Below are 72,089 nucleotides of genomic sequence, written 5' to 3' on the forward strand. Positions count from 1 at the left end.
CTTTTCTATAGGATATGCTACTTTCCCGCCAAGCAATACGAAATACCTCTAGTTTTGTTTTCCTCCAGCTGCGCTCCATTTTTCGGGCTGCTCTCTTTAGGGTGCGAGTATGCTCATTATACCATGGTGTCAAACTGTTTTCCTTAACCTTCCTTAAGCGTAAAGGAGCAACTGTATTTAAAGTGCTAGAAATGAGAGAGTCCATAGTTTCTGTTACATCATCAAGTTGTTCTGAGGTTTTGGATATGCTAAGGAATTCGGATACATCAGGAAGATAACTTAAAAAGCAGTCTTTTGTGGTAGAAGTGATGGTTCTTCGATACTTGTAACAAGAAGTAGAATTTACAATTTTGGCTATATGAAGTTTACACAGAACTAAATAATGATCTGAGATATCATCACTTGGCTGAATAATTTCAACACTATCAGCATCAATTCCATGTGACAGTATTAAATCTAGAGTATGACTTCGTCAATGAGTAGGTCCCAATGAGTAGGTCCCAACTAACTCGGATGTAAAATCACCAAACTCTTTAATAAAGTCTGTATGGTGCCCTGGTGGCCTGTATACAGTAGCCAGTACAAACATAACAGGGGATTTATCATTAACATTGGTTTCTCTGGATAATGTTATATGAAGCACCATTACTTCAAACGAGTTATACTTGAAGCCTGCCCTCTGAGAAATCCTGAAAACGTTGTTATAAATTGCAGCAACTCCTCCCCCTTTGCCTTTTAGACTCGGCTCGTGTTTATAACAATAATCTTGGGGGGTGGACTCATTTAAAATAATGTAATCATCAGGTTTTAGCCAAGTTTCTGTCAAACAGAGCACATCTATATTATGATCAGTTATCATATTATTTACAAAAAGTGTTTTCGTAGAAATGGATCTGATATTCAATAAGCCAATCTTTATCATTTGTTTATCCATATTGCATTTGTTTTTTATTTGTTGAACCTCAATTAAATTGTTAACCTTAACTTGGTTTGGACGTTTTTTGCATTTTCGGGGAACAGACACAGTCTCTGTAGTGTGATATCTAGGTGAAAGAGTCTCTATGTGCTGAGAATTAACTGACCTCTGTGACGGGAGGCAGCTAGCAGACGGTCGGTTTACCCAGTCTGTCTGCTTCCTGACCTGGGCCCCAGTTAGTCAAGTATAAACATTAAGACTATGTGCCATATTTCTAGACAGAAGAGCAGCACCACCCCAGGAGGGATGAAGACCATCTCTTTTAAACAGGTCAGGTCTGCCCCAAAAGCTCGTCCAATTGTCTATGAAACCTATGTTATTCTGTGGGCACCACTTAGACATCCAGCCATTGAGTGATGACAATCTGCTATGCATCTCGTCACCACGGTAAGCAGGCAGGGGACCAGAGCATATTACAGTGTCTGACATCGTGCTTGCAATGTATGTGTGTGTGTGTGTATAAATGTATATATTTCATCAGCCTTTACTCCAATTTATGTAATTTATTATAAAACCCTGTCTGTTTACTTAAGTAACAGAGATGTCATGCCATAACATATTTTTAATACAACTGACTTTATATTAAATGTGAATTTAACATTGAAAGTTAATGTGATATAAATATTGCTACTAATCTTTCATTGTTCAGAAAGAGAGCAAATAACATTTACATTATTAAAGATAATTTTCACTGACAGTCTAGAGTTCAATCACTCTCAGAAACTCCCATTAAAATCACTGAAACTGTTAACACTGTGAAATCAATATCTTAATTATAGATTCGTACACACATCTGCACTTTGTTGTTTCTGACGAGAGAATTAGCCAGGAAGAGGTATTCAGTCAGTGAGCGAGTGAAGGAAGCACCGACATTTCAGCGATGACTCATCGGAACACCTCTGATTGGCCATTGCATTCAAAAGCTCAACAGAACCGTGTGTGATTGGTTAATGTGCAGCGCTGTAAAAACGCGTCTGTCTCTGGCTCAGCGCCAGCAAGCGATCACAGATCTGAATTCAGCTGTTCAGCTGATGATATGACTCGCTGAACATACTCGTACCGGTGTGATTGTATTAAAATTAATAAAATCTTAATCGGCTATTTTTTGTCTTTTGGAAGATGCATTCAACTTGAATCCCCTCTGTTATAAGCCACACACGTACAACAAACTTATGTAACAGTGGTATCATGTACTGTAATCGAATGTAGCCCAAGTTATTACCTGTTAAACAGTAGACAGCACACGCGTTCATCTAATAAGGATCTCCATCGCAAGCAAATAATGGCTTTTGCAGATTTGCTTTCAATTCAGTGAAGTTCCATAGCCCCGTTTTCAACGCTGCTGATGATCTTAAACGTTACAACTCTCTGAGTGAACCGCTTCAGACGCTCAGCGCGTGCGGCAGGGAACTGAACGACTCATTCAAACTGATTCACGAACCAATTCACTCGCTTGCCAATTGGTTTCATCAAGCCTTTGAACAGAATTGACTCAAAAGAATGAATCATTCGCGAATGGGCATCGCTCATTGCCCAGAGAAAAGTAGACGGCGCGTTTGGAATAAACTGAAGCATTTATAACATTTATTGCATGAAGATAAAGTAACGAGAGGGGCGTCGCCCACAGTAACGAAGTAAAAGTACAGATTTTTCCCCAAAAATTTACTCAAGTAAGAGTATAAAGTACCCATCTTTAAATATACTCCGAAAAGTATTAGTTACCACGAAAAATTACTCAAGTAAATGTAACGAAGTAAATGTAACTCGTTACTACCCACCTCTGCATACAGTAAGGGAGATATTGGCAAGATTTCACCTGTAGTAAGTCTTGTAAATACAAACGAACTACAACCTTTGGAACAGGAAAAAAAAAAAACATTTTGGTGATTTACAGTAATTGTTTTAAAGAATAAGTGTGTACTGTAGGCACAGTAAGAGAGATATTGGCAAAATTCACCTGTAGTAAGTAAGTCTTTTAACTACAAACTTACTACAACCTTTGGAACATGAAAAACCCTTTTGGTGATTTAAATTAATTGTTTGTAAAGAATTATTATATACTGTAGATACAGTAAGGGAGATAATGGCAAAAAATAACCTGTAGTAAGTCAGTCTTGTAACTACAAGTGTACTACAACCTTTGTAACATGAAAAAAAAAAAACCATTTTGGTGATTTACAGCATTTTTTAAAATAATTATTATGTACTGTACGTACATTAAGGGAGATATTGGCAAAAATTCACCTGTAGTAAGTCAGTCTTGTAAATATAAACGTACTACAACCTTTGGAACATGAAAAAACCCTTTTGGTGATTTACAGTAACTGTTTTTAAAGAAATATTATATACTGTACATACAGTAAGGGAGATATTGGCAAATTTTCACCTGTAGTAAGTAAGTCTTATAACTACAAACGTACTACAACCTTTGGAACAGGAAAAAAAAAAAACATTTTGGTGATTTACAGTAAGAGATATTGGCCAAATTTCACCTGTAGTAAGTCAGTCTTGTAACTACAAATGTCCTAGAACCTTTGGAACATTAAAAAAAATAAAAAAAAATAAAAAAAAAAAAATCATAATTTGTATTAATTATTGGACTTCGTTTTGTACTGAGTTGTAAATTTGCAGACGGTCCCTAAAGCAAGCCTAGGCGAATATCCAGCGAATATCAAACCTAAAACTAACTTTACCGCGCTAAGACAGAATTATGACTTCACACTGTACAGGGGGACGAGGCAGGGATGTCCACTCTCTCCATCTTTATTCACTATTTTTATTGAACCTTTAGCAGTAATCAGACCCTTTGCTCAGTATTTAGTAGAAGCACCCTTTTGATCTAATACAGCCGTGAGTCTTTTTGGGAAAGATGCAACAAGTTTTTCACACCTGGTTTTGTGGATCCTCAAGAACAGTCATGGAGTTGTTGTAAAGCCACTCCTTCATTATTTTAGCTGTGTGCTTAAGTGGTCATTGTCTTGTTTTCTCCACACATACCGCTTAGAATTAAGGCCAAAAAGTTCTATATTGGTGATATTTCTCATCATCTTGGAGTCCTTCAGGTGTTTTTTGGCAAACTCCATGCAGGCTTTCATGTGTCTTGCACTGAGGAGAGGCTTCATCGGGCCACTCTAGCCCCTCTCACACTGCACGTCGGACCCGCAATATTTCCGGAACATTGCCGGGTCGCCTTCTGTGTGAAAGCAACCACGTCCCGGGATTGATTACCGCATTGAACCCGGGTCGGGGACCTAGTAACATTGCAGGGTTCGACCCGGCACGAGCGCTGTGTGAACAACAGCCAGATCTAATTCCATGTCGAAGTGATGACGCGTGTTATCGCGCGACTCTTTTACCGGCTGTTAAAAGGAAGGAAGATCAACGTTCGCGACGAAAACATATGTGCAAACTGTAATGAAGCAGAGATCAGTTAGTTCCTAACTTTCCGCACTGACGCAGAGATCGTTTGCCAGTGTTACCAACTTCTTTCAATGGAAAGTAGCTAAACCCTGCCTGAAAAGTCGCTAAATGCCGCTAGATGACGTCATATGCTAATAAGCATATTAATGACGTAAGTGCATCATATTATGGCATCATATTATCTTGCCCTTTCTGTGCTCATGTACTGCATTTTAATGCAGCCAAAATTCTCAATAAAAGTTTTTTATTATTATATTTTAATGTTTTTGTTGTCCTACAACGGAATTAATATTATAATGACTGAAACGCGGTCCATTAAGACTGCATAACCAGCTCCAGATGTTAATCTCTGCACTTAAATCCTATTCACGACATTGTCTAATGAAATCACATACACATAAGATTAAGACAATGGTTGTACTGTGATTTAGGCTATACTTGCATGTAAAATAGAGTTAGAAGCAACAGAATATATTTTTTTAACTGAAAGTGCTGCTCCTCTCTGCTCGCTGAATAGAGTAGATGCAGAGAGAGAGGCGTGTGTGCGCCCTGGGAGAGAGAGAGAGAGAGATCATGCTCGTGCGGCACTACCGGAGAGTCTCAGAGACTAAATAAGGTCTGTAAAAAAAAGTTGCTAGATTTGTCGCTAGTCGCTTTTTTGGAAAAAAGTCGATATGAGGGTCTGGAAAGTCGATAAATCTAGCCACAAAGTCACTAAGTTGGCAACACTGTCGTTTGCTTGTTTCAGTGAAAGTATAACGTCCCTAGCATTTTCGACTCGTACATTACACGTCACGCGCTGATGTCACGTGCCGTTACGGGATCTTCAAAGGTTGTGTGTGAAAGCACGCACATATACCGGGTCATCATTGGCAGTGTGAAAGTGCAAAATCTAGCGACCCGGGAACAATTGCAGGAACACTTTACACCTGTATTTGCTGGAATGGCAGAGTGAAAGGGGTTTCTGTTATAAAGCCCCTACTGGTGGAGGGCTGAAGTGATGGTTGACTTTCTACAACTTTCTCCCATCTCCCGACTGCATCTCTGGAGCTCAGCCACAGTGAACTTTGGGTTCTTCTTTACCTCTCTCACCAAGGCTCTTCTGTCCCGATAGGACAGTTTGGCTGAACGGCCAGCTCTAGGAAGGGTTCTGGTCATCCCAAACATCTTCCATTTAAAGATTTTGTAGGCCACTGTGCTCTTAGGAACCTCAAGTGCAGCAGAATTTTTTTTTTTTTTTGTAAACTTGGCCAGATCTGTGCCTTGCCACAATTCTTTCTCTGAGCTCTTCAGGCATTTCCTTTGACCTCATGATTCTCATTTGCTTGCATGCACTGACATGCACTCTGAGCTGTAAGGTCTTATATAGACAGGTGTGTGTCTTTCCTAATCAAGTCCAATCAGTATAATCAAACACAGCTGGACTCAAATGAAGGTGTAGAACCATCTCAAGGATGATCAGAAGAAATGGACAGCACCTGAGTTAAATATATGAGTGTCACAGCAAAGGGTCTGAATACTTAGGACCATGTGGTAATTTAGTTTTTCTTTTTTAATAAATGTGCAAAAATGTCAAAAATTCTGTCAACATGGGGTGCTGTGTGTACATTAATGAGGAAAAAAATAACATTTGATTTGAATGATTTTAGCAAATGGCTGCAATATAACAAAGAGTGAAAAGGGGGGTCTGAATACTTTCTGTACCCACTGTATGTAACTTACACATTTGACTATCATGTTTCTAATTGCTTATTGTGAATGTCTTTTTTTTAATAACTATTGAATAGCTTAAGGATTCATGCAATACCAGGTTTCTGACCATCAGTTGTTTGTCAAATGTGTCATATTCTTGTTATAGAAATAACTTCCAAAATTATACCCTGCAAGAGCGGGAAAATTCACACCACGTTCTTGATATGATAACATATGATTTATGATACCCCGAGCAAAGAAAATATCTAATTGGTCAAGACAAGATTTGAGGTGTGCCCAAAGGCCAGTTTAAATACACCATTAAATTTTGATTTTAGCTTTTGCTCTTAGCCATGCCTTTTTTTCATTACATTTAGCGTTTTTTGAGTGCTGTTACAGCATGTTTTGGCCTGCATGCCTGCTGCTACTTCACCACACTAAAAAGAAACACAATCTAGTGTATCTCTTATAACTTTAACCTCATTGAGGAACTCAATGCGAGGGTTAAAGGGATAGTTCACCCAAAAATCTAAATTATATCATTAATAACTTACCCTCATGTCGTTAAAAAACCTGCAAGACCTCCATTTATCTTCAGGACACAGTTTAAGATATTTTAGATTTAGTCCGAGAGCTCTTAGTCCCTCCATTGAAACTGTGTGCACAGTATACTGTCCATGTCCAGAAAGGTAAGAAAAACATAATTAAAGTAGTCCATGTGACATCAGAGGGTCAGTTTTGAAGAATCAAAAATACATTTTGGTCCAAAAATAGCAAAAACTACAACTTTATACAGCATTGTCTTCTCTTACGTGTCTGTTGTGAGAGAGTTCAATACACAGTAGTTTGTGATATCCAGTTTGTGAACGAATCATTCGATGTAACCGGATCTTTTTGAACCAGTTCACCAAATTGAACTGGATCATTTTAAATGGTTCACGATTCCAATATGCATTAATCCACAAATGACTTAAGCTGTTAACTTTTTTAATGTGGCTGACACTTCCTTTGAGTTCAAACAAACCAGTATCCTGAGGTAATTCATTTACTCAAACAGTACACTGACAGAACTGCTGTGAAGAGAGAACTGTAGATGAACACAGACCCAAGCCAGATAACGAACAAAAGACTTGTCTGACTGCAATGTTCATATACTTTATATAATAACCTGCTGGAGATGACTGGAAAAACCATATATTGTTTTAATCGTATATTAATGTCTTTGCATTTCCAAAAGTTTTTGTTTTTATGTGAAAACAACTGTTTTCATATAGCGATAGCTGGATGTTTTTGTCCATATTAGGAATTTCCTGATATGACTTTCTGTGCGAGAGTGCCCACTGGCGTCGAGTATGAATGAAACGCACACAGTGTTTAGCTCTCTGTGATGTTCATCGCGCCTTATTCTGGGTCCGAATAAAACACCAGGTCATGTGCAGACTATCCTGTATCTTTGAGTTTAAATCTATATTTATTCACACCTTTATTATATATATATATATCTGAGTCCTGATCGGGAGGGTAGCGTTCGATTCCGATCAAGTCTGAAACCACGCGATCGGGCCTGATTTCCGATCATGTGATTGGATCTGGACATTCCTAATAAGTGATGAATGTCAGTTTATGTGCATATGACAAAAGACGTAGTCAGTCCGACAATGAACATTATTTACAGCAGTTATTATATGATGCAATCACACATGTAGCAATATTTGTTAGTTCTGTTTGTTGATTCAGGGTTAGCATCATCTGGGGTCCTCTGAGGGGTTGGCGTCATCTTTTCTCAGGTGTTCTGGATCCAGACTGGAGCTTGTGTAAATCCTAGTTACCACGGGATGTAAATCCCATGGCAAAACAGAGAAACAAATGGAGACATCATTAGCGTAGCTGTTGTTCCAATAAAGTAAAATTAATCAGTTTAACCAAAGCAAAATGCGCATTTGATCAGCTACAACTGTAGTCACAAATTATGAGAGGTATTATTTGAATGCTTGGCGAAAGATATGTGTTTTTAATCTAGATTTAAATAGAGTGTGTCTGAACCCCGGACATTATCAGGAAGGTTATTCCAGAGTTTGGGAGCCAAATGTGAAAAAGCTCTACCTCCTTTACTGGACTTTGCTATCCTAGGAACTACCAAAACTCCAGCGTTTTGTGACCTTAGGGAGTGTGATGGATTGTAATATGGTAGAAGACTAGTTAGGTATGCAGGAGCTAAACCATTTAGGGCCTTATAGGTAAGTAATAAAAATTTGTAACTGATATGTAACTTAATAGGTAGCCAGTGCATAGACTGTAAAATTGGGGTAATATGATCATATTTTCTTGACCTGGTAAGGACTCTAGCTGCTGCGTTTTGGACTACCTGTAGCTTGTTTATTGAAGATGCAGGATAAACACCTAGAAGTGCATTGCAATAGTCATGAATGCATGAACTAGCTTTTCTGCATCATAAACAGATAACATGTTTCATAGCTTGCCAATGTTTCTAAGATGAAAGAATGCAGTTTTTGTAACATGGGAAATATGGCAAAAGACAAGTTGCTGTCTAATATAACACCCAGATTTTTTTTACTGTAGAGGAAGTAACAGTATATCTGTCTAGTTGCAAATTGTAGTCTACTAGATTCTGTGTACTGTCTTTTGGTACAATAATCATCTCTGTCTTATCTGAATTTAATAGGAGAAAATTATTGGTCATCCAATCTTTTAAAGTTTAACACACTTTGTTAGCTTAGACAATTTAGAAGTTTCATCTGGTCTCGTTGAGATATATAGCTGATTATCATCAGCATAACAGTGGAAACTAATCCCATATTTTCTAATAATATTTCCAAGGGGCAACATATAAAATAGAAGGGGACCTAGGACAGACCCTTGTGGCACTCCATATTTTACTGGTGATAAATTAGATGACTCAAAGGCTCAGGAGATTTTTGAGTAGATGCATTACACAAGGAGTTGTGTACACACAATATATATATTTTTTCTGCTTTAACTTTTATTAACTTTTCTTTGCTTGTGGAACTATTGTTGCCCATGTTACTTTTAAAGCACAGCATTATGCACCTGGGATAATAAGCTTAAAGAAATACTCCACCTTAAAATTATAATTTTTGTAATCATTCCCCCATGCTGTTCCAAACCAATAAAAGCTTAGTTTGCTTAGATATTTTGGATGAAAACAGGGAGGACTGAGACTGTCCCATTGACTGCCAAGTAAAATAAGTATGAAAAAGTATGAAAACCATGGTCAGAATAGTCCATCTGCCATCAGTGGTTCAACCATAAGTTTATGAAGCGACGGTAATACTTTTTGTATGCGAATAAAACAAAAAATAATGACTTTAATTTACAATTTGTAACACATCCTGTGTCAGTATTCAGGTATAGACAAATGTAACGATTAAGTGTAAAATAACACTGCATTGTTCACAGTATGAATTAAATTTAGATTCATGTTTGATATAGCTGTTTTCTTATTTGATTTACAACAAAATCAAAATAAGTCTATCATTAAAAATAAGTCCATGTGACATCAGTGGTTCAACCGTAATGCTAGGAAGCTATGATAGCTATGACTTTTCGTGTGCAAAGAAAACAAAAATAATGACTTTATTTAATGATTTCTTCTCCTCTGGGTCAGTTTCCGCCTCCATTCACAAGAGTAACAGGATGCATGCGTTTGCATTTCTCTGCACAGCACATGCATGTTATCTACTTTAGCTCTCCGGCCCCAGTTGGACCTACGTGTGGAACATTATGAGGTCTGAATTTGAAAAATATTTATATATCACAAAATCTCCAAACATAGACAAGTCACATATCTAATGAAAGTACTCACTCTCAAGAATATCACTATTTGGTTATATCTTACCAATTATGCACTTTAGATTAACATAATTATCACAAGAAGGTGGAAATGACTCCTCTGAACAAGCAAGCACATGAGTCTTGCTCTGATCACTACTTCCATATGTAGCTACTAGCCCCAAATTTCAACTAATTATTTCAGTTGTTTTATTAAAAATTAGAATATTTCCATGTGTCTGTGAGCATGAATGGCCAAATGACACAGTATTATGTCTCAGATGTGCAGATCAAAGCAGCCAAAAACTTTGATTATTCTTAGTTTGAATTATATGTGTTTATCATAAAATGTTTAATATAAACAATATAATATATTAAATATTCCACTTCTGTGTTAAAATTCAGAGGGTTTCTGTAAATTGAGGCTGTAAAATTTCTCCATGTATGGCACCTTTTTAAATGTCAGAACACCAGTTTAATATTTGGGAAACCAGTGCAGCTGAACTGTGACCAGAAAAAAAAGACACTTTTTGGTCTGAAGACACATTAAATGCTTTTGTACTTACTGATGGGTTTTACAGATTATCTGTATCTATTATCTAGTGTCAGTTGTGTTAAAATCAGTCAGAGTATTTGTGGATTTTGTCCACAGACTGCCAGCTGAAGAGTCTGTTGGGTATTATTAAATTGTGTATTGTACTGAATTTCTCTAAAAATGAAACACTTACTGATGTTGTAGATTATCTGGCTGTATGGTGACAGAAGAAGGTTGTGCTGCTCTGGCATCAGCTCTGAGTTCAAACCCCTCACACCTAAGGGAACTGGATCTGAGCTACAATCACCCAGGAGATTCAGGAGAGAAAGTTCTCTCTGATACACTCAAACATCTGGACAAACTCAAGTAAGTTGAGAAGAAACAATCATCCTGTTTGCTTTGTATGTGAGAGTATTTGTATTATATTTGTGTTATTTTGTATTATGTTGTGGCTGTCAAGAGAAACATTAGTTCTTTAAAAAAATAGCATGGGAAGCTCAAATAACTGTATCTGTGTCCCAGACAGAAGCTCAACTTCTCTGATGATTGGATGAGCTCTCAAATGAAAAGTAATTTACAACAAATAGTGACAAATATTTAATTTAGGACTAGAAATGAATGTCCTCCATAATACCAGTGAAGACCATAAATTCATTTCTGAATCTCTTGTGTCACCAAACCAAGCTGCAGAAATAATAGTCAATACATACTGTGGTCCCTGAGCAGATTACCTAAAGACTAGTAAACTCAATTTATATTCACTTGTTTGCAAATCATTGTCTGTATTGGATGCTGTTTTAGATGTTATGTTCCACTTCTGCTTTTTGAATGGCAGAGACAATTCATGCCAGACACTGAAATCAAAGTTTATAAAATTGAGTTGATTGGTTTGCGATTTGTTGTAATCAGTTAAAATTACTGTAGATTTTAAGTTAAATTATTCAGCTCAATTTTGAATGATGTCAGGTATGTTTCTCCATTGGTCCTGTCAGATACACCTGAATAGAGCAATATTAACCTCACTTATTAACTTAAAAAAAATAACCAGTTCAAATATACAACATAAATTAGACTTATGGGCTATTTGCAAAAAGGGACCGAATGCACATTAACATTTCTGCGGAGCTCTGAATGCGAACTACTTTTGTGGACGCGTTCTTCATGAAACAACGTGCAGAAACACGGCAGCTAAACTATAAAAATTCACAGCGTTTTAATATTATGGTCTTCTCATTATAATAGTGTCTATATAACATTCTCAGTTATAGTTATTATTATTCTGCATTGTAGTTTGACCTGCTGCTGAAGAGATATCACTGTAGTACTTAAATTAAGCACTTGACTCAAAACCAAATGCATCTTATTTCAGGTAAATAATATATCCACAATATATATACACTGGCTTAAATGTTTTGAAATCACTTGTACCCTGTTCAACAAATTCCAGTCTCTGCCTGTGTCTTGGTAAAGTTTTAAATCCCTGCCTCCAAGATGCTCCTCTGTCGGTCACGGATTATGGAAAGTGAAACATAAATCTATATGGGTGGTTGGATTTATTCACGCACTTTAAAATATTAATTTGAAGCTTCTTTCTTTTCAGATTGTTACAGCTTTATCATAATAGGCTGTATATTAACATATTGGGATAAAACCGGAAGTTCTGTGTGAAATCAGACATTTGAGCATATAACTGAAATGGCATAATCAATAACACCCCGCAGATATTTGACTGTTAGATTGGTAGTCGAATCAGGCTTCTCGAATCAAAGCATCGATTCGTCAACTAGTCAGGGTCACCCTTAGTATGTATATTTTTCATTGTTTCCACATTTCTGTATTTATTTCTATATGTATTTATTTATTTATACATTTTTGAAAGTATCATTGCATTTTCCTCCCAAACTTTCATATCTGTATATTACAAATTATTTAAAACACTAAGCTTTTTCAGGTCATGGCCTGGTTTTTCGGTTTGTCTAGAATTCAGCATCTGTTGTTATTTAGTTAAATCAATTTTGAAATATCTGCAAATGCATGTTGACATTTTAGGTTGTCCGCTGATCCATTTCTAATTCAGTTCAGATTGAGACAGATCATTATGTGCATTTACATGGACACCTTTTGTTTCCATCGGATTTAATTCATTCTGGTTGACGAATCCGAACGTAGTGTTTACAGAGTTTCCCGCTGCTGTTGCATACTGTTTTAAAAAGCACACGTGATATTCATCTACTTCGGGTCCTAATTAGGCGACGAGCAGCACATGAACTGTTGTGCTGCTTAACGTAACTTAAAAATAAAAAAAAGGTGTAAAAGTGCCCCTTCCCACACCCAAAACTAGTGGTCTGTTGATGAGAGTCTTAAACGAGGACTGGTGGGACGTGGTCCTGTTCCACTTCACATAAACTGAATGGAGCTGACAGCCGTGCTTGCCCGGGCAGCTGTGAGCATCAGGATGGAGGTGAATGCACCGCCCAGCCCTGAGTGCTCATGGCTGTTTGATTGGTTCTCGGTGTGGAGCGCGACTCACAACCGCGTTTTACTCTGGTTCCTTTCTTCCCGGATGTGCATGGGGAAATGATGTAATCGTGGATGGCCCCTTTTACGTCCGGAAGCAGCTCATTTCGTTCCTCCGACCTCACTACCCTCGATGGCGGGGCAGCTAGGGGTGTGTTAACATTCCCCAGCAGGAGAGTGCAATTGCGGTGCACTTCTGTCCGCAAAACGCAGCCACTGTGAGGGATAGTCCGCACCTCTCACCCAAGGCCTGTAAGCTGTCGGCCGCGCTCGCTACCAAGGCTTACAGTGGTGCTGGCCAAGCTGTCTCTGCTTTGCATGCCATGGCTATCCTGCAAACCCAACAAGCCAAGGCTTTAACAAATGCACGAGGGTAGGACCAACCCGAGGTTGATGCAGGAGCTGCGCATGGCGACTGACCTCCCCCTTCCAGGTGACGGAAGTCACAACGCAGTTACTTGGATAGGTGATGTCCACTCTGGTGGTCCAGTAGTGCCGTTTCAGGTTCAGCCTGGTCTGTATGAGAGACATTGACAAAGTGCATTTTCTCGATGCTCCCATGTCCCAGGCTGTCCTGTGTGGCGACGCTGTCAGGGGCTGTGCCCAGTAGTTCCTGACAGAACAACAGCAGACTGAGGCCATACAGCACATCTTGCCACGACGTGATCCTCCGGTTGCCACCATCCTGTCACAGGCAGTGCCTCAGCCTGCTCGTCGCCGTGGGCGCCCCCCTGAGTTCGACTCGGCTACGCGATTCAGTTCGCCCGGCGACCCCCCAAGTTCAATGGCGTGCTCGAGACTTCGGTGGCAGTCCGGGACGCCTCTGTCTTGCGCGCCCCTGCCCCACTCTGGGAAGTGGGCATCTGGATCCTCAACTATCTCGACGACTGGCTCATTATGGCCCGGTCCTGAGAGCAGTTGTGAGATCACAGGGACTTGGTGCTCCGGCACCTCAGTCAGTTGGGGCTCCAGGTCAACCGAGAGAAGAGCAAGCTCTCCCCGGTGCAGAGAATCTCTTATCTCGGTATGGAGCTAGACTCTGTGAGTATGACGGCACGGCTCACCAGCGAGCGTGCCCAGTCAGTGCTGAACTGCCTGAGTTCCTTCAGAGGCAGGACAGTGGTACCACTGAAACACTTTCATAGGCTCCTGGGGCATATGGCATCCACAGCCGCAGTCACGCTGCTCGGGTTGCTTCATATGAGGCCACTTCAGCACTGGTTACACTCCCGAGTCCTGAGATGGGCATGGCGCCGCGGTACACATGGTGTCACCATCACACCGATGTGTCGCCGCCTATTCAGCCCCTGGTCGGACCTTGCCTTTCTACGGGACTGTGTGCCCTTAGAACAAGTGTCCCGGCACGTTGTTGTCACAACAGATGCCTCCAACTTGGGCTGGGGCGCGACATGCAACGGGCAGGTAGCTTCAGGGTCCTGGACAGGACCTCGACTGCTTTGGCACATCTACTGCCTGGAGTTGCTGGCAGTGCATCTAGCTTTGCGACGGTTTCGTCCGCTGCTGCTGGACAAGCACATGTTGGTCCGCATGGACAACACTGCAGCTGTTTCGTACATCAACCGACCGGACGGTCTACGATCACGTCGCATGTCTCAACTCACCGGCCATCTCCTCCTCTGGAGTCAGATGTGGCCCAAGCCGCTGCGGGCTGTCCACATCCCGGGGCACCTCAATCGTGCAGCCGACGCGCTCTCACCACAGCTCACTTTCCCCGGAGAATGGCGACTTCATCCCCAGACGGTCCAGCTGATCTGGAGTCGATTCGGGGAAGCTCAGGTAGACCTGTTTGCTTCCCACAAGTCCTCCCACTGCCAGCTGTACTATTCCCTGTCCCAGGCCCCCCTGGGCACAGATGCACTGGCACACAGCTGGCCTCGGGCTTTACGCAAGTAAGCGTTTCCCCCGGTGAGCCTGCTCGCACAGACACTGTGCAAGGTCAGGGAGGACGAGGAACGGTCTTGTTGGTTGCGCCTTACTGGCCCACCCGGACCTGGTTTTCGGAACTCATGCTCCTCATGACAGCCCCTCCCTGGCGCATCCCCCTGAGGAGAGACCTCCTCTCTCAGGGGCTTGGCACCATTTGACACCCGCATCCAGATTTCTGGAACCTCCACGTGTGGCTTCTAGACGGGACGCGGCAGACCTAAGTGATCTGCTCCCAGCTGTGGTAGACACTATCACTCAGGCTAGAGCCCCTTCTACGAGGCAGGCCTATGCTCTGAAGTGGAGTCTGTTCACGAATTGGTGTTCTTCTCACCGAGAAGACTCCCGGAGATGCCCGGTCAGAGTCATCCTTTCTTTCCTGCAAGAAAGGTTGGAGCGTGGGTTGTCACCCTCCACCCTGAAGGTGTATGTGGCTGCCATTGCAGCCCATCACGATGCAGTGGACGTTCGGTCCCTGGGGAGGCATGACCTGATCATTAGGTTCCTGAGGGGTGCCAGAAGGTTACATCCTCCTAGGACACCCGTAATTCCCTCCTGGGACCTCTCTATTGTCCTGACGGGACTTCAGAGGGGTCCCTTTGAGCCGCTGGATTCAGTCGAGCTTAAGTTCCTGTCTCTCAAGACAGTGCTCCTGATCGCGCTCACTTCCATCAAGAGGGTCAGGGACCTCCAAGCATTTTCGGTAAGTGAAGAGTGCCTTTTGTTCGGGCCGGCCTACTCTCACGTTCAATCAATCAATCAATCACCTTTATTTATATAGTGCTTTAAACAAAATACATTGCGTCAAAGCACTGAACAACATTCATTTGGAAAACAGTGTCTCAATAATGCAAAATGATAGTTAAAGGCAGTTCATCATTGAATTCAGTTATGTCATCTCTGTTCTGTTCAAATAGTGTCTGTTTTTATTTGCAATCAAGTCAATGATATCGCTGTAGGTGAAGTGACCCCAACTAAGCAAGCCAGAGGTGACAGCGGCAAGGAACCGAAACTCCATCGGTTACAGAATGGAGAAAAAAAACTTGGGAGAAACCAGGCTCAGTTGGGGGGCCAGTTCTCCTCTGACCAGACGAAACCAGTAGTTCAATTCCAGGCTGCAGCAAAGTCAGATTGTGCAGAAGAATCATCTGTTTCCTGTGGTCTTGTCCTGGTGGTCCTCTGAGACAAGGTCTTTACAGGGGATCTGTATCTGGGGCTCTAGTTGTCCTGGTCTCGGCTGTCTTTCAGGGCAGTAGAGGTCCTTTCTAGGTGCTGATCCACCATCTGGTCTGGATGCGTACTGGATCCGGGTGACTGCAGTGACCCTCTGATCTGGACACAGACTGGACCTCGGAACAAGAGAGAAACAGACAAATATTAGCGTAGATGCCATTCTTCTAATGATGTAGAAAGTACAGTGTTATGTGAAGTGTTTCCGGTTCCGGTTTACCTAATTAATGCAGCCTAAAGATTACCCGTAGGTACCCGGCCTGGATATGTGCCCAAGGTTCTCACCACTCCCTTCCGAGACCAGGTGGTGAACCTGCAAGCGCTGCCCCTGGTGGAGGCAGATCCAGCCTTGTCATTGCTGTGTCCCATAAAAGCGCTTCACATAAACGTGGACCGCACCCAGAGCTTTAGAAGCTCTGAGCAGCTCCTGGTCTGTTTTGGAGGTCAGCAGAAGGGGAAGGCTGTCTCTAAGCAGAGGTTGGCCCACTGGATAGTTTCCGGTTCCGGTTTACCTAATTAATGCAGCCTAAAGATTACCCGTAGGTACCCGGCCTGGATATGTGCCCAAGGTTCTCACCACTCCCTTCCGAGACCAGGTGGTGAACCTGCAAGCGCTGCCCCTGGTGGAGGCAGATCCAGCCTTGTCATTGCTGTGTCCCATAAAAGCGCTTCACATAAACGTGGACCGCACCCAGAGCTTTAGAAGCTCTGAGCAGCTCCTGGTCTGTTTTGGAGGTCAGCAGAAGGGGAAGGCTGTCTCTAAGCAGAGGTTGGCCCACTGGATAGTGGACGCCATTGCCTTGGCTTACCATTCCCCAGGACCTGCCTCATAGACCCCTTCCTTATGTTGTACTGCCCCTGGGTCAGTCCATATCGGTATATCCACGTCACCTCCCTACGGATAGGATGTGGTCTACGTAGCGACCTTTTCCTAAGGCTCTCTTCTCCATTGTCTTGCCAGCTGAAAGAACACATAGGGAAGATTTGAAGCAATCTTTCTCTGAAGGTTGAAATCCCTTCCATTAACTTTATGTGGGCGGAACAGCAGCATGGCCTTCTCCAGCAGCGATGTACTCACCCTTTGGCCCCTTCGGTACCAAGGTCAGTGAATTTGCGCTGGGGCTTTGGGAAGGTTACAACCTTAAGCGTAGCTTTTGTGGCATGCCAGGGCTTGTCAACAATTGCAGCGCCACAGGGTTGTGACGAGGTTCAGGTTGTGGCGTTTTCAATAGGACCCCATTTGTCGGTCGACATAACTCATAGTGACCGACAGATAAGGAACGTCTCGGTTACGTATGTAATCCTCATTCCCTGATGGAGGGAACGGAGACGTTATGTCCCCATGCCACAACCTTGAACCATTCGCTGTTGCCGGGACACGTTCTCGGCTCCTCAGCGTAAAACCTAATGAGTGGATGCTCCTGTCGCCCTATTTATACCCGTCGGCACGGGAGTGGCTCAGGTATGTTAATCCACTAGCCAATTTTCATTGCTGTTTTCTCTTAAATTCAGAGATGATTGGCCTCCCAAGTGAGACCCCATTTGTCGGTCGACATAACGTCTCCATTCCCTCCATCAGGGAACGAGGGTTACGTACGTAACCGAGACGTTCCTTATCTCTCGGTCACTTCAGCATAAATAATCCACACAAGAAATATGAGCATACATACAACGTCAGTCATGCAATCTCCAAAAAGGTGATTAAAGCTGCAAACTTTGCATGTGTATCATTCAAATGCATGTACTAAAATATATTCTATAATTCGGGAATACCTAAGGCACAAACTGATATGCATTTTTATTTGTAATTTAATGCATAGATAAATGTGAGCACAGTACACTTATACTAGTATTTTTTGTCATATTCACTCAGTATTACTTCTATGATCTAATTCACAAATATCTCAGTTACAGTTTAGTAAAAATTTATTGTACTTAGTTGTGTTTTTGGAACAAAAACAGTCCAGTACATTATAGTCAAACACATTTTTATATTGAAATAATGAAGACTTCCTACACATGGCATTTTAAAAAACCGGATATTTTATTTATAGTTCGATTATGGATATTTCACGTCATGTTCGAATGCATATTCGAATATTGAACAAAAAGTGACAGCCCTATGACACACAGTTTATCTTCTGGGCCACTAAAGGTGACAGTCAGCTATGGTCAAAAACAAAGTCCAGGCCAGGGACAGGGTATTGCTGACAAGCTATGACATTGGGTAAGGGAAAAAAAAATATATATTACTTGTCACAAACATTATCAATACTATCAGAACGCTGTCTAACACTAGTGCAGAGATCTGTAGAACAAGTACGCCATTAAGAAGTCATGCTACATCATTCAGTATAGTAGTTAAACTTTCACAAATCGTGCTATAAACATTCATAAGAGTACTAGACAAAGTAAAGCCCTGCATTTCAGCCCGAGCCCGACAGGCCCTGACTTATTTATGCCCCTCGGGCCGGGCTTCGGGCCAATTTTCACGTTATAGCTGACATGCGGGCCGGGCCTCGGGCCTTTTTGGGTTATCCTTCTATTTATATTTTTAGACATTAATAAAAATAAAAAAATAGAAGTTGACGTCGACGATAGAAAAACAAATATAGAAAGACATTTCATAACCTCATAACTTTCAGAATCTGATAATTCAACCCGTTATAATTAAACTATATATATATATATATATATATATATATATATATATATATATATATATATATATATATATATATATATATATATATGAGGTAACACTTAAGAATAAGGTTCCATTAGTTAATGTTAGTTAACTACTTTTGTTAACATGAACTGAGCAAGAACAATCCTTCTACAGCATTTATAAGTCTTAGTTCATGTTAATTTCAACATTTACTAATGCATTATTTAAATCAAAAGTTGGGCTTGTTAACATTAGTTAATGCACTGTGAATTACCATGAACTAACAATGAATAACTGTATTTTCATTAACTAACATTAACGAAGATGAATAAATACAGTAATAAATGTATTATTCATCGATCATACCGTAAAATAGGATTTTGGTTATATTGCCCGCTCTTGGTGCAGATCAATGCTGTTGTGTTTTGTTCCTGAATTAATCTGTTTTTGAATGAACCCTGTGAGCCATCTATTCAACACTCCATTCATAAAATCACTTGCTTCATTTCTAATTGCATTGTTTTGAACTAATCATTTGATTTCAATGATTCAGTTAATAAATTTATTAGAGACTTGCTACCATCTAATGGTGGTTTTATTGTCATATTTATTTATCCATTAAATACATAAACCAGCCAATTTAATTCGACCAAAAAAAAAAAAAAAAAAAAAGGAAAATGAATTATAAAGCATAGTTCATTTAATGAATCTCTGACTTTCATTAAAGAAAAATGTGTTTTCACAATGAATACAAAATGTATCTAATTTTTAAAGTTAGCTGCAGGAACCCTGGCCCCACAAAATAAATACTTGATCACACCATCCACCCCCCAACGTGTACATATATATATATATATATATATATATATATATATATATATCAGTTTTATTACAGATTTGCATGTAGAGTTCTGTGTTTGTCTTCCCTCTGTGATTTGATGTAAAATGAGTAATGCAGAATCTAATTTCTTATTGTGATATTTTTATTGTATTTGTAATTTGTATTACCAAAGGAATTGCAGTATTGCTGAGTAAAATTAAAACAAAGCAGCTACAAAGCAGCATAACATAAGTGAAGATCAAATGTTTCTGTTTGTCTGTCACTGTATCGTTCACCCGCTGGGTCTCAGTCAGTCAGCTTCTTTGTCTTTGTGTCTCATGAAACAAAACTAAATAAAGCCACTCTGCAGGTTAAACTATATATATTACTGCATATGCCGATCCGATGATCCATGCTAACTGCAAAAAACAGCAGTCACAAATGATTTAGCTTTTGTTCTCTAAAATAAACTGAATGCCTTTTTGAGTTTACAAGAGATGGAAAAAAGAGTTTATTCGTAACATAAAAGTTATGGTGTCGAATGGGGTTCCTCTTATGGTTCTACATAGAGCCATTAGACAGGTACTTTATAGCCCAGCGGTTTTCAACTCCAGCAAAAATATTAAGATCTGCTGTAAGTATTAACTTGACATCTCAATGTCAACTCTCTGTCAGATCTAAGAACATTAATTTCCTGGTTATGAAAAAATAACTTTCTTACTGTACAATCCTACTCAGAGCATGTAGCAAAAATCTGCATGATTAGGGACTCCAGTTATGAGCAAACAATGAACAACCTCAAGTGTAAGATTTTATTAACTACTCATTCCATGGTCTGTCTGAATACTGGATTCTGATTGGCTGGCAGGTATGCAGTAAAACCATCGAATGCACAGGAAGTTCCATGTCAGTTTAATCACAGTTCCATATTAATGCACTGCTTTAATTGATGCACACTAACCAACACTCATCACTCGCTCTCTCTCTCTCACACACACACACACACACACACACACACACACACACACACACGCAAACATACAAACTTAGCTGTCAATGCTTCCAGTGAATTTTATTACTAAAATTACTACATTATTATTATTATTATTATTAGTTTTAGTATTAATAATTACCTTTAAGTAGGTACTTATCTTGAGTACTATATATTATACTACATTGTTATTAGCAAAGTCACAAATATATGTCGCAAAATCACAGTTTTTGAAGTATTTTTATATAGAGAGAGATGCGCAGGCTCACAACTGTCATCTCTTTCTCTCTCAGAATCAGAATCAGAATCAGAAAGAGCTTTATTGCCAAGTATGCTTACGCATACAAGGAATTTGTTTTAGTGACATAAGCTTCCAGTACACAGAGACAACAACACACAGAAAAAAAATAAAAAAAAAATAAAAATAAAAAAAGAGATTTACAAATTGGCAAATAAATAAGTGTATAAACAATTGTGCTATAAATGATAATGGAATAGGATTGAGTGAGATGCAGGAATGTTCTAGGATAAATATAAGGATATTGCACGTTTATAAGCATAAGTAGAGAACATTTAACTGTTCATGAGGTAGATTGCCTGGGGGAAGAAACTGTTCTTGTGCCTTGCTGTTCTGGTGTTTGCGGCTCTGAGGCGCCGGCCAGATGGCAAAAGTTCAAAGATGGGGTGACTTGGATGTGAGGGATCCAGAGTGATTTTCTGAGCCCTTTTCCTCACTCTGGATGTATACAGTTCTTGAAGGGTGGGCAGGGGAGCACCAATAATCCTTTCAGCAGTCCGAACAGTTCTCTGTAGTCTTCTGATGTCTGATTTTGTTGCTGAACCAAACCAGACAGTTATTGAAGTACAGAGGACAGACTCAATGACGGCCGAGTAGAACTGTTTTAGCAGCTCCTGTGGCAGGTTAAACTTCCTCAGCTGGCGAAGGAAATACAACCTTTGCTGGGCTTTTTTAACAATGGAGTCAATGTGATTGTCCCACTTCAGGTCCTGAGAGATGGTGGTTCCCAGGAATCTGAATGACTCCACTGCAGTCACAGTGCTGTTCATGATGGTGAGTGGGGAAAGTGCAGGTGGGTTTCTCCTAAAGTCCACGATCATCTCCACTGTTTTGAGCGTGTTCAGCTCCAGGTTGTTAAGACTGCACCAGACAGCCAGCTGCTCAACCTCTTGTCTGTAAGCAGACTCATCACCATCCTGGATGAGGCCGATGATGTGGTGTCGTCTGCAAACTTTAGGAGCTTGACAGAGGGGTCTTTAGAGGTGCAGTCGTTGGTGTACAGGGAGAAGAGCAGAGGGGAGAGAACACATCCCTGAGGGGCACCAGTGTTGGTGGAGCAGCTGTTTGATGTGAATTTCCCCAGTCTCACTAACTGTTGCCTATCTGTCAGAAAGCTGGTGATCCACTGACAGATAGAGCTAGGAACAGAGAGCTGGGTCAGTTTGGTCTGAAGGGCTGTTGGGATGATGGTGTTGAATGCCGAACTAAAGTCTACAAATAGGATCCTCACATAAGTCCCTGTTTTGTCCAGATGTTGCAGGATGAAGTGCAATCCCATGTTGATTGCATCATCCACGGACCTGTTTGCTCGGTAAGCAAACTGGAGGGGGTCCAGTAAGGGTCCAGTGATGTCCTTCAGATAAGCCAGAACCAGTTTTTCAAACGACTTCATGACGACAGACGTTAGAGCCACAGGTCTGTAGTCGTTAAGTTCTGCTATCTTGGGTTTCTTTGGGATGGGGATGATGGTGGAGCGTTTGAAGCAGGAAGGCAGTTCACACAACTCCAGGGATCTGTTGAAGATCTGTGAAAAGATGGGGGCCAGCTGGTCAGCACAGATTTTCAGACAGGCTGGTGTAACACCATCTGGGCCTGGTGCTTTTCTTCTTTTGTTCTTCTTGAAGACCTGGCACACATCATCTTCACAGATTTGAAGAGCAGGAGGTGTGGAGGGTGGGATTGCAGGAGGTGTTAATGGTTGTGTAGGGAGATGGTCAGAATGGGTGATGGGGGTTTCAAATCTGCAATAAAACTCATTCAGGTCGTTAGCAAGTCGTTGATTAGCCTCAGTGCAAGGGGATGGTGTCTTGTAGTTCGTGATGGCTCTTAGACCTCTCCACACTGAAGTTGATTCGTTGGAAGTAAACTGGTCTTCCAACTTTTTAGCGTAGGTCTTTTTAGCCGCTCTGATCTCTTTGTTCAGTGTGTTCCTGGCCTGATTGTACAAGACCCTGTCCCCATTTCTGTAGGCATCCTCTTTGGTCTGACAAAGATGTCTGAGTTTTACTGTAAACCATGGCTTATCATTGTTGAATGTTAAATAAGTCCTGGTAGGAATGCATATATTCTCACAGAAACTAATATAGGATGTTACGGTCTCTGTGAGTTTGTCCAGATCGGTGGTAGCAGCTTCAAAAACACTCCAATCAGTGAGGTCAAAACAAGATTGTAAATCCTGCTCTGTTTCGCTGGTCCATCTCTTCACAGTCCTTACTACAGGTTTAGCAGATTTAAGTTTTTGCTTGTAGGACGGTATAATATGAACCAGACAGTGATCAGAACGTCCCAAAGCTGCTCTTGGAACAGAGTGATATGCATCCTTTATTGTGGTGTAACAGTGATCCAATATATTACTGTCTCTGGTGGGACATGTAACATGCTGTCTGTATTTTGGCAGTTCACGGGAGAGATTGGCTTTGTTAAAGTCCCCAAGAATGATTAAAACAGAGTCCGGGTGTTGTTGTTCTGTGTCTGTGATCTGATCAGCAAGTTTCTGTAAAGCTGAGCTCACATGCGCTTGCGGAGGGATGTAAACACTGACCAGAATGAAGGAGTGAAACTCCCGCGGCGAATAGAACGGCTTGCAGTTGACAAACTGCATTTCTAGATCAGGACAGCACATCTTCTTTAACACAGTTACATCTGTACACCACCGTTCATTGATGTAAAAGCATGTCCCGCCGCCGCGCGATTTCCCAATGGATTCTGATTCGCGATCCGCTCTAAACAGCTGAAAGTCCGGCAGATGGAGCGCGCTGTCCGGTATGGCGTCATTCAGCCAGGTTTCCGTGAAACACAGAGCAGCAGAGTGAGAGAAATCCTTATTTGTCTGAGAGAGCAGAAGCAGTTCGTCTGTTTTGTTGGGTAGAGAGCAGAGATTTGCGAGATGGATGCTGGGCAACGGCGTTCGAAATCCGCGCTTCCTGAGTCTGACAAGCGCTCCCGCTCGCTTCCCCCGTCTGCGCGTCCTGAAGCGCTTGATCAGCGCCACCGCTCCTCCGATAACAACGTTCAGTAAAACGTCTGAATAATTTAATTCCGGTAAAAGATCTTGTGGTGTGTTCTGCCGAATGTTCAGCAGTTCATCCCTGGTGGAACTGATCGTGTTTGTTAAACAAAAAACAGGAAAAACGAACAAAAACAGCACAAACACTGGAGAGCCAAGCACTGAAGCAGCCATCTGCGGCGCCATCGAGTACTAAACAGCTAAACAGAGTACTCAATCAATAATTAATTGAAATACATGGTATAATTAATTCAAATATGTGGTCTTCCACACTATTTCATTTCTGTGTCTGATTTGAAGTGGGTAGGATGCTAACGCTAATGAGCCGTAATGGGAAAAAAAATTAGTTTCACCCATTCAATCAAATATTGTTCTGCAAACAGCAATACAAGTTGTCTATAACTTGTCAACTGACCATGGAATAAGCGGGATGATAATAACCCCTCACTTAAACACTTAAACTAGCCACACACACTACACACACACATACAGTTGGCACAGGAAGAGGGGTTAAATCTTGAGCAGTAAAGAGAAGAGAAATAAAGACATGGAGCTATCATCAATCAGATATTCAGCAGATCTACAGCCTAATGAGATCACAATAGTGACAGTAAATGTGTTTGTTTACTAGACTACGTCTGTAATTCTGTTCTCCTCTGAGTGCACCTGTGACTCTCTTTTACATCTGTTTATCTGTGTGTCCACAATACAAAGACACAATACAAACAAGACAGAAGTGAGTTTGGTAAATCTGATGATAAATATTCAAATGTATATTTAGTGTCTGTGTACTTCACGTATACTACTGTGTGTGTGTGTGTGTGTGTGTTCTAGTGTGGATCATGGAAGAGAGTTCAGGATCAGAGCAGGACCTCAAAAGTGTAAGTCCAGAAACAGTCACACAGTTTGAGTGTGTGTTGTTCAGTTGTTGTAATGTGTGTGTTGTAATGTGTGTTGTGTTCAGATGCCTGTGATCTCACACTGGATCCAAACACAGCAAACGGATATCTCGTTCTGTCTGAGGAGAACAGAAAGGTGACGTGTGTGACTGAGCGACAGTCATATCCTGATCATCCGGACAGATTTGATGAGGAGTGTCAGGTTCTGTGTTCAGAGACTCTGACTGATCACTGTTACTGGGAGACTGAGTGGAGTGGATATGTTCATATATCAGTGTCTTATAAAGGAATCGAGAGGAAAGGAGGGAGTGCTGACTGTGAGTTTGGAGATAATGAAAACTCCTGGAGTCTGTTCTGCTTTGATCAGAGAATCAGTGTCCATCACAATCGTCAGGAAACTGTCATATCTGCAGCTCGAGGCTCCTGTAAGAGAGTAGGAGTATATGTGGACGAGTCGAGGGGGTCTCTGTCCTTCTACAGCGTCTCTGACACACACACACTCACACACTTACACACACTCACACACACATTCACTCAGCCACTACACGCTGGATTTAGATTTAACAGTTACAACTCTTCAGTGTCTCTGTGTCACATTAAACACACACACACACACACACACACACACACCTGACTGACACACACACTCACACACCTGACTGACACACACAGACTGACACACACACACACACACACACACACACACACACATTCACACACACATTCACTCAACCTCTGCACGCTGGTTTTAGACTTGATTACAACTCTTCTGTGTCTCTGTGTCAAAACGCATTAAATTGTCTCAATTGTCTCAATTTCTTAATTTCAGGGGAAATACATTTTGTCATATATTTTTGCCCAGTAATATTTTTCATTTATTATTTAGAATTTATTTAAATTTGACAATTTGCCATATTTATAAAACAAATTTCAGTCACACTTGGTTCTTGAAATATAACTCTTTTTTTTTTTCAGAAAAATCAACAAACTCAATATAATATTTTTTTTTCAATATTTTTGGGGGGTTATTGCTTAGAATTTTTAAGAGGTTTTATGCTACTTTTCAATATTGAAAAAAATTTAATGAGCTTTTGTATCCATTAAAAACTATTAAACTGAGCCTCTTAATTTTTGAATCACACTTGCTTCTTGAAATATAACTCTTTTTTTATTTTTATTTTTTTCAGAAAAATCGCCAAACTCAACTCAATATACTATTTTTGTTCAGTAATATTTTTTGGTTTATTATTTAGAATTTTTAAGAGGTTTTATGCTACATTGATTAAAAATTAAAAATTAATAAAATCTGAGCTTTTTCATTTTTTTGTCACACTTGCTTCTTGAAATATAACTCTTTTTTTATTTTTCTTTTCTAAAAAAACAACAAACTCAATATAATATTTTTGTTCAATAATATCTATTTTGTTATTCTTTAGATTTTGAAGAGGTTTTATGATACTTTTTAATATTTTTTAATTTTTATGAGTTATTTTATCCATTAAAAATAATTAAACTAAGCTTCTTTATTTTTGAGTCACACTTGCTTCTTGAAATAAAAACTCTTTCTTCAGGAAAATCAATGTAATACATTTTTATTCAATAATATTTTTGGTTTATTATTTAGAATTTTAAGGAGATGTTATGTACTTTTTTAACATTTATCTAATTTGTAGGAGTTATTTTATCCATTAAAAACAATTAAACTCTGAGCTTCTTTATTTTTGAGTCACACTTGCTCCTTGAAATATGACCCTTTTTTTCTTTATTTTTTTTATATCAACAAACTCAATATAATATAATATAATTCTGTTAAATAATATTTTTTTGTTTATTATTTAGATTTTTGAAGATGTTTTATGATACTTTTCAATGTTTATCTATTTTTTATGAGCTATTTTATCCATTACAAGAGTCTGTAATGCAATAAAGTGATTTTAAAGATATTTTAAAGCATTTGCTGCATGGATAAAAAAGGCTAATAAATAATTAACTTATCAAACACAAACACAAGCAAATCCTTTATTTTTTATGGTATTCAGAACAGAGCAACATAAAAATAAGAAAATATGAGCAGCTATACAGTTATAGGACAAAGTTCTACATACATAAGCAATTATAATTTGTGTTTTATTTTTTAATTGTACAGAATTATAAAACAAACACAAATTATAATTGGGCCGGGTTTAGGCTTTTTACTATTTTTATATTTTAGACCCATTAATTTGGTGAAAAATAAAGACTCCTCATTGGACGTGCCTTTAGAGAGAAATACATCTTTAGGGATTACAAAATGCAATAGCAATGATTTTGTTTTAAAGTAGTAATTTAAAGTAGTAAAATAAAATAGTAATGATCATATTACCCCAATTTTACAGTCTCTGCACCGGCTACCTATTAAGTTACGTATCAGTTACAAATTATACCAGGACCAATGGGTAACTTTTTGGATGAATTAGATGTGTTGCTCTCAACCTTTTCTGAGGATGGTACTCCCCTAGTTATGCTTGGAGATTTCAACATTCATCTAGATAAACCTCTGTTTGCCGATTTCCACACTCTGCTTGCCTCTTTTGATCTCAACCGAGTGTCAACTACTGCTACTCACAAATCAGGCAACCAACTGGACCTTATTTATACACGAAACTGCTCTACTGATCATTTTCTGGTTACTCCATTGCACACGTCGGATCACTTCCTCCTCACTCTTAACCTCAACATGATCCCTGACACATCACTCACCCCTCCACATGTCATCTTTCGATGTAACCTACGCACACTTTCACCCTCCCGGCTATCTGCAATGGTTTCATATTCACTTCCTTCCCCTAAACTGTTTGCATCTTTGGATGCTAACAGTGCTACTGATACTTTCTGCTCCACTCTTACATCTTATTTAGACACTGTTTGCCCCTTATCTTCCAGCCCAGCCCGTAACACCCCTTCTGCCCCTTGGTTATCTGATGTTCTATGCGAACACCGTTCTAAGCTTAGAGCTTCTGAAAGGGTGTGGCGCAAGTCCAAAAATACTACTGACCTTATTGTGTATTAGTCACTCCTATCTTCTTTCTCTGCTAATGTCTCCTCTGCTTAAAAGGACATACTACCATAACAAAATTAACAATTCATCTAACTCTCGCATGCTTTTTAAAACATTTTCCTCACTTCTTTGTCCTCCTCCTCCTCCTCCTGCTTCATCTCTAATAGCTGACGACTTTGCAACATTTTTCATTAATAAAATGAAACACATTAGTGAACAATTTTTCACACCACAATCAGTCAAGCTCATATCACCAGCAAACTTACACTCATTTACATCCTTCTCTTCACTCTCTGAGGCAGAAGTGTCAAAACTCATCCTTTCTAATCACCCTACAACTCGCCCGCTTGATCCAATTCCATCTCATCTCCTTCAAGCCATTTCTCCTGAAGTTGTACCTGCACTCACTCATCATTTAGACAGACACGTATAACTCCACTACTTAAGAAACCCAACCTCAACCCATCTCTTTTAGAGAACTACAGACCAGTTTCCCTTCTTCCTTTTATTGCAAAAGCACTTGAACGAGCTGTCTTCAAACAAGTCTCTACATTTCTCACACACACCAATCTCCTTGACAGCAACCAATCTGGCTTCAGAAGTGGACATTCAACTGAGACGGCCTTGCTCTCAGTTGTTGAAGCTCTAAGACTGGCAAGAGCAGAATCCAAATCTTCAGTACTTATCCTGCTTGATCTGTCCGCTGCTTTTGACACAGTTAACCACCAGATCCTCCTATCAACGCTACTGGCAAAAGGCATCTCAGGAACAACACTTCAATGGTTTGAGTCTTACCTATCAGATAGGTCCTTCAAAGTATCTTGGAGAGGTGAGGTGTCCAAGTCTCAACATCTAAAGTAGTCGTGGGGAAGTCGTGGCCTAATGGTTAGAGGGTTGGACTCCCAATCGAAGGGTTGTGGGTTCTAGTCTTGGGCCGGACGGAATTGTGGGTGGGGGGAGTGCATGTACAGTTCTCTCTCCACCTTCAATACAACCCCCAACTGGGGGAGTGCATGTAGAGTTCTCTCTCCACCTTCAATACAACCCCCAACTGCTCCCCGGGCGCCGCAGCATAAATGGCTGCCCACTGCTCCGGGTGTGTGCTCACAGTGTGTGTGTGTGTTCACTGCTCTGTGTGTGTGCATTTCGGATGGGTTAAATGCAGAGCACAAATTCTGAGTATGGGTCACCATACTTGGCTAAATGTCACTTCACTTCACTAACTACTGGGGTGCCTCAGGGCTCAGTTCTTGGACCACTTCTCTTCTCTGTCTACATGGCATCATTAGGTTCTGTCATTCAAAAACATGGCTTTTCATATCACTGCTATACGGATGACACTCAACTCTACCTCTCATTCCATCCTGATGATCCGATGGTAGCTATTCGCATCTCAGCTTGTCTAACTGACATTTCTTCCTGGATGATGGACCATCACCTTCAACTCAACCTTGCCAAGACAGAACTGCTTGTGATTCCAGCAAACCCATCGTTCCATCGCAATTTCACCATCAAGTTAGGCCATCAAGTTAACCATAATTTCTTCAAAAACAGCTAGAAGCCTTGGAGTTATGATTGATGATCAGCTGACTTTCTCAGACCACATTGCTAAAACTGTCAGATCCTGCAGATTTGCTATATTCAACATCAAGAAGATCAAGCCCTTTCTTTCGGAACATGCTGCACAACTCCTTGTTCAAGCTCTTGTTCTGTCCAGGCTGGACTATTGCAATGCCCTCTTGGCAGGTCTTCCAGCCAGTTCTATCAAACCTTTACAATTAATTCAGAACGCGGCAGCAAGATTAATTTTTAATGAGCCAAAAAAATACACGTCACACCTCTGTTTATCAATTTGGACTGGCTTCCAATAGCTGCTCGCATAAAATTCAAGGCATTGATGTTTGCCTACAAAACTACCACTGGCTCTGCACCCATTTACCTAAATTCATTACTTCAGACTTATGTGCCCTCTAGAAGCTTGCGTTCTGCAAGTGAACGTTGCTTGAAGTCACTTTTACGGACTTTTAAATTAAATGTTCCCTTCTGGTGGAATGAACTCCCAAACTTAATCCGAGCAGCTGAGTCCTTAGCCATCTTCAAGAATCGGCTTATAACTTATATCTTCCATCTTTATTTGACCCTCTAACTTTAACACTCACTATTCTAATTCTATTCTTTAAAAAATCTAACTACCTTTCTTATCTTTTTGTATTCTATTTTCTTTTCATTTATTATGCAATTGTATATATATGTGTGTGTGTATGTGTAAAGACCTCTAACTAGCTTGCTCTATTCTTTTATTTTTTTATTCTATCTGTTTTCTTTTTATTTATTATATTAGTGAACCTGTTAACTGTCACTCACAATGTCTGATTTTAAAATGGGTTTTGAAGGATGAATTGAGATTTATGAGATTTTATGTTTTCAAGTGATATATAACTTCTGATGATTTCTAAATAGTGATAGAGAAAAAGGCAACGAGGAAGTCTTTTTTTTAAACAAAGGTCAAAGCTCCTTTTGTAATGTAGATTTCTGAGGGTGCACTCTTGTCATAAATTGATCTATTACTTTTCCTACATAATTTATAACAAAAAATATTGGTATAATATATATTTGGGAGTCTTAGACCTTTCCAACGATACATAGTTTGTCAAGATTAGATTAAATTTGATTGTAATATAGTATAGTCAACGTAGGCGTCCCGTATACGGGACTGGGTGACATTTAACAGGTTAATATCTCATGCTACGTGTACTGTGTTAACCTAACTGAGACTTGTTATAGCACTTATATATCATTAACTAGCCTTCTACCATGTTACAATCCATCATACTCCCTAAGGTCACAAAACGCTGGACTTTTGGTAGTTCCAATGATAGCAAAGTATTTACATCCCGTGGTAAGTAGGATTTACACAAGCTCCAGTCTGGATCCAGAACACCTGAGAAGAGATGATGCTGACCCTCAGAGGACCTCAGATGATGCTAACCCTGAATCAACAAACAGAACTAACAATTATTGCTACAAGTGTGACTGCATCATATAATAATTGCTGTTAATAATGTTCGTCATCTGGCTGACTTCGTCTTGTATACATTTTTTCTGAAAAAAATCCTGTCATACACACACAAACTGTCAGTCACCACTTATAAGCTACTACTAAATATTGGAGAAACATAATTTTCTGTAAAGTTGCTTTGTAATGATTTGTATTGTAAAAAGCGCTAAACCAAATAAACTTGAATTTAATTGAATAAATGCATGAACTAGCTTTTCTGCATCAGAAACAGAAAACATATTTCGTAGCTTGGCAATGTTTCTAAGATGGAAGAATGCAGTTTTTGTAACATGGGAAATATGGTTTACAAAAGACAAGCTACTTTCTAATATAACACCCAGATTTCTCACTGTAGAGGAAGTAACAGTATATCTGTCTAGTTGCAAATTGTAGTCTACTAGATTCTGTGTAGGGTTTTTTGGTCCAATAATATGGGATTTAAATGCTGCCATGATTCAAAACTGAAAATAAAGTTCTGAAAGATTGAAATTAAGTGTTCGAAAACTCAAAATCTAAAAAAAAAAAAAAAAGTTTAGCAAGATCGAAAAATAAGTGTAACTGCCTGATGCCAGTTTATTTCTGTATTAGCACTTTTACTATTCTGTTGTTTCTGTATTTGAATGTTAACAGCAAGACGGAACTAATTATTGGTTCCGCCCGGAGGTTTCCGGCCGGGCGCTTTTGAGCGATGCACTGAGAAAAACTTTACGGCGAAAGAGACTGATTATTCCGCTGTTGTAGTGTTTAAGTGGATAAATTTACAAGAAAATAGACAGAAGATGATACAGGAGATCTGAAAGGATGTTTAGCACCTCTTTGTGATAAGCAGCAATGAGGTTTGTTAACTGTAAATTTTACTATAAGGGTGTTTGTGTTGATATATGTTTTCATGTGCCATTTTTTTCTGATGTATAACATATAAAGTATCTAGCTGTAAATGGCTGGATTGTAACACAATATGTTGAGACATGCATATAGCATTATTTTGTTAATTTGTTAATTTTCTTTCTTCAAACCAGTTCTCACGGGTTGACCAACATTAAAACCCTGTATTTTAATCAAGACCTCTTGCCTCATGCCTGTCACTGGGGGAGCTACAGTGAGAACTCATCTGCTCTGCATGAGTAGACGAGGAAGACAGTACCAAAGAGCTGTGATCCATGGGCAAGAAGGGACATCTCTACATCCAAGAGTGTGCATCTGCCCCTGACATTTACACATCTGCAGCATCCATAGAAAAATCCAGGTGCCCTACCACGAATCCAGCTGAAGCCAAAAAGCTTAAATATTTTCCACAAGAGACTGTGACATATTTTTGCCTTCATATTCATACGGTATAGTTGTGTGCATGCTTAAGTGTTAACTAAGCTGCAAGTAAGAGACTTGAATGAAAATGTTCTGCATAATAGACTGAATTTTGCATTTCACAGAATAACGGGATATTGATTTGTGTGAAGTAGATGTGAATATTTTCTAAAGACTAATACTAGTGGTAGAAAGTTTATGAATGTGAATAGCTTATGAGAAGTGAATCACTTAGCTTCTTGCCAAATTACATTTAACCCAAAATTAAGTACACCAAGTAACAATGTCAGAGCCTAGTCATACCTCTAGCAGAAAGCAGGTTAGTGCAGGGAAAAATGTAGAGCAGCAGTGCATAGACATACAACCACAGGCCACTAAAGGCACAAGAGCTGAAGACCACACTTCCTCACAAGAACCTAGAAGAAGCCAAAGAGTCCGAAAATTAACGGAAAAGGGCCAAGAACTGTACAGTGAGCAAATAAGAAGATTTGCTCACAGTTTCACTGTGAGATATGAGGAGTGGAAGGCTATCGCTAAGGACGCCAAGCGAGCCCTGAGTGGACAATGCTCTAACAACCTGCTACATGAATACATCAGCAAAGTAAGCGTAGCTTCAAAAAATCTGAACATTGCTTATGAAGAGTTGAGGCACATAGATAACCCTGATCAGGACACACGTCGCAGAATTGACACCTGTGATGCAGTAACCAGGAAGATCATCCAAAGTGCAAAAGATCGTTTGGAGACAGCAGATAATGGTGGAGGAAATGAAGAACAAGGCCACAGGGCGACATCGTCTATATTCAAGTCTGTAGCATCAGACAAGATAAGTGTCAGATCCCAATTCACAAAGTCCTCTCATGCTCAAGGCAGCTCCAGACATTCAAGTCAGATTTCTGCTAGCAGACAAGATGCCGCTGCTGAAGTTGCTGCCAATGAAGCTACTCTAGAAGTACTACTAGAACAAGAGTGTTGCATTGAGGAATTGGAAAAGCTTGAAGCTGAAGCTGCAGAGAGACAAAAGGTGCTAGAAGCAAAGCGCAGACAACTGGAGCGACTAGAAACAGTTAAAAAGTTAAAAGCTGCTAAGGCACGTCAGCGAGTGTATGATCAGAGTCAGTGCTCAGATGAAGAAATAAGCAGTCTACTCCATCAAAGTGTCTGTATTAAGGAAAGGGAAGAAGTGAAACATGAAAATAATCTGTTGCAGCACCATTCCTCACCACAAGACTGGGGACACTCAAAGCAAGATGACAGCACAGCAGCTCTTGTTAGAGCACTTGCAGAGTCCATCAGTGCAGGTCGTCTTCCGATACCTGAACCAACAATATTCAGTGGCGACCCACTCAGATTCAATGACTGGAAGGTTTCGTTTCAGACACTCATTGATCGGAAAAACATTCCAACTGAAGAAAAGATATATTACTTGCGAAAGTATGTGAGTGGACCTGCTAAAAAGGCTATAGAGAGCTACTTCCTGCTTGGTTCAGAATCAGCCTATCATGCAGCATGGAGGATCCTCGAGGAAAGATATGGGAATCCATTCCTCATAGCCAAAGCTTTCAGAGACAAGCTGGAGGGATGGCCCAAGATAAGCTCTAAAAGCAGTATCGAACTTCAAGAGTTTGCTGATTTCCTGCGGAGCTGTGAGGCAGCTATGACTCAGATCAGAGGCCTCAATGTACTTAATGACTGCAATGAGAACCAGAAGTTACTTGCAAAACTTCCAGACTGGCTGACTTCGAGATGGAACAGAAAGGTAATTGAAGTGGAGGAAGAAAGTCACACATTCCCAAGCTTCCAGCAGTTTGTAGAGTTTCTCACACGTGAAGCTAAGATTGCAAATAACCCAATAACATCTTTCCATGCTCTGAAACCTGCTGAAGATAAGCAGATCAAAGTTTTAAAGAACAGAGCTGTAGGAGCTAAAGTACTAGCAACTAACTCGGATGAAAAGGCTTCCTCCACAAGCTGTTTCTTTTGTGAGAAGTCAGGTCACAGTTTACACAAGTGTTGGAAATTTATGGATAAGACCATCTCTGAGCGAATCAAGTTTGTTCAAGGGATGAAGTTGTGCTTTGGCTGTCTGAAGCCTGGCCATCGCTCAAAGGAGTGTGAAAATAGGAAGATCTGCGACACTTGTGAGAAAGGACATCCAACCTGCCTACACGATAATCGCAGCAAAGAAAGAGGAAGGTCAACAAGGATTGGAAGGGAAATGGAGCGTGACAAGTCAAGAGAAGAAACAACAGATCGTTCACAAGAAAAGATGACAAGAACACCACGCGAGGTAACATCTAACAGAGTTATCCAGAATGTTAAAAGCACCCATACATCCTCAGTCATTCCTGTGTGGTTGTCAACTACAAGTAAGCCAAATCATGAAGTTCTTGTGTACGCACTCCTCGATACACAGAGTGACACGACCTTCATCCTTGAAGAGACAGCAAAGGTGCTTCACACTAAAGATGAACCAGTCCAGTTAAAGCTCTCCACGATGACTTCAAGAAATACAGTGGTGCCTAGCAGAAAGCTGACTGGTCTACAAATAAGAGGATTCTACTCGGATAAGATAATCTCTCTGCCAGTAACTTACTCAAGAGAATTCATCCCTGCAAACAGAGATCATATTCCCACACCAGAGACTGCCAAGTCATGGTCTCACCTTGAGCACATTGCAGATGAAATTGCTCCTCTACAGAGCTGTGATGTCGGCCTGCTAATTGGCTACAACTGTCCTCAGGCTCTTGTACCAAGACAAGTGGTTGCTGGAGAAGAAAGTGAGCCCTTTGCTCAGAGAACAGACCTGGGTTGGAGTATAGTTGGTTATGGCAACCCATGTCTTGACTTTGGAGATGCTTTTGGAACAAGTCACCAGGTCATTGTGCAGCAAGTGATATCAGTTCTTCCAAATCTCCCAAGCGAAGTGCACTATGTCTGTAAAACACAGATCAAGGAAGTAATCCTTCCAACAGATGTCATCAAGGTGTTGGAATCTGATTTTGCAGAAAGGGCTTCGGAAGATGAACACCTTTCTCAAGAGGATCTTCAGTTCATGTCAATTATGGAAAGTGGCATCAGACTCAAGGATGACGGGCACTATGAAATGCCACTTCCCTTCAAGAAAGTAAGACCAAACTTACCAGATAACAAGATATGTGGCATCCACCGTCTCAGATGTCTGGAGAAAAAGTTAAAGGGAAATGAGCAGTACTACAAAGACTATAAGGCCTTCATGGATGAGACAATAGCTCATGGATATGCCGAGCTTGTCCCTGAAGAGGATATCAGTAAGACTCCAGTGTGGTACATTCCCCACCATGGGGTGTATCATCCCCAAAAGCCTGGTAAGATCCGTGTCGTTTTTGACTGCTCCGTAAGGTTTCAAGGGACATCCCTAAATGACCATCTCCTGACTGGCCCAGAGTTAACGAACACCTTGGTGGGAGTTTTGTGTCGGTTCAGAAAGGGTTGTGTGGCAGTTATGTGTGACATAGAACAAATGTTCCATCAGTTCCATGTTAAGAAAGAAGACCAAGATTATCTCAGATTCTTGTGGTGGAAGGATGGAGATCTTAAAGCCCAGCCCTCCATCTATCGAATGAAGGTCCACTTGTTCGGTGCAGCTTCATCACCTGGATGTGCTAACTATGGCCTGAAGCATCTTGCCGCTCAAGGACAAGAACGCTTTAGAGAAGAAACCATCAGGTTCATCCAGAGGAACTTTTACGTCGATGATGGATTGACAAGCGTAGAATCTGAAGACCAAGCAATCCAACTAGTGAAGGAAGCAAGAGAGCTTTGTTGCACAGGCAAACTTCGATTACACAAGTTCATCTCCAACAGCAGAGAAGTCTTAGCCACAATTCCTGAGGAAGAGTGTGCTAAAGCTGTCAAGGATTTGACCATGATGTTGGGAGAACCACTAATGGAAAGAGCACTGGGGGTACAGTGGTGTGTGACTTCTGATGAGCTGCAATTCAGAGTGGTTGTTAAAGAATATCCACTTACACGCAGAGGGGTCCTGTCCACAGTTGCCTCTGTGTATGACCCACTTGGATTTGTGGCACCCTTCATCCTGGTAGGAAAGCAAATCCTGCAGCAGATGTGTCGTGATAAGCTCAGTTGGGATGATCCTTTGTCTGATGACCTTCGACCCCTGTGGGAGTCTTGGGTGCAAGATCTAAAAAACTTGGCTGAGGTGAGAGTCCAAAGATGCTACCTGCCATCAGGCTTTAAGGTCCAGCACTATGAGCTCCACCACTTCTCTGACGCCAGCGTGTCAGGCTATGGAGAGAGCTCATATTTAAGAGCAGTCAGTACATCAGGTGAGGTCCACTGCTCCTTAGTCATGGGAAAGTCAAGAGTTGCCCCTACTAAAGTCATGACTATACCAAGACTCGAGCTGTCAGCAGCAGTGGTAGCAGTCCGGACCAGTGACATGCTCAAGAAAGAACTAGAAATAGACTGCCAACAAGAATGTTTCTGGACTGATTCAAAGGTTGTACTTGGGTACATCAGTAATGAAGCCAGAAGATTTCATGTTTTTGTAGCAAATAGAGTTGAGCGCATCAAACTAAGTACAGAGGCTGGACAATGGAGATATGTAGCTTCAGAAGACAACCCAGCTGACCACGCCTCAAGGGGTGCCACGGCAAAACAACTCAAAGATTCTAACTGGTTCACAGGTCCAGACTTTCTTTGGCAGAAAGAGTTACCAACTGGAGTTGTCATGGTGGGAGAGATCGAGAGCAACGACCCAGAGGTCAAGAAAGCTCAGGTTCATGACACTCAGGCAAAAGAAGCAAGAATACTTCTAGAGCGTCTACACAAATTCTCAGACTGGGCAAGATTGGTGAAAGCTGTTGCCAGACTCAAGCGCCGTGCTAAGGAAATCAAAGATCTCAAGCCAAAGTCCTGTGAGGCCTCAAGCTTGGAGGAAAGGAAAGAGGCGGAGCTGACCATAATCAAGATGGTGCAGGAAGCAACTCTCTTTCAAGAAATTCAACGCCTTAAACATCATAAAGAGACAAACCTTAAAGACAAAGCCAACCAGCTGCACAAACTATGTCCGTTCCTAGATGATCAAGGCGTAATCAGAGTAGGAGGCCGCTTAGCTCATGCTGCCCTACATCCACATGTGAGGCATCCAGCAATCCTTCCTAGAGACAGTCATGTTTCTGCATTGCTCATCAAGCACTATCATGAAAGAGTATACCATCAAGGTCGAGGAATGACTATTAATGAGCTCCGAGCCAATGGCATATGGATCCTGGGTTGCAGCAAGCTTGTTTCATCCCATATTCACAAGTGCACAAGTTGCAGAAAGTTCCGAAGGTGCACAGAGCAACAAAGGATGGCATACCTTCCAGAAGAGCGGATGGAAACAACTGCTCCATTCACTTACTGTGGAATGGACTGCTTCGGACCGTTTCATATTAAGGAAGGAAGAAAGGAGCTAAAGCGTTATGGGCTGTTACTCACCTGCATGTGTTCTAGAGGAGTTCACATTGAAGCACTTGATGACTTGACCTCAGATGCCTTTATTAATGCTCTGCGTTCATTCATCGCCATTCGTGGATCAGTAAGGCAGATAAGGTGTGATCAAGGGACAAACTTTGTTGGAGCAAGGCGTGAGTTAATTGAAGCATTGAAACAGATGGATCAAGAGGAGCTCAAAGATTTGGGGTGCGAGTTCGTCATGAACACCCCGGCCTCAAGTCATATGGGTGGGGTCTGGGAAAGACAGATCCGCACTATCAGAAGTGTCCTGGCGTCCATTCTACAACAGTCGTCCAGACAACTTGACTCCTCTTCCCTACGAACATTTCTATATGAGGCCATGGCGGTTGTGAATAGCAGACCTCTAACCACTGATCATTTGAATGATTCTACTAGTCCAGAGCCCTTGACACCAAACCACATCTTGACCATGAAATCCACAATCATTCTCCCTCCTCCTGGAAAGTTTGTCAAGGAGGATCTCTACCTCCGCAAGAGATGGCGCAGAGTTCAACTTTTAACCAACAACTTTTGGGTACGATGGAGAAAGGAGTACCTCTTAAATCTCCAACACAGACAGAAGTGGACCAAAAATCGCAGAAATGCAAAGGTCGGAGACATTGTTTTGTTGCAAGATGCGGCTACTCCACGAAACCAATGGAAGCTAGCAAGAGTCATCGAGGTGTATCCTGGAAGCGATGAAAGAGTGAGGAGACTCAAGTTACTCATCAGTGACTCCTCCCTGGATGGAAGAGGAAAGCGTACATCCAAACCTGTTTACCTGGAGAGACCCATTCAGAAAACAGTTACATTGGTAGAAGCAGACTGATGGTTCTATCATACACTCAAACACAGTTTATTAGTTGTTTATTAGGATTGAGTTCATTTACTTTATTCATGCAATATGTTTGTCTCCAAGTTTAAGAAATCACTTGTGATTTGGTGGGAGTGTAACTGCCTGATGCCAGTTTATTTCTGTATTAGCACTTTTACTATTCTGTTGTTTCTGTATTTGAATGTTAACAGCAAGACGGAACTAATTATTGGTTCCGCCCGGAGGTTTCCGGCCGGGCGCTTTTGAGCGATGCACTGAGAAAAACTTTACGGCGAAAGAGACTGATTATTCCGCTGTTGTAGTGTTTAAGTGGATAAATTTACAAGAAAATAGACAGAAGATGATACGGGAGATCTGAAAGGATGTTTAGCACCTCTTTGTGATAAGCAGCAATGAGGTTTGTTAACTGTAAATTTTACTATAAGGGTGTTTGTGTTGATATATGTTTTCATGTGCCATTTTTTTCTGATGTATAACATATAAAGTATCTAGCTGTAAATGGCTGGATTGTAACACAATATGTTGAGACATGCATATAGCATTATTTTGTTAATTTGTTAATTTTCTTTCTTCAAACCAGTTCTCACGGGTTGACCAACATTAAAACCCTGTATTTTAATCAAGACCTCTTGCCTCATGCCTGTCACTGGGGGAGCTACAATAAGATTTGCAATCTTGCAAAATGTAAAAAAAATAAAACTATCTCTGCAAACATTATGTTGTTTTTGAGATTTCCTTCTTCAGAACTGCAAAAAAATTTTACGATATTGTGCAAAGAATTTTTCTGAGTTTCAAATTTGTCACTGTTCTCCCACTGTATTAGATTATTTGAATTATTGTATTTGATTATTTAAACCTTTTAAATAGTGATCTGAAAACTGGTGTGCGAATAGGTGAAAAAAAGTTTTGAACCTCTGAAACCTCATGTAAATTGTGGCAGTGTTGTCACGCAGCTCTGCTCTGAAACTCAGACTGAGCTAAAATTAAGCTTCGCAACCTCGCAACTAAAAAAAAAAGCCCGGAGGGAGGGCATTCTGCTCTTGGCCAATGCTTTGCTGTCTGCTGACGTACAGTCCAATCACAAGTCGTATTTACTGGAAAGGTGGGATTGACCGACTGCTCCGCGAATGACAAAAGTGCACAGGATACGCAAAATAAACAGTCCTAAAATTTTAAAACGGTTACCGACTTTTCGATGGAATTCATCATACAATTGCCAGTAGCCATTGAGTTTACCACTGATAACCTCACGCAGCGAACGAATCACTTTCCTCTGCGAACGACTCACATTCCTCACGCAGCGAACGACTCACTTTCCTGAGCGAACAAATCACTTTCCTCAACTCAGTTACTTTTTCGGAGGGTGTGGGGTTGGTTCTGTAGCTAATTTCACATAATGATTACAAATTACAAAATCATAATTTTAAAAAAGGTTTTATTTAAAATTTTGCCTTATTAAACAAACTATTAATATAAGCTTTTTTCCCTTTTGGGGCCTGAAATTGATGAATTTTGGTAAATATTTAGCTAAATGTGTGTTTTTTTTTTGCAGGTAGTAGGCTAGTGCTGGCACCTTGTCTGGTTGCCTGTCATGGATAAATAATGATGACAATAAAACCGCCAGTATTATTACAATTAAAGGAACAAAACACTGTGTTAAGGGCCGTTCACATGTCGCGCCTAAAACGCGTAGAAAACTTGTGGCTTTCTCCTTCTTTCCAGAGCCATATATCTCTATGGCTCTGCTTCTTTCCAAAGCGCTCAGGCAGTTGCAATCCTAATACGTCTGCTGTTGCTTAGCAACCATGACCTGCTCTCTCCATGAAGACGCGGAAATTTCAGCAAAGGATAAAGGAATTTGCAGCACTTGCAGTAGCCCTGCTACTAAATTTATTTAAAAATTCCTTCATCTTGGCTAAGCTTTCAACGTTGTTATGGGAAAGGATGAAAGTGGTTGATTGGTTATTGTCACATGACCTGCGGTGCGTTTGTGGCTCTCTTAAAAGTTAGGATGTTTTTAACTCGATGCGGTGCGGACGCGCCTGGAAAAAACGAGTCGCTTCCATTATGATATATTCATATATTCCACTATGCACTGTTGTAGCTACCAAATTAATAGCAAATTTGGCGCACATACTCAATAATTGCTTAATGTTCAATGAATATAAAAACATAAAACATTTTTTTTTTTCATGGCTTAAACTGTAAGGACATTCTAACTGTGTTAATTAATTCTAACAGGCTTCATTGCGCAGCGAATGCTTTTGGACTCTTAGGAAGTGTTTTTGTTGTGTTTTTGCAAAGTCGGTTATTCCGAATGTCAGTTCTATCGTCTCTCAATCCGTCACAAGTAGCTTATGAGGACAATGGAAGCAATAAAAAACAACAAAAGAGCAATGATTTGCAAGTGCTATAACAAGTCTCGGCTTACACGTAACAAAGGCTTTTAAATAATATAATAAAGAAAAAAGAAAATGGATAGAAAAAGAATAGAGCAATCTAGTGTTACAGTAGAGGTCTTTTTTTACCTTTGTTAATTGTATAATAAAAGAAAACCAATAGAATACAAAAGATTAGAAAGCTTAGCCTATGTTATTCTTTCTTTTTTAAGAAAAGTGAGTGTTAAAGTTAGAGGGTCAAATAAATTTGGAAGAGATGTGTTTTAAGCTGATTCTTGAAGATGGATAAGGATTGAGTATACAGACAGTCCAGTTTACCCAAACGAAGGTCTGAGACTACAGAATATCCTCAATGCAGAAAGCACCCTCTTTCACTCACACATACACACACACACACACCTTTATTATATAACAAAAAACAGCCAAAGGCAGATGGCATAAAAATGGAACAAAAAACTTGACAGAAGAGCCTCTGACAGGAGGGGCAGTGCAGAACACAATATCTTCAATCAGGACACAGGAGAAGGGCTACTTCAGAGGAGAGAAACTACAGATGAGGCTCCTCCCGGCTGGGAACAGGAGACAGGGCACACTAAGGCAAACCCTGCTACATAAGACAGGGTTATGGTTGCCAATCATACGAAGGCATAGCTGCTCACACAATAATCTGACCCAGGACAGAGAACAAACGCCAGAAATTAGACAAGACACAGGTGAGTGCAAAGCAGCGAGACCGCTGAGTGCGATGACCAACAGGTGATGACAGAGCGCAAACAGGTGTGCATGCACTGTAGAGTGAGAGAGAGAGGGAGAGAGAGAAAACCCAGATCCTGACACTACTTATATAATATATGAAAATACAGATGTTTAGATTATAATTCAGGTTTTTTTTTTTATTATTATTATTATTATTTTTTACAAAATACAGATTTTAAAATCTCTCAATACATATAGCCTATAGTGATTGCAGAAAAAAAGTTAACCATGCATTTATAAATTTGTAATAGACAAGTATTTATAATTTTACTGAAATATTTTAAAGTAAAAAATACCCTGTACACCTTTCTGAATATTTAAATATAATATCTAAATATTATTTTGGGTGCACTAGACACTTTAATTGTAATATTCGGTCTCTACATGAAGAGAGTCAGTGGTCCACTGCGTGAGGAAAGTGAGTCGCCAGCTGAGGAAAGTGAGGTGAGTTTACTGATGCACCGCCGGCTTATCAGTGGTAAACTCAGTGGCTACTGGCAATTGTATGGTGAATTCCAGCAACAAGTCCGTAACCTTATTTTAGAACCGGACCGCACGACATCCTAGACGGGACCGCGTATCCTGTGCGCTTTTGTCATTGGCAGAGCAGTCGGTCAATCCCACCTTTCCAGTAAATACGACTTGTGATTGGACTGTACGTCAGCAGACAGCAAAGCATTGGCCAAGAGCAGAATGCCCTCGCTCCAGGCTTTTTTTTTAGTTGCGAGGTTGCAAAGCTTAATTTTCGCTCAGTCTGAGTTTCAGAGCAGAGCTGCGTGACAACGCTGCCACAATTCACGTGAGGCACAAGATCGCAACTGTGTGGTTGTATCTCCGCAAAGTGGGTGTTGTAAACTCAGCTCTGAAAAAATTGTCTGCAATAGGAGTGCAAATGTAAGGTAATGTAATAAGTTTCGCCCTTTTGAACCTCAGTTTTCAGAGTTTCAAAACTTTTTTTCACCTATTCGCACACCAGTTTTCAGATCACTATTTACAAGGTTTCAAATCTTGAAAACAAACTATACACTGGGAGAACAGTGACAAATTCAAAACTCTGAAAAATTCTTTGCGCAACATCGTAAATTTTTTTTTGCAGTTCTGAAGAAGGAAATCTCAAAAACAACAATGTTTGCAGAGATATTTTTTTTACATTTTGCAAGCTTGCAAATCTTATTTTTCGATCTTGCAAAACGTTTTTTTGTAAGATTTTGAGTTTTCGAACACTTAGTTTCAACCTTTCAGAACTTTATTTTAAGTTTGGAATCATGGCAACATTTAAATCCCATACAATAATTAATATCTCTGTCTTATCCGAATTTAATTGGAGAAATTAATTTGTCATCCAATCTTTTACATTTTTAACACACTCTGTTAGCTTAGATAATTAAGAGGTTTCATCTGGTCTCGTTGAGATATATAGCTGAGTATCATCAGCATAACAGTGCAAACTTATCCCATATTTTCTAATAATATTACCATGGGGCAACATGTATATTGAAAATAGAAGAGGACCCAGAACAGACCCTTGTGGGACTCCATATTTTACTGGTGTTAAATGAGATGACTCATTTAAATAAACAAAATGGTAGCGATCGGGCAGGTAGGATCTAAACCATCTTAGAGCCTGCCCTTGAATACCTGTATTGTTTTGTAATCGATCTATGAGTATGTCATGATCTATGGTGTCGAACGCAGCACTAAGATCAAGTAAAACTAGCAATGAGATGCAGCCTTGATCTGACACGAGAAGCAAGTCATTTGTAATTTTAACAAGTGCAGTTTCCGTGCTATGGTGGGGCCCGAAACCTGTCTGAAATTCTTAATATAGATCATTTTTTTTTGCAGGAAGAAGCTCAATTGAGCAGACCCAAACATTTTCAAAATTTTAAACATAAATGGAAGATTTGAAATAGGCCTATAATTTGCCACTACACTAGGATCTAGTTTTGGTTTCTTAATAAGAGGCTTGATAACCGCCAGCTTGATTGTTTTTGGGACATGACCTAAAGATTACGATGAATTAATAATATTGAGAAGCTACAGGTAACAACTCTTTCAATAATTTAGTGTGTTCAGGATCTAATGAACATGTTTATGTTTTAGATACAGTGATAAGTTTATTTAGCTCTTCCTGTCCTATAGTTGTAAAGCACTGCAGTTTATCTTTGGGTGCGATGGATGAAACTGAAGTGTTAAGACGCCGTAGAATCTACATTCACTATTGTATTTGTAATGTTATCTATTTTATCAGTGAAGAAATTCATAAAGTCATTATTATTAAACGTTGATGGAATGTTTGAATCAGGTGGCATCTGGTAATTAGTTAATTTAGCCACTGTACTAAATAAAAACCTTGGATTGTTTTGGTTATTTTCTATGAGTTTGTGTATATGCTCTGCCCTAGCAGTTTTTAGAGCCTGTCTATAGCTGGACATACTGTTTTTCCATGCAATTCTAAAAACTTCCAAGTTAGTTTTTCTCCATTGCGTTCAAGAGTACGAATTTCTTTCTTTAGAGAGTAAGTATTACTGTTATACCACGGCACAGTATGTTTTTCTCTAACCTTTTTCAATTTGATGGGGGCAACAGCTTCTAATGTATTAGAGAAAATAGTGCCCATGTTGCCAGTCATTTCATCTAGTTCATGTGTATTTATGGGTACAAATAGCAGTTGAGATAGATCAGGCAGGTTATTGGCGAATCTGTCTTTGGTGGCTGCTGGAACAATAGTTCTGCCCAGAGTGTAACACTGAGACATATAGTTAATATCAGTGATATGCAGCATGCACGATACAAGAACTACCCCTTGGACACCTCCAGTGGCAGTGAGTGACGGTATCCCTGTCAGCCAAAGGCCTGAGCTACATCCTCAAACTAACTTGCCTGTTAAGGGTTTAGACAAAGAAAGCCTGGCCCCAGGGCAGACCTCAAAGGCTTAGAATCAGACAACAGTGGGATTATTTATTTTAAGGGGATATGGATGGGCATCTAGGGTCACCTTGTTACCCGACCCCGTCCTGTCACCTTGGAGCATAATACATCAACCCCTACTCTCCCAGGTAGACTTCGAAAGATAGTCAGTTAACATGCATGCTAAAACAGGGTTTCTTAAGATGAGAACCACTGAAATAATCAGAGAGGGGCCCAATGATCCTGCCATTCGAGACCGTTACCAAACAGGATTTTAAAAAATGCACAGGATGGATAGTGTGCACACTTACCATAAACATGGATTTCAGAAAGCACTTTTTGCCATTATAGAGGCCATGAAAATGCTAGCCTTACTTGTGGAGCTCCAGAGAGCTGAGGACATGAGAGGGGAATGTAGACACTCACCTTGGGAGTAGCGTGCTTATAAGTGACCCTGTAGATTGAGGGGGCCACTGCTAAGCTCATCAATAAGAACAGTCTATAACAGGGAGCCAAGATGGCTTCACGAACGATAATGCTTATCCAATTGACCCAAACACTTTCCTCCCTGACCCGCTTCCAGGATAGGAAATAAACAAAAAATATTATTGAACAAAAATATATCACACAGATTTTTCTGAGAAAAAAAAAAAAAGTGTTTTATTTCAAGAAGCAAGTGTGACTCAAAAAAGAATAGGTCCAGAGTTTAATTATTTTAAAATGGATAAAGTAGCTCGTAGAAATTTGATAAATATTTAAAAGTTTCACAAAAATATATTTAAAATTCTAAATAATAAACAAAAAATAGTATTGAACAAAAAATAAATTACATTGATTTTCCTGAAAAAAAAGAAGAAGTAATATTTCAAGAAGCAAATGTGACTCAAAAACGAAAGGGCTATGTTTAATGATTTTTAACGGATAAAATAACTCATAAAAATTAGTTACATATTGAAAAAAATAAAAAAATATCTTTAAAATTCTAGATAATAATAATAATATATATTTGAACAAAAATATTATGCCCATTATTATATTGCGTTTCTTGATTTTACTGAAAAAAAAAAAAAAGTTATATTTCAAGGAGCAAGTGTAGGGACCCTGTCGAAAAGACACAAATAAACCTGTGAATCATCACGTGAGCTGTTGAAACTCTACATTCCAGAGACATCTACAGCTTCTCCTCCTAACCATTTTACAAGTCGCAAAATTTATCAAAGGAAGTTAACCAAGGCACCCAATTGTCTCAAGAGAGGGCTAAAGCAGTGAGGATGGTGAAGAATGGTGATAATCCAAGAATCAAAACCATTTTGTTTAGAACCATGCCAACAAATGGTTGCTTGTCCCCTGCTGATCCATGTTTCACAGGAAGAGCAATAACATTTAACTGAACAACGGATCAAAGAACATTATAACTGAAAGGTTCCAGCGACAGACACATCAGGACTGTCTCACTTCCCCCCTCCTTTCTCTACATTCCAGAAAAAATGCATGCTCATATAGATGAGATCAAAAGACAATCATTTCAAAGTATGAAAGGGCAACTAGATTAAAAAATAATTTGAGGAGGCTATCATTCAAAAAAATAAATAGGGATAGTTTCACAAAAAAATTATTCTGTTAATTTACATTTACATTTACTCACCCTTTATTGTTTTCTAGGAACATGGGAAGATATTTTGAAGAATGCTGATAACTTAACTGTTTTATAAATATATGTTAATTTAGATGCAGCTTCTGAAACAAACGTATAGGATGTGTAATTCTAAATTAATGATACATTTTTAAAGCTACATTATTTTGTATTGTTTTTTTTTAAACATAACAATAACTGAAATGATAATCAGTGCTGAATTAAGCGGAGCTGGGGAGATCCAGGACCCCCCATGAAAAAAAAAAAAAAAAAACTTATGGGAGTCCCCCTGATATTTTATATTAGTATCAACAACAAAAAGAAATCTAAAAAAGAAAAACCTCATGCAGTTTGGATAGTAAATAATATTAAAGAGATGGGGATCAAAGACAATAAATGCTTATTGGTGCACTTCAGATCAGGAAAGCAGACCCTACAACCCATCTCGCTCCCTAAGGTCACAAAACGTTTGACTTCTGGTAGTTCCTTGCAAAGTCCACTAAAGGAGGTACAGCTTTTTCGCATTTGACTCCCAAACTCTGGAATAGCCTTTATGATAATGTTCAGGGTTTAGACATACTCTCTCTGTTTAAATCTAGATTAAAAACACATCACTTTCACCAAGCATTTGAATAATGTAGCTGTCATGGTCGGGAGCAGGGATGAGGCGAGGACTCAAATGCAGTAAGATAAGAGCATTTACTAATCATAAAATATAAACAAAACTACAACAAAAACTACCCCAAGGGGGAAAAAACAGCAGGAAAATACAGCAGGCAAGGCAAGGCAAGGCAAAGCTAATTTCAATCACTAACAAATAAGCTGTGTGTAAGGGGATATTCACACAGGCAGTAAGGAAGAAGCTAGTTTACGAAAGTAAACGTTTTTTTTTTTTTTTTTTTTTTTAAGTAAAAATGTAAAAAAAAATGCTTAACGCTAAAACAAAATGCCTAACTAGAAAACCACTGAAAATATATATTTTTGAAGAGCCAGTTTTTAAAAAACTTCGAAAATAATACTCCTCCCCCACTCCGCTTCCACTCGCTTCGTCCTGCCGAAAATAATTATGGGATAGGTAGGACACGAAAGCATCCACCACACCCATCCTTCCAATTCGGGGAAAAGGAGGACGTATTTGTGGGCCGCATTTGAAGGATCCTACGAATTTGGACAGCCTTCATTACGGCGCTGTTACGTAACATCCTTCAAATGAGTCCTCCGAAGGATGTAGACCCTGAATTTGGACACAGCCATGGAGAATAAGTAGGGAACCTAATGAGGGAGACACAGGTGGAGCAACTAAAACAATAATGACATAACAAGATGGGCAGGATCAGACAATAGACAGGAGAGAGAGCACATGGCACCAAACAAACACAACACGAGCCATGTGCTCACAGAAAAACAGTGTCATCTGGTCGTCATCCTGGGCACACCAGCTGAAGACTGTGACATAACCCCTCCCTTAAGGAGCGGATTCCAACCGGGGGGTGCTGCAACCTCTTCGGTCACCATCGGAAGCGCTGCAACCTCATCGACCTCCACTGGGGGCACTGCAACCTCTTCGGCCTCCACTGGGGGCGCTGCAGCTTTGTCGGCCTCCTCTGGTGGTGCTGAACCCTTCTTGGTCACCACCAGGGGCGTTACTGCTTCCTTGGCTGCCTCTGGGGTTGCTGCAACCTCTTTGGCCACTAATGGGGGTGCTGCAGCTTTGTCGGCTGCCTCTGGGGACGCTGTAACCCCTTCTGCCACCACTGGGTGCGCTGCTACCTGTTCTGTCACCACCGGGAGCACTGCAGCTTCATCAGCTGCCTTCGGGGGTACTGCAGCCTCATCGGCCACTTCTAGGGGTGGCAAGGTGGATCCATTCTTCCTCCTCCCCCTCCTCCGTTTATGAGGGCAGGGCACTGCAGCATCATCAGCTGCCTCTGGGGGTTCTGCAGCTTCATCAGCTGCCGCTGCAGGCACTGCAGTTTCGTCGGCTACAATTGGGGGAGCTGAAGCCTTATCTGCCTCCACGAGGAGCTCTGCAGCCTCATCAGCCCACACTTCTGGAGCCGTTCCAGCATCATCAGCCGACACAAAGGGCGCTGCAGCCTCCTTGGCCGGAGGGTTTCCCTAATGAGCTAGGTAGTCTACGAACCCCACAAACGTCAGGAGATCGAGCCCTTTCATCCTCCACCAATTGAGAGGCTCATCAAGGGCATAATTCAGAAGGTCCTTGAGGGCTGCATCGTTGTAGTCCAGCCCATCCACAGCATTCCTGAACTCCATTGCAAATTTCCTCACGTCAGTTCCCTGTTGATGGAGGGAACTCAATGCTGCTACCTTAAGCATGCATTGGTAGAGGGGCTGCAGGTAGTGGAGGCTGGTAGATTGAGTGAGCCCATCTTCTGCTGAGTCCTCTGTTGGCCGGTTCGTTCTGTTATGGTCGGGAGCAGGGATGAGGTGAGGATTAAAATGCAGGAAGATAAGAGCATTTACTAATCATAAAATATAAACAAAACTACAACAAAAACTACCCCAAGGGGGAAAATACAGCGGGAAAATACAGCAGGCAAGGCAAGGCGAATATACACACATCCAACAATACTTTGAACATAACATTAATTAACGAACCAGCAGAGGACTGCAGACACATGGAGAATAAGAAGGGAACCTAATGAGAGAGACACAGGTGGAGCAACTAAAACAATAATGCAAGCTTCAGATGAAGAAATGGTTGAAGTGTTCTGTGAGTTCAAACTGAATATTCGATTATCCCATATGGAAATATGGGATCCTGTCCAGCATCACAAAGCTTATGAACTTAGTTAGTTCAAGGTGTATGTCTGACCAGCTAGTTGTGCCTCAGGCTTGTTACATCTGGCCCAGCCCTCTAGCTGCTACCGTAGGCGCACACCAGGCTTAACATCCCTGGTGAGTCGATACAGTCAGCAGCTGCTATCACCGAACCCCGGGCGGCGGTTAACTAACCCGGAAAACTCAGCTTGTCTGACCTTGGGCGCGTGGAGCCCTTGGTGGAGGAAATTCCACCTAAACGTGTCTTTGGACCTTCTACTGCAACCAGGACCATCTCCAGTCGTCTTGACTCTGTCTTGCCCCTGGGTACAGGTGTGGCTGGTCAAGAGAGTGAGGTTGAATGCTGCGCAAATCACCCTCACTTAAATCCAAGTTCTCTGCGCAAGTCATGTCACTTTTTCTTACCATCGTCATTATCCAAGTCCTGTGGCAATGGGTGAGCGACGAAGCAGTAGGCACGGATATGCTGGAAGCTGTAGCCGCAAACCTGCACAAAGGCGGCTCAGGATATTGGTCATTCCCTCACTGGACCGAAGCAGCAGTGAAGTCCGGCAGCACCCTGAGTGACAGAGCAGCCCTATTCAGAATCACACTGCTCACCTCCGTAGTGAGGAAAGTGTTAGAAAAGGTACCCTAAGCAGTGTCTGCTTCAAAACATCCTGGCCAGCCTACCGCAGCTAGCGGAATCCCCTACTTGTGGTCGAAAAACAGAAAGAAAAACAAATAAAATGAAAAAGACCGAAGTGATACAACTCACTGTTGGCGCCTGGAATGTGCGCACCTTGATGGACACATCTGGATCAAAAAGACCTGAGAGACGCACCGCCCTCGTGGACAGAGAGCTAGCCAGATATAATGTGGATGTTGTTGCCCTTAGTGAGACCCGTTTGGCCGATATTGGACAAGTGACTGAAGTGGGTGCAGGTTACACATTCTTCTGGAGCGGACGAGGCCAGGAGGAGAGACGCGATGCTGGTGTTGGTTTTGCAGTAAAAAATCACCTGGTCAACCAACTGGCAAGCCAACCCAAGGGGATAAACAACAGTTTAATGACCTTACAGCTCCACCTATTTGGTAAAAAGGAGGCCACCATCACCAGTGCCTAAGCCCCTACCATGACCAACTCTGACGAGATCAAAACCAAGTTTTATAATGACTTGGAATTCATTATTGCTGCTACAGCCAGCTCGGATAAACTTCTGATACTGGGTGATTTCAACGCCAGAGTTGGAAGTGACCATCAATCATGGAATGGAGTCATAGGTGCACATGGTATTGGAAAATGTAACTGCAACGTTCTTCTACTGCTGCAAACATGCTCTGAATTTGACCTACTCATCACCAACACGATATTCCAACTACCAAAGCGTAAGAAAACTTCATGGATGCATCCTCGTTCACACCACAGGCACTTGATTGACTACGTCATCGGCACAATGTCAGGGTGACCAAGGCTATGTGTGGTGCTGCATGTTGGACTTACCATCGTCTCATTATCTCAACCATCTTTGTGAATGGGCAAAAGCTTTCAGCCGTTGACAAGTTTACTTACCTTGGTAGTACACTGTCTCGTGCTGTGCACATAGATGATGAAGTTAACATCAGGATTGTCAAGGCCAGCGCAGCCTTTGGACGTCTACGTGACTCGGTATGGGAGAGGACTGGCATCAAGCAGGAGACAAAACTGAAGGTCTACCGGGCTGTTGTCTTACCAACTCTTCTGTATCGGTGCGACGCCTGGACAGTCTACCAGCGCCATGCCAAAAAATTGAATCATATCCACCTGAGCTGTCTGAGGAAACTGCTGAGGATCAAGTGGCAAGACAGAATCCCTGACACAGAAGTCCTCAGCAAGGCAAATATCCCCAGCATCTACACGATGCTTGCAAAAGAACAGCTTAGATGGACTGGCCACGTGGCCCGAATGCCCTATGTGAGACTTCCAAAACAAGTATTTTATGGCGAGCTGAAAAATGGCAAGCGAGCACAAGGTGGCCCCAAAAAGCGATACAAGGACACCCTTAAAGCTTCCTTGAAGAGCTTTGGACTCGACCTGAAAAGCTGGGAATCCCTAGCACAGGACCAACCTGCCTGGAGAAGAAAAGTCCAGGACGGTGCAGTCCTAAGTGAGAGCAGGAGAAGCTCCTGTGCTATCTTGAAGAGGCAGCAGCGCAAATCTACCAAGGAAGGACATGTGGCTGTACCTCAGAGCTCTACATCCTCCCTGACCTGTCCAGTGTGCCACAGGGAATTCCGGGCTCAGATTGGCCTCTTCAGCCATCTGCACACTGATCAAAACCCAACAAAATGACAAAACGTGCCATGGTCATCATCAACTGTGATGGAGGAACAAGAAGAAGAAGTTCAAGGCAGTCGTGGCCTAATGGATATAGCGTCGGGATTGTAGAGATTATAGGTGGGTGGAGTAATTACCTAGCGCTCTCTCCACCCTCAATACCACGACTGAGGCACAGAACCCCTAACTGTTCCTCGGGTACTGCAGCATTGGCCCCGGGTTTGCGTTCACTACTGTGTGTGCACTTGGATTGGTTAAATGCAGAGCACAAATTCCGAGTATGGGCCCATACTTAGCCTCACTTTCACTTTCACTAGTTTTGACTGTCCAAAAATTTCTGAATGAAATGTAAGTAAATGCATTATTGTTGAAACAATTTTGTTATCTGATTATCATACAGTATCATTGAATCAATTAATTTTTGTCATGGTGTGTGCATGGACAAGTGTGAAATACTTGCTTTTTATGCTGCTTTGATCACTTACTGTATACTAAGCACTTTTTTTTAAAATGTCTTATTCTGACTATTGACACTGAAATTATGCATGTTTTTCAGAGGGCAGTGGTTAATTTAATTATTTATATTTTATAATTCTCTTAATTATGTTTACGCTTTTTTGATCTGTTTTCCTGGGAAATGTACATATTGTTTTATACTATTTTGTCATCTTTATTTTGTTTTAAGTTAAAAATGGTCATTATGTTGCAATCGGGTTCGGAAACAGGGACACCAAATAAACAAACCAACTTCGCCACCTTGGGGGCTTATTACCAGGGAATTGCCCTTGACAAACTAGGAGTACAAAAGGCTCACAGGCTCGTATCAGTCGGACATGAGACATGGGTGAGGTATACAAACGATAAAATAATTTTTATTGATTAAACTGATCCAAACAAATCAAAGAAAAAGAAAACCACTATCAACAACAAGGATATTCAAAATTGGACACTCCTGGCGACGTAAATTTGGGACGGCAGCCAAATCACTCCACTCAACGGGCCTCCCTATTCTCAAAAAAAAAATAGATAGAAATAGAAAAATAGAAACAGAGAACTACAAACATAAGTGTCTGTTTAAATCATACCAGGGCCACGGAGACTGCACTTGAGCTAAAAAAAAAGAGAGAAAGGAAACAAACAACAATCACATAATAAGCAAATAGAAATAAAGGGTGAGAACTGACATGAATGGAGAAAAAAAAACCTTGGGAGAAACCAGGCTCAGTTGGGGGGCCTGTTCTCCTCTGACCAGATGAAACCAGTAGTTCAATTCCAGACTGCAGCGAAGTCAGATTGTGCAGAAGAATCATTTGTTTCCTGTGGTCTTGTCCTGGTGGTCATCTGAGACAAGGTCTTTACAGGGGATCTGTAACTGGGGCTGTAGTTGTCCTGGTCTCCACTGTCTTTCAGGGATGTAGAGGTCCTTTCTGGGTGCTGATCCAAAATCTGGTCTGGATACGTACTGGATCCGGGTGACTGCAGTGACCCTCTGATCTGGACACAGACTGGATCTGGTGGCCACGGTGACCTCGGAATAAGAGAGAAACAGACTAATATTAGCATAGGTGCCATTCTTCTAATGATGTAGCAAGTACATCACATGTTATGGGAAGTATTCCTGGTTCCGGTTAATCTAATTAATGCAGCCTAAAAATATTTTAAAGGATTTGGATATTAAAAGCATATTATTATGTTATGTGTAAGCCAGGTTAAAGAGATGGGTTTTTAATCTAGATTTAAAATGCAAGAGTATAGCTGCCTCCCGAACAATGTTAGGTAGGTTATTCCGGAGTTTAGGCGCCAAATAGGAAAATTTAGGTATTGTCAAATTGCCTGAGTTTTGAAGAATGTAGCGGACGTTAAGGTTTATAATGTAAAAGGAGAGCTGTCTCAGCACTATGATACGGTCTAAATCCTGACTGGAAATCCTCACATATACCATTTTTCTCTAAGAAGGAATATAATTGTGAGGATACCACCTTTTCTAGTATCTTGGACAGAAAAGGGATATTCGAGATTGGTCTATAATTAACTAGTTCTTTTGGGTCAAGTTGTGGTTTTTTGATGAGAGACTTAACAAAGGAGTTTCGGTTCCTTGCCGAGAGGCTTTAAGCACAAGAATGAGGTCCTCCTCTTCGGTGATTTTAATATAAATTGGATAGACAAACACTGCAGGAAAAAAAAGAAAAATCTTGCGTCCAAACATGATTTTATTCAAATGATTGAAACCCCTATGCATATTACCAGGAATACTCAAACACAAATAGATTTAACTTTCGCTAACAAACCTGACAGAATCATAAAAACATAATTTAGTTACTGGTCTATCTGACCATAATATGATTTTAATTGCAAGAAAACTGACAAAGAAAAGAATGACTTTTAAATCTAAATCTAAATAGTTTGCTAATGAATTCAATAACTTTTTTATACAATCAGTTAACAACCTAGCATCAAGCTTTCCATACTGTAACGATATAGGCCTAACAAAGTAGACCTGCTTGAAGGTCAAGATAATTCATTTCAGCTCAGGGAGGTTGGTGAGACAGCTGTTTTGAAAGCTATACAGGACCTTAACACCACCTTCTCAAAAGATATTTTTAATTTAGATACAGCTTTTCTTAAAAAATATAGCAGCATTTTGGTCCAGCCTCTCAGCAATCTTGTTAATATTTCCATTAAATCAGGACAATTCCAAGATTGGTGGAAAAATGCTCTAGTTATACCGATTTTTAAATTAGGAGATGACAAAATGTCTTGTAACTATATATCTATCAGTCTTCTCCCAGCTTTGTCTAAAGTTTTAGAGAAGATTGTTTCAGAACAACTCATGCACTATCTTGAGACAAACCAGTATCTAAATCCTATGGAATTTGGATTCAGGCATAACCATTCCACAGAATCTGCAATCTGTCTATTAACTGAAAATATCAAACAATCACTTGACCAGGGAAATGTAGCTGGTGCTGTGTTTCTAGTTTTTTTTTTTTTTTTTTTTTAAGCATTCAATACAGTAAATCACATCATATTAATTTCAAAACTAGCTAAATTCAATTTCTCATAAAAAAAAAAACAAAAAAAAAAAACATTGTACTGGTTTGAATCATATGTAAAGGGCCGTGAACAATGTGTTGTGATTAATAGTGTGATATCCACTTTTCTTAAACTTAAAACAGGTATTCCTCAAGGCATGGTCTCGGGACCCATACTCTTCAATCTATATATTAATGACTTACCAGGCATAGTATGTCCAGATATAGGTCTACTGATGTATGCAGACGACACAGTGGTGTATGCATCTGCTGATACATGTATCTCTGTAGCTGACAAACATAATGCTAATTTAGCAAGAATATCATCTTGGCTGGCCTCATCTTGTTTAACTTTAAATACTAAAAAAACAAACTCTGTCTGCTTCTCTATTCAAAAACTACCTCCAACACAACTTTTGAACATTCAAATTAATGGGGAACTTATTGAACAAGTACCTGAAGTGAAGTATCTTGGAATAAATATAGATTATCAGTTGAATTTTAAAAGTCATATTAAGAAAATCTGTAAAACCATTAGGGCCAATTTTATGATGATAAGAAACTGTCTGACTGTCGAATGTGCTTTTATTTTTTTTTTTAATTCTATGATTCTTTCACACATATCTTATGGCTTAGCCACATGGTCTCAAGCTCATCAGTTATCAGTCAAACTCATAGAGTGTCTTTACAACCGAGCATTGAATGTTTTGGACAAGAAGAGAATAAGGTACCATCACTACCAAATTCTAAGTAAATATAAGATCTTAAGTTTTTCTAATTTTATTTCTCTGCATCTGGTTAAACTGGTCTTCAAATGCTTAAATGATGCTGCTCCACTACCGCTCTGCAAAATAATAACAAGACAGCAAAGTACTAGATGCACCAGATTTGCTTCTAACATTAAATGTTACATCCCTTTTCGTAGAACATAATTTGCCCAGGATGCTGTTTCAGTGAAAGGGGCAAAATTATGGAATGCTCTGCCAGATCATCTTAAATGCATCCCAACATTAGCCATCTTCAAAAGAAAAGAAAAAAAAAAATCTAATTGTGGTTAATTCAGGAACAATGTTGCTCTCATATTTAATATTTTGACTTTGTCCTTTCTGTATACTTTTAGTACTTTTTATTATTTTCCATTGTATTGCATTTTTATCCTTTTTCTTTCCCGGTTTTTTTTTATTAATGTTGATGTTAATGAAACTGTATTTTTTTATTTCTATTTTTTCTTTTTCTTTTTATTTATTTACCAAAAAGCCCTACTAGGGACAAGTTTTGTAAATTAGCTTTAGCTTAAAACATTATGATACATGCATCAGATGACTGTCAAAGTTTATGTTATTTGTATCTGTCCCTATCTAAATAAACTTAACTTAACTTAACTAAACAGCCAGTTTGTAGGTTTTGGGGACATATCCTAATGACAATGAGGAATTAATAATAGTCAGAAGAGGATCTATGACTTCTGGAAGCACCTCTTTTAGGTATAGGGTCAAGAATACATGTTGTTGGTTTAGATGATTTAACAAGTTTATACAATTCTTCCTCTCCTACAGTAGAGAATGAGTGGAACTGTTCCTCATGGGGTCTATAGTGTACTCTATGATGCGATACTGTAGCTGACAGCTGAATGGTTTCAATTCTCTCTAATAGTATCAATTTTAGAAGTAAAGTAGTTCATAAAGTCACTACTGCTGTGATGTTGGGAAATGTCAACACTTGGTGAGGCTTTATTTTTCGTTAATTTAGCCACTGTATACCTGGGGTTATGTTTGTTTTCTTCTAAAAGAGAAGAAAAGTAATCGGATCTATCAGTTTTTAATGTTTTTATGTAGGTTAGGTTACTTTCCCACCAAGCAATACAAAATTTTAGTTTTCCTCCAGCTGCGTTGCAATTTTTGGGCTGCTCTCTTTAAGGTGCAAGTATGCTCATTATACCATGGTGTCATACTGTTTTCCTTAATCTTCCTTAAGCGTAAAGGAGCAACTGTATTTAAAATGCTAGAAAAGAGAGAGTCCATAGTTTCTGTTACATCATCAAGGTTTTGGATATGCTAAGGAATTTGGATACATCAGGAAGATAACTTAAAAAGCAGTCTTTTGTGGTAGATGTGATGGTTCTTCCATACTTGTAACAAGAAGAACAATATGAAGTTTGCACAAAACTAAATAATGATCTGAGATATCATCACTTGGCTGCATAATTTCATCACTATCAACATCAATTACATGTGACAGTATTAAATCTAGAGTATGATTTCGACAATGAGTAGGTCCTGAAATGTGTTGAGTTCAGAATGTCTATAAATGCTGATCCCAATGCATCTTTTTCATTATCAACATGGATATTAAAATCACCAACTATTAAAACTGTATCTGCAGCCAGAACTAACTCGGTTATCTGAACCAATCAGGATGCAGTGCACCTAAGTGGAGCGCAAGAACAGAGCAGACTGGGCATATGCCTAACTCCAGGTTCACACAATCTGTCTGTGATGCGTAGCCTTTTTTTTAAACCCAGGTTATTGGATCAGAACGTTCACACTGCACACAGTAAAAAGATTAGAACAGAAGAGGTTATAAATAGAAAGGTGGGAAAAGATTTCATATCTTGCGCGTGAGCACAGAGAGAGTTGTGAGTGCACAGGACACAGGTTGAGTGAGAGGAGACACGTTGTAAGTTAGCACATATCTGAGCCTTATACAGTCTGCGATCAGAGCACGCACATCTGGTTTTGTTAACAGAGCAAAGGAAATCTGTGTGCGAGTTAGTAATGCGCAGGTTGATCCAAAATGAGCAGGTGCCTGCAGTCGCCCGCGGTTGCCTGCGGTTTACAAGTCATCCAAAATATTTTTTATGATATTCGGGTTGCGGTCGGTCGGGTCCTTTGAAATAAAAATGGCAATGAAACCTTTGTCATTTATATAGTACTAGACACATTTTTTAATACTTAGGCCAACACTTTATTGGCTGAATAACTGGTGAAGATGACGCACAAGATCAGTCTGCACGTAGAGATGAAGGCGGCAAAGAAGACTACATGTGGAGCAACGTCACTGTTTTTGGATTTTGACGACTTCATTAAGTTTTGTATTATAGAAAACTCTTTTCAAAAGATTTTCATTTTGTATAAATTGTATCTTAATTTTGATTAATGTTTTATCAATCAGTTGCCGTATTTAATAAATAAGAAGCAAATATATAGCCTAGCAGACAATGTAATAAGGCGCAGGCACAATCACTTGCATTGCATGTGAACTAAACATAGTGTGTGCCTCACAGATTTGAGAAATATAGGCTATATATTACAAAAAGCTTGAAATGTCTTCTTTTAAACAAAAATATTCAGACCAAAATGAATGGGCTACTCTCTGATGATGAAATGTGCATTGTTGGCATTTCTCTCTGGCGTTCATGGCGAGTCTGCATTGTCAGCTTCATCTTTGCAGCGACACAGAAAACACCAGTTTATTAATTAACAATAAAATGACTCATTGCATATTTTTGAATCAGCAGGCCATTCTGGGTTGAGCAAGACCCCACGGAATGAGCGAGTGGATCGGGATATTCAGATATGTGCTCTCCGCTCACAAGCTCTGATTGGAACAAACCCGAGCCTCAATGTCTGCTGACCTTGCAGAAACATACAAATAGACATAGACATAGCATTTACTGCTTTTTAAAAATGCGGGTCGGGTACAATATTTTATTTGTATATTTTTGTGGTCTGAGTTGCGGGCAGGTTGGTTGAAAATGTTGGTCGGGTGCGGGTTATTAATACAATGACCCGCTCATCACTGGAGCAAGTGGATAGATTTGCGCCTGCGCATTATTTTAATGTGCTTTTGCGTTACAATAATGCACTCTCGTTGCTGCTTCTGAACTGCGTACACATAACATGGGGTTAAGTTAGGTTAACTAAAGTTTGGGAGCAGGGCCACGCCTCAAACAATCACCTGACTTCCAAACCTCCATATATACCGGGCCACCTCACACCACTCTGCTAGTCTCGTTCTTGAAAAAAGGACAGGTGTACTTGCCTGGTCTGAACGCCGCGCTGTTTGATTCATCGTCACTGACGACACTCGACAATCACCTCTCATCATTCTGATCACAGTATCTTTCAAGAGCGTTCGCGTTCGATCATCCACATTCTGGGCATCGAGCGCCCACTCACTCACTCATCTCAAGCGGATCCTGAGCCCAACCTCCTTGCTCTCCGTCAGTGAGATCCGCGGGCCGAATTCGCCATCTTCATTAGCGCGGTGAACGCCAAAACTGAATTCCCGCTCCCGTCGCGGCCACTCGCTCACGCTTCCTCAGCGCTCTCATTGCACGTCTTCTAGAATCCAGAGCCGAGGACAACTGAACCACGGGTCGCCTTCAACATGCTCTTAAACCCTAGGTATCCAGTTAAATCGTGCAGATAACAAACAGTTATTTCAACTATATTAAGTTCAATTAAACTTCTGTCATAACAAACTTTGAGCCCCCCAGCACTTCCGGCAACTCTACTCTCCGTCACACGTGACGTCACGTGAATTCTCCTCCACAGCATCAAACCACAGCGCTCCCTAGCGGCAGGCAAGACGTAATTCCTCCTACTCTCATTCAATCCTCTATACTCACATTTCATTCATAACTCCTCTCACAAACATCCTTTCATCCCAAACATCCATTCCTATACCCTTCCTTTCAGCTGATTCACTAGTTCACGCTTACATATAATTAGCTGAGGTATGGTATGCGTATTTGGTGTGCTGTCCGGGGAAGGGCTCCGAGCTCGGGAATGGCCCGAACCTAGAGTACCCCCCCTTCCCCGTATATTATAAAGTGAACTTGATGTGAGGAGATGGGGTGGAGGAGGGATGCTGATAAACCGTCAATGGATAGAGGTAAGTCAGCGATATTTATACTATGGGATTGATTACTTGATTGTGGTCCACCTGTAATGATTAGGCTAAGTATCTGACGCGCTCCTCCCGAATCTTCATTGATAATTACATTTAAAGCAATACGGCTGACAGCCCAAAGACATGCAGGTTGGCCAAATTGAACAGTCTAAATTGTTCCCCCCTTGACTCGTATGTATTAAAGACTTATGCACGGATTGATTTTATGTATTGACTGATTTTGCCATGACATATAGCCTCATATGCTGGTATGGCTTAATAAGTAAATAGAATCTATCAGAAATACGGCTCCATGTTCTCTAATAATTTTCTACAGCTACTTCTAAATTCCAGATGCCCATTCACTGTCCCTCATGCCACCCAAAACTAAAGGTGTGACATGTCTTCTGCATTCTTTAGTCTTCACTCATGCAGACCAGCCGGTCTCCCTTCAACCTCCAATTCTATTTAAATCTTCTTTTCATTCTCTACCTCCCAACCTCCCTCCCTCCCCACATCTTGCAACACGCCCCACTCACAGACATCCTTTCATCCCAACATCCTTTTTTCCACCCTAACTTCAGCCGTTTACAGGAATTTGGCCCTGTGTTTCTAATTATCTAACTAATCTGACGAGCACCATGCCATAATGTTGTTACTTCTGACCAAATAGCATTGTTAAATCTGCAGCTATCACCACCGCCACCACCACAGCGGTACCTCAGGTGGATGACCTCACAACTAACAACAGCACCACATCTACAGTGCCCAGCGGTCGAACCTGCAGTTAACTAAAGCACCACCAGAAGCGCCTCAGGAGGAACGATAATTCAGCTACAACAGCTCCACCAGCAGCATCTCAGGAGGAACGATAATTCAGCTACAACAGCACCACCAGCAGTGCCTCAGGTGAAATTATCATACAGCAACTACAGCTCTGCCAGCAGTACCTCGGGTGAAATGATCATTCAGCTACAATAGCACCGCCACCAGCGCTTCAGGCGAAACGCTCATAAGCTTCATCAGCACCGCCATCAGCGCCTCAGGTGAAACAATACTACAGCTCCAGCAGCACCACCACCTCAGGCGAAACGATTGTTCAGCTACAACAGCACAGCCAGCAATGCCTTAGGTAAAACGATCATACAGCTTCAACAGCAGCTCCTCACATAAAACGATCATTCCGCTACAGCAGCAACACCACCACAGCAGAGCCTCAGGTGAACGATCACACAGTTAACAACCGCTCCACCTAGACCTCAGCGGAAGGGCCCCGCAGCCATCTGCACCACCTCAGCAGCGCCTCAAGTGGACGAAAATGCTCCTAACAACAGCATTGTTACCTTATTCAGGCTAAGATTAATCAGTGAGAGCGCACAGTCCTAAGTGCATGTGTAAGACTGCTGACTGTTTCTATAGCAACCAGGAAGCTTCTAATAGCAACTACAGTGGCGTGCAGTGTTTGGCTCTTTCATTCAGAAGGTGGGGCTTCCTGTGATTAAGCGACCTATTGAGCATTGAATGTTCTATACTGTTGCTCACACAGACCAGCCGGTCTCCTTCAACCTCCAATTCCATTTCCAAACCTCTTTCCATTTCAACCCCTCCCTGCAGCTTGCAACACACCCCACTCACAAACATCCTTTCATCCCAAACATCCCTTTTTCCACCCTTCCTCTCTCCCTACCTCTTCCCCCCTCCTATCCTCTCATCCAAACATCCCTTCTTCCCCCCCTTCCTCTTTCCCTACCTTCCCTACCCCCTCCCCCTCCCATACCCTCTCATCCTCAACCCCTCCACCGCTCAAAACATCCTTTCATCCCATTGTAGCAGAAATGAGTCGAACCAGACAAATCAAAGAGTCTATCAGAGCTGTGTGCATTGAAATGAGAGCCGAACTCCTCAGGAAGTCATAAATCAGTTCTAGTGCCACAGGAACCAAGCAAGATAACCAACCAACCAACTTGTTCACACAACAGCTTTCAACATTAACACCAATAGAACAATTATTGACAATTTTAATTTGAAGAAGAGATTGTCAAATTTATTGTTCGTGATTGAAATGCAACGCTGGACATCACATGTAAACCCAGGAGATCAAGTTAAATACTTGCATTGACTTCCCCCCAGCCAGCAGAACCAGACTGAAATTCCTAAGGGGGAAGGGCTTTAAACCTTTGTCTTCACAGAAAAGTCCCTTTGCCAGAGAATGGCAAAGAAACTGCTTTTTGTACATTATATATGGACCAGAATGAACTCAAAAAGACTTATAAATGAATCGTTCCATTGCTTAACTCCATATTCATTTATGTGTAACCCACACATTTGACTATCATGTATAATCACTTATTGTGTATGTCTTTTGATAACTATAGGATACATAGTCATGTCTAGTATTGATATAATCGAATTTTCTTGCTTGATGTTGTCCTGACAATCATTTATTTGTAAAATATATCATAATTGTGTTATAGGAATCATGTCCAAAATTAGATCCTGCGAGGAAGGAACCACATGCTTGGTAAGATAAACAAATGATTTATGATCCCCTGAGCCAAGACCATATCTGATTGGTCAAGGCAACATTTGAGGGGTGGCCCACAAGGAAGTTTAAATACTTTGGACAACATGAAATTTTGCTTTTAGTCTGCTTTTAGTCCCTAGCTGCTGCTATTAGCCATGTCGGCTTTTAGTCTAGCATTGCTTGTGCTATCAGTCATGCGGGCTTTTAGTCTGCTTTTAGCTCCAGCCTTGCTCGTGCTATCAGTCATGCTATTAGTCATGCCTTCTCTTAGCTTTTAGCTTGTAGCTTTGCTACCTAGCTTTAGCTTGTAGCATCTAGCCATGCGGTTAGTCATCATTGTTCTTTGAGCGCGGTTCCAGCGTGCCTGCCTGCTGCTACTATGCCACAATGAGAAGGAACACAACCTAGTCTCGTCAAACTTTATTTCTTTTCTTTTCCGTTTGAGAGTTTCGTGTTCTGAGTTAAGTTTTGTAACGTCGAGTCTCCGACGCCTGACCTCGGATGCCCGTTCAACTTCGACCAGCGCACACGACTCTGCACTTTCAGCCAACGCCCAACAACCACGGGCTTTCCAAGACGTCACTTCACTACTGAACTTCCAGCCAATCAGCGACACCGGGATACCCCTTTCATAGGGAGTCCCTTTCACAGGAAACTAAGGCAACGTATCCCCAGATATTTGTTGTGCTGGTGTATCTAATATAATTTTAGTCACATTGAGGAACTCAATGCAAGGGCTAATTACGTGATTGATGGTTGTTCATGTCTATGCAATTTAACGTATTGCTGTAAACTTGGGATTCCATATTTCCATTCTCTTAAACTCATCTTTCCTTAACTTTCGACCTTCCTGCAACTTGTGTGAATGTGTGTGTGCGTGCGTTTATGTGTTAGATTAGTTTATGTCTTAGATTTATCTAATAAAGCCTTATTCATATTGAAAAGAGAAGTATCTTGTGTTTTGTGCTTACAAGTTAATGTCTTAAACTGCCGATCTTGTTACTGTGCTAATTAATAGTGTTTCACTATAGTTTGGATATTAGTATCCAGCGCAGATTTGATGTTAAACGGCTCATTCAGTGAATCGCAGGGCGTCTCCGTGAACAGCCGTGAAACAGTGATTCTGTTCAAATTCCCTTTAAAATCTTAAATGATTCCCTTTGAGCTAAATTGACCTGTTTCCCTTACATGAATGGTGGAGAAAAATGCGGGCAGTTTAATCTAAATTGTGAGCATAAACCAAGTTATTTAATCTTTGATTTTGCTAAAGGAATGAAAGATGAGAAGCTAGCGAGACGTGAGTGTGTTTGTATGACCCGTGATGTAAGCAGCGCGTGCCCTCCCGCTTGACTGAAAGGAGCTAGAGGAGACTTTAAATTGAGCGTGTTCCTCATTTGTGTAATGCCTTGTTTTATAGCTGATTTGATTTCACTGCGTGTTCCAGTGTCTCAAACGCTATCTCAGTCACTGTTTGCTGAACGGAGCTAAACTGTTAGTGTTTCAAAAGGGATATAAATCGGTGAATAAAGAATAGTTTTGAGCGTGTTCCTCAATCTATTTATCAAAGCCCCCGTATTCATATTTCATATAGTTTGATTGCCAGTGCGTGTTCCACTGCCGAATCAAATTTGATATTCGACTCCCCTAAATTAACGTTAACATTAGAGAACAATGTTTGCCCATTTGTATCCGTTCACAAAGTGAATGCAATCTCGCGTAACACGGCGTGTGTCCGAGAGTAATTTGAATGGGAGTGTTTTAAAAGCTTGATCAAGTATATTTTAACTGTGTACCAACAGCGAAGGAAAACTTTTATGTTTGTGTCCAGAAAAACTGGCACGGAGATTCAAATTGTTGAGATTGATATAATAACTACAGCAGGAAGCTGCTATTTGAATTAAGATAAATTAAACTCTATACAAACTGAGAGTTTAAGTGCCACATCGCAAAACCAACTGAAAGGCGGTGTTGTTATTTGTACAGTGTTGAAATGAGCCGACATTTCATGTAACATGCTTAACTGTATTTGCAACAATGCAACGATTCATGTGCTAATCCACGAGAATGTGTTTTGGTTGCCATAGTGACGACCGTGACCCGGAAGCCTTAACGTACTTCCGGAGCAACTCTGCACTGTGCACGCGCAGCGCACAAACTCCGCGGTGTCGCTAAGCTAACGAAACCATTGCATTTACATTGAAGTCTATACTAAAGCCACTAGCCTCAAAGGTTAGCCGTTAGCATTACCATCCAGTGGTAGAATAATGTGTGTTTTGGCAACGCTGACGTGATTTAACCATTTTAAACATCTTAACTAACACTTGTTAGTCTCTTTCTTTTTATCGCTCTCTTCTCTCACTAGACCACTTATTTTCATTTTACTAGAAAGGGAAATACTGATTCACAATTATTAATTGTCAAATTGAAATATAATTGAAACATTAAATTTATTTGGAAGCATTTAAAATTTCCCTCTCAGATCATTTCATATGATCTTTTATTTCTAGTATTCTCTTTTGGGTCTAATTATTTTAGGAATGAATAAGCCTTGAACTTTGGAAGTTAAAGTTAACTTATTCTTCCTAATTTATTTATTACCCATCTGAATATATGCTATTCAGACCTTTACTTATTTGAATGCGTTTTACCCCTCTTCCTGTTTTGGTTATACACTTAACCACTATTGTTTTACGTATTGATTTCCTCTTTTTAATTTAATTTTTGCATATTTTGCCCATTTATTAATTTTTTTAATTTTCCTATTTCTTACCATTTCTTTTGTGTATCCTAGCATGGGAACGACAAACCTGAGCCCTAAAAGGAGACATTGTTATCCCTCACTACGAGTTCAAATAAAGTAGAAAGACAACTCTCTTTCACTTAAAGTTTATTTTGTTTGATTAGTTGTGCAGCAACTAACACAACGCTCTCCTTGTAGTTGAGATAACCGCTACTGAGACTTACCATCTCCGTCCTCTCTCGCCTTTACTTTCCTCTTCTCTTTTTACATTTGTAGGACATGTAAGAACCATCAATCAATTCTAAGTGAAGTAAATACACAATCGTGCCAAAGACGACAAATCATCCTTATGAATTTGATTGTAATCATCCTCTCATTTGTTCTTCCTAACCTCCCTACATTTGGAAACGCAATCCAAGTTTTAGCATCTCATCCAACGTTGAGATCAATTTAATAGAGATACGTGTTGAGCAACTGTCGCCTTCGCTGACTCCCTGGTGAGCGGTCCAACTGAAAGGTGTACGGTGTCAATCCTGTCAGACTAAGAAAAGAGATATCAGAATTATTATTGTATTCTTTTGTCCAAAGCAAGAAATATAATAATATTTTTTACGTTTTTGATAACATTTAATTGGAAAAAAATATTTTCCTCATTGGAAAAACAGAAATTTTGCTTGTCATTTGAATTTGTTTTTCACCTCTGTCTCTCTTTTCCTCTTCCTCATTAGAGTGACAAAGTCTTCGCATCTCTAGTCTACTTAGACACCCTGAGACCAACACAGTCATCACCACATTTCACTAGTGGTTCACAATCACTGATACAACACTTAGTTGTCCCACCACACATAGGCTTTTACTCCACACAGATCTGTGTCAGTCTCTCTTCTCCCCAGCGTGCCAACATGCCGCAGACTGCAGACCCCATTTCCCATGGGGAAGATGTGAACATGTGGCTGAGAGGCATAACAGACAGCCTCACTCCAAAGACATTTGAACTGTTATTATTTTTAATAATAATCCTAATCCCGAGAAGATTCCTGACACAAGATTCAAGCCAGAACAACAACCACGAGGAGCTAGTCAAGATCACGAGCTCACTAAGCTATGCCTACACAACCCAGCTGAAACTGAGCGACAAGCACATCACCCACCTTCAAGAGGAGCTGACACATGCTCAACGTCGCATAGACAAGCTGGAAGTGAAAGTTCAAGATCAACTCAAAGCACCCAGCGAGAGGGAGCAGGATACAACAGAACAAGTTAAGAAGCTCCAAGCAGCCCTGGCAGCAGCTCAGCTCGACCAGCAACATACAACGGCTGCTCAGAAAGACCTGGTAAACAGACTCCAGTATGCCGAACAGCTACTGGAGAAAGCCAAGATAGACATCAGAAACAAGAATTCTGAAATCAGTGCTTTGAAAGACCACCTTGAAAGGTACATAACTGAAATGGACAATCTGACCCAACAACTAGACGATACCAACGATGAGCTCTACATGGTCAGAAAAGAACTCCAAAATGCTCACAAGCACAAACAAGAGCCAAGGAAAGAGAAACCTCTCTTAGCCTCATCACTGCTGAGCAGAGCAGAGTCCCACGTCCAAGAACTGGCATATGATGAAAGGAGCGAAGGGCCACAACCCAAAACCTCACCTGCCTTCGCCACACAACCCTTTCCTGCCAACGAAAGAAAACCTCCCGTCCAAGGCCTCGAAGCTGCACACGGGATGACAATCAAATACCTCAACAAGCTGTCTAAAAACATCAGCAGGTTCAACCCGAACTCCACAGAGAGCCCCGACATCCAAGCTTACCTGCGAGATATTGAATTTCAACTGGAAGTGAGACCTCATGTGACTGACAGAGACTGGTTATACCTCCTTAGAGCCACGTCCAGCTCCGAGGTACGAAACTTTCTAGATCGACAGCCCAGTCAAACCAAGTCAAACTACCAGCAACTTCGTGAGGTCCTGATTAATGAGTTTACAGACCCAGAGTCTGAACATGGACTGTTAACTGCCTTGGAAACCAAACAAGGTCGTCAAGAGACTCCACAAGCTTATTACAACCGACTCTGACAAGCCTACTTTAGTGCACACAACAGCCCTGACCTTGAAGAGGATGTGAACTTCAAAAGCCTCTTCCTAAGAAATCTGCACCCTGGAGTCAGTCACCATCTAGGTGTCATGGCCTGTCCGAACTCCATGACCATCCAACAGTTGCGTGACCTAACACAGAAGGCCTATAACAAGCAGAAGTTGGCCTCAAAGAAAGGTAACAAAACATCCACACTCTTGAACTCTGTCAACAAAGACTCAAGCCTTGCACTGGACGACACCCAGTGGCATCACAACACCAGAGTCTTCCATCAAGAGCACAGAGAACGTGACGCCCATATCCACGACCGCTTTCAGCCCAACTGCTGAAAAAATCCATGGGACCAGCCACGCTTCTCAAGAAACCAAAAGGATAACATCTGGAAACCTAACCAGATATCCAAAGGTAATCACCTGACTCATCCAAGAGCAACTCGTGTGGGTAAGCGACAACAAAACCCACCTCAGCACCACATGCACAGTGCTGAGTATGCACAAGAACATAACCGCTTACCAAGAGAGTTCCTTCAAGACAATTTACATGCAGGTGACCACAAATTTGAGTCATGCTCGCTGTGACCAGCGACAGAGCGGAAGGCCGGTGATCACCTGGTGCACCACATCAGAGATGACAAGCACCTGTTCAACAACGACCCAGAACGAACAAGTCTTTCATGGCCAACTGTTGATGAAAAATCTGAGGTACTAAAGGACATCACCTCAGTCACTAACAAACTGTCAAATTAACTCCAACTCCAAGTACCACATTCCCTGTCTGTGCAACAGCAACCACCAGAGCACAGAAGGTCAGAAAGTCTGCTACAGCCAGAAGGCATCACAAGAAGAATGCAACATAGGAGACAAGTTTTGCAACTCAGCTTCACACAGCCATGCCAAACTGCCTCCGACTGTCTGCCAAAGAACTTCCTGCCTTGCTGGACTGACCCCTCATTAGACCATGGACATGCCCTCATCCAAGCCAAGGATGCAGAGAGCCAGTCTTCAGTGACATGATAGAAAAAGGGAGAGACAACACAGACTTGAACAGATCTGACCACACATGCACTACACCAGTAACACACAACATTACCTACACCCAGAGGTAAACACATCTACTGATAACACAGTCAACAAACATATTCTTCCCACAGGTAGAATATCCAACTTTTAGCGTAACAAAGTTACACATACCCACCATGAAGAAACGTGCAGCCATCCTCACAATAGGTAGAACACCTGACACTAAGTTAAGGTTCACGACACACTAGCTGCACCTGACATCCTAGCTCAATAGTAGTTGTAACACATGCTAGGAAAACCCACAGCAGCCTTGTTTTGTTTTTTTCTTCTTTTACCTATCCTTCTCCTTCCCCTCTTTCCTGAGTAGGTGAAACGCCTAGACACCCTGCGAGGGTCGAAGGTCTGATATTAGGATTGACTCGCAACACCTAATATCCGCCAGCCACTCTAAACTGAATGGAAGCCAGAGAGCTCCATGCATGATAGGTCAATCCATTGAATTGAAAATGAAATTACTAGAAAACTAATGGTAAACATGTAAAGTAAGACAACCTAGAAGAACCAAACAAAGTTAACCACAAATTTGATTGACGAATCAAAATAAAAACAATTTCCAAGACGATCTAAACTATCCTCAATGTGCTAAACTACATTGACTAATTGAACTTAACCACGTGTACCTAAATAACCTGATGCCTGCACCAGTACAGTAACTGTCATGGAGGTGTTGTCTTGCTGTTTGCTGTGTTTGTCTGCTTCTTCTGCCGTTGTTTCTCCAGCGATCGACGATGTCTTCACCTAAACACCTCGCCGATCGAAAGGGGGATATATGTAGCAGAAATGAGTCGAACCAGACAAATCAAAGAGTCTATCAGAGCTGTGTGCATTGAAATGAGAGCCGAACTCCTCAGCAAGTCATAAATCAGTTCTAGTGCCACAGGAACCAAGCAAGATAACCAACCAACCAACTTGTTCCCACAACAGCTTTCAACATTAACACCAATAGAACAATTATTGATAATTTTAATTCGAAGAAGAGATTGTCAAATGTATTGTTCGTGATTGAAATGCAATGCTGGACATCACATGTAAACCCAGGAGATCAAGTTAAATACTTGTATTGACTTCCCCCCAGCCAGCAGAACCAGACTGAAATTCCTAAGGGGGAAGGGCTTTAAACCTTTGTCTTCACAGAAAAGTCCCTTTGCCAGAGAATGGCAAAGAAACTGCTTTTTGTACATTATATATGGACCAGAATGAACTCAAAAAGACTTATAAATGAATCGTTCCATTGCTTAACTCCATATTCATTTATGTGTAACCCACACATTTGACTATCATGTATAATCACTTATTGTGTATGTCTTTTGATAACTATAGGATACATAGTCATGTCTAGTATTGATATAATCGAATTTTCTTGCTTGATGTTGTCCTGACAATCATTTATTTGTAAAATATATCATAATTGTGTTATAGGAATCATGTCCAAAATTAGATCCTGCGAGGCAGGAACCACATGCTTGGTAAGATAAACAAATGATTTATGATCCCCTGAGCCAAGACCATATCTGATTGGCCAAGGCAACATTTGAGGGGTGGCCCACAAGGAAGTTTAAATACTTTGGACACCATGAAATTTTGCTTTTAGTCTGCTTTTAGTCCTTAGCTGCTGCTATTAGCCATGTCGGCTTTTAGTCTAGCATTGCTTGTGCTATCAGTCATGCGGGCTTTTAGTCTGCTTTTAGTTCCAGCCTTGCTCGTGCTATCAGTCATGCTATTAGTCATGCCTGCTCTTAGCTTTTAGCTTGTAGCTTTGCTACCTAGCTTTAGCTTGTAGCATCTAGCCATGCGGTTAGTCATCATTGTTCTTTGAGCGCGGTTCCAGCGTGCCTGCCTGCTGCTACTATGCCACAATGAGAAGGAACACAACCTAGTCTCGTCAAACTTTATTTCTTTTCTTTTCCGTTTGAGAGTTTCGTGTTCTGAGTTAAGTTTTGTAACGTCGAGTCTCCGACGCCTGATCTCGGATGCCCGTTCAACTTCGACCAGCGCACACGACTCTGCACTTTCAGCCAACGCCCAACAACCATGGGCTTCCCAAGACGTCACTTCACTACTGAACTTCCAGCCAATCAGCGACACCGGGATACCCCTTTCAACGGGAGTCCCTTTCACAGGAAACTAAGGCAATGTATCCCCAAATATTTGTTGTGCTGGTGTATCTAATATAATTTTAGTCACATTGAGGAACTCAATGCAAGGGCTAATTACGTGATTGATGGTTGTTCATGTCTATGCAATTTAACGTATTGCTGTAAACTTGGGATTCCATATTTCCATTCTCTTAAACTCATCTTTCCTTAACTTTCGACCTTCCTGCAACTTGTGTGAATGTGTGTGTGCGTGCGTTTATGTGTTAGATTAGTTTGTATGTCTTAGATTTATCTAATAAAGCCTTATTCATATTGAAAAGAGAAGTATCTTGTGTTTTGTGCTTACAAGTTAATGTCTTAAACTGCCGATCTTGTTACTGTGCTAATTAATAGTGTTTCACTATAGTTTGGATATTAGTATCCAGCGCAGATTTGATGTTAAATGGCTCATTCAGTGAATCGCAGGGCGTCTCCGTGAACAGCCGTGAAACAGTGATTCTGTTCAAATTCCCTTTAAAATCTTAAATGATTCCCTTTGAGCTAAATTGACCTGTTTCCCTTACACCATCATCCTTTCCTTAGCCACTGTCAGGGCCGCCTCTCTTCTACAGGCGCCTCCACACCTGTGCATTCCGTGATGGAGCCACGTGAGAAACTCCTGCTCTCATAACCCTACGATACCATCAGACTGACTTGCAAGGCACCTCCGCACTCCTATCAAGAACCTGACATAGTCGACAGGCCACTAGCTAGAAGAGCTGTATACAGATGCAATACCCTAAGTAGACTTCAGCAGTTAATATGGTGGTTGCCCGGTTGATTCTGAACAGCCTCCGGAATTCAGTTCCTACAATTCACAGTCAAGAACAGTCTCCACAGCATTATGAAATGTGTCCCATAGTCATAATATAACATCCTTGGGGGACGATGCAGTAGAAATTGGAAACATAAACAAGGGACGATTATGTTTGGCAGTTATGCAATTCATGCATAGGCCAACTTAATCTACTCAACAACAACTCCTCCTCCGAGCAACTCCTATTCCACGACTCCTTAATCTCGTAAACCGACTCTCGTCTTGTTTCCCATTCCAGAAGTTAGACTTGGCTCCGGAATAAACATGCATCTCTCGCCGGTCATACCACTGACCAAACACCAAATAGGCTTCCCAAGAAGCCATTCTTAATCGCCTTGCTCCAAGCATGATCTTCACGATACTTCTCCGGCCGGAACTGTCTCAAAGCTTCCTTCCCATCAACCGACCCACTGTATATCTTCAACTTAACGTCTCACTCTCATTCCTTCCTCAGATCCCCATTTAACATTTAAACCTACTTGAGGGATCAACTATTCCTTCGAATAACCACTGGCTGCGATTGCCCAGCTTCTCTCTTTCCAACACATTCATATTTAAAGGCTTTCGAAAAACAAAAACCCACGTTAACCATCTAATGCCTGAACTAATCAGCCTCTGCATCCTCTCCGTACGAACAGGCTTACTGAGCTCACATATCTCAACTCTTCCCAATTTGGGGGTCCTCATTGTCTGGCCTAAATATACGCTAGAGACGGTACCCCCACCCTCAGTCTCCCTGAGCCATCAATTCAAGATTCCCTGATCAACCTGACCATCATCCCATTCCCTCGACCCCTTCATCCTCTTTCTACTCTTCCCCAGTTGCATAGCTGGTTTGTGGCGTGGTCCTAGCTAGTTAATTACTGTATATGCACTACAGATGGAGTATGTGTGACCCTTGGGCAATAAATATATTGGGCAAAACATATAACACCTGAGGCTCTGCTACAGTGAGCTCTATGACCAATGCATTGCAATTGTCTGTTTGAGAGACATTTGATAAAGCTCTCGTTGGTTTTCTTTTGGAAATATGTTTAAAAATTATACTGAATGCATTTATGGCTGTAAAGCATGTCTGTCTGTGTCAAAATCGTGATTAAAATCGAAAATCGCAAAATTGATCAAAAAAGTTTTTTTTTTCCATATCACACAGCCCTACTTAGCGGACAATCGTTGCCACGTTGCGGAGGTCCTGTAATGCCTGAGGATCTTCCATCTATACCTCAATACCGGGAAATGCTCCTTCCATCAGCCCTCAGTGCAGTTCCTTGGGTATCACATTGATAGCAGTGGTATCCGGATGGACGAGGGGAAGGTGAATGCTGTGAGGAACTGGCCCACTCCTACCACCATCAAAGAACTCCAACGATTCCTCGGCTTTGCTCATTTCTACCAGTGTTTCATCCAGAACTACACCTCCATCACCAACCCA

General features: G+C 40.8%; 2 protein-coding genes across 3 annotated transcripts; both read left to right on the forward strand.

The window, feature by feature from the left end:
- The first annotated feature begins 10,632 nt into the window (after positions 1–10,632).
- Positions 10,633–25,456, forward strand: LOC113053063 (stonustoxin subunit beta-like). Its single transcript, XM_026217723.1, has 3 exons — positions 10,633–10,799; positions 24,743–24,789; positions 24,873–25,456. The coding sequence occupies exons 1-3, from the start codon at positions 10,651–10,653 to the stop codon at positions 25,439–25,441; spliced, it is 765 nt and encodes a 254-aa protein (XP_026073508.1). The 5' UTR covers positions 10,633–10,650; the 3' UTR covers positions 25,442–25,456.
- Positions 25,457–31,468: 6,012 nt separating this feature from the next.
- On the forward strand, positions 31,469–39,247 carry LOC113053086 (uncharacterized). 2 transcript variants are annotated; one of them, XR_003277164.1, is made up of 2 exons: positions 31,469–38,941; positions 39,125–39,247. XR_003277164.1 is itself a non-coding variant. In XM_026217765.1 (2 exons), exon 2 carries the CDS (start codon positions 32,491–32,493, stop codon positions 38,536–38,538), a length of 6,048 nt encoding a protein of 2,015 aa, XP_026073550.1. In that variant the 5' UTR covers positions 31,469–31,738; positions 31,922–32,490; the 3' UTR covers positions 38,539–39,247. The 2 variants fall into 2 exon arrangements, 1 of the variants encoding a protein (XP_026073550.1); XM_026217765.1 differs by having other exon boundaries at positions 31,469–31,738; positions 31,922–39,247.
- The last annotated feature ends 32,842 nt before the right edge of the window (positions 39,248–72,089 follow it).

The sequence above is a fragment of the Carassius auratus genome, chromosome 3, assembly GCF_003368295.1.
Source record: "Carassius auratus strain Wakin chromosome 3, ASM336829v1, whole genome shotgun sequence".
Lineage (NCBI taxonomy): Eukaryota > Metazoa > Chordata > Actinopteri > Cypriniformes > Cyprinidae > Carassius > Carassius auratus.

What these genes read in the sequence shown, in the direction of transcription:
- LOC113053063 (XM_026217723.1), top strand. Translation starts at nt 10,651, where the DNA reads ATGGTGACAGAAGAAGGTTGTGCTGCTCTGGCATCAGCTCTGAGTTCA. An exon ending in AAACATCTGGACAAACTCAA is followed by an intron (nt 10,800 to 24,742) that starts GTAAGTTGAGAA and finishes TGTGTGTTCTAG; the next exon opens with TGTGGATCATGGAAGAGAGT. An exon ending in CAGAGCAGGACCTCAAAAGT is followed by an intron (nt 24,790 to 24,872) that starts GTAAGTCCAGAA and finishes TGTTGTGTTCAG; the next exon opens with ATGCCTGTGATCTCACACTG.
- LOC113053086 (XM_026217765.1), top strand. Translation starts at nt 32,491, where the DNA reads ATGTCAGAGCCTAGTCATACCTCTAGCAGAAAGCAGGTTAGTGCAGGG.